This window comes from Mustelus asterias, chromosome 13, assembly GCF_964213995.1.
Source record: "Mustelus asterias chromosome 13, sMusAst1.hap1.1, whole genome shotgun sequence".
NCBI lineage: Eukaryota > Metazoa > Chordata > Chondrichthyes > Carcharhiniformes > Triakidae > Mustelus > Mustelus asterias.
The window spans coordinates 108,217,929-108,278,876 of NC_135813.1; the positions used below are offsets into that span (position 1 = coordinate 108,217,929).

The following is a 60,948-nucleotide window of genomic DNA, read 5'->3' on the forward strand; positions in this document are numbered from 1 at the left end:
TTTGTATAGATAGCATGCAAAACAATATTTTTCAGTGTATCGCAGTACAGGTGACAATAATAAATCAAATCAAAAGAATTAAGTTTGAAATCAAAGATGCAAGATAATCAGATAATTTTACTGTTCCACAACATTCAGTCCAAACTACATTAACTAGCTACACAAATCAAATTAATTATAGGAGGAATACAAGGCACTACTGAATGAGAAGATTGACTCCGAATAGTCAAGATCATCAAAAATGAAAAGTACAACACACTGGTATGCATTAACTAATACTTATTTATTGGCACATCTAAGATAATACAATAACACCACCAGAAAGTAAAGCAATGGTGAGTATATAGATGTAAGTACAATTGTAGTTTCTACATCATCATATTCTCCATCTGCTGTATATAGCCTTGTCTAGCTAGAATGCATATTAATGCATTAAATTCTCTATTTGCTGTTGGGCACTATTTTTTAATAGGAAACATTTTTCTCTCCTAGTAATAGATTATTTGCTACTACTTAAAATGGAATGGCAAAATCCTAGGATATTTTCAGTCACATTCATTGGAAGTCACATTTTAGATATAAAAAAGTGATACAAACTTGGATTACTGCTTCCCTAGCTACTGGAAATGCACCAAATGACAAAGATTTTTTCTGAAAGTAATATATATATAGCCCTTCAAGAACATAAGTTTTGTTCCTTCAAAGTTTTTGTTCTCTGTAGGCTTTCATTGAATGCATGATTTTCCCGCTCTTTCAGTGGAGTGAAGTTAATTTTAGGGTAAACAACAACTTTTACTTATATAGCACCTTTAACATAAAACATTCCAAGGCACTTCATAGGAGCATTATAAAACAAATTGTGGCACCAAACTATATAAAGAGATATGGTCAGAGCACTCCAAGTGCTTCTTAAATTGTTGAAAGGGTTCATACTTCTACCACCCTTTCAGGCACTGAGTTCCGGATTCCTGCCACCCTCTGGGTGAAAAGATTTTCCTCAAATCCCCTCTAAATCTCCTGCCCCTTACCTTAAATCCATGTTCCCTTCTCAAAGAGACAGATTTTAAGAAGTGTCTTAAAGAAGGAAAGTCAGGTGTAGGGAGGGTATTCCAGAGCTTAGCGTATAGGCGACTGAAGGCATGATGGTCCACAGCTACCATATGTTCAAGCAATTAAAATTAGGGATGCACAAGGGGCCAGCGTTAGAAGAGTGTGAATACTCAGAGGGTTGTAAGCACTTTTTCAATCCTTTCTCTGCTTTGCATGAAATTTGCAGGAGGTTTTTGTATGAGATTTGTCACAGAGAAATGTCATAGTTATAGAGTCAGAGGGTGGAATTTTCCCATCCTGCCACAGGAATTGTAGCGGGCAGGACAGGGCCATGTAAAAGTCTGTTGGCTTCGGGTGGGATTTTCTGGTCTTGGAGTGAGCGTGGCTGGAAAATCTCACCCATAGACTTTTATAGCACAGAAAGAGACCCTTCGGTCTTTTGTATCTGTGCGGCCTATCAATTCTAATCCCATTTTCCAGCACATGGTCCATAGCCTTGTATGCTTATGGCATTCCAAGTGCTCATCTAAATGCTTCTTAAATTGTTGAGAGGGTTCCTGCTTCTACCTTTCAGGCAATGAGTTCCAGGATTCCCACCACCCTCTGGATGGAAATGCTTTTCCTCAAAACCCCTCTAAATCTCCTGCCCCTCACATTAAATCCATGGTTCCCTGGTTATTGACCCCTCTACTAAGTGGGAAGATTTTGTCCTATCCACCCTATCTATACCCCTCATAGTTTTGTAAACCAATTTTATTGGCCAACCAAATAAACAAACTCAAATTATCAAGGGCACAAATTAAAAGGGGCAGCTCCCAAAAGGAAGGGAACTGCCCAAAACAAAAGACAAAGTGGAAAGGAAACTTAAAACACCAAATCAAAATGTGATTAAAGGAGTCAATAATGCATTCCAGTCCCTGCGGTGCCCAGGGGCATGGAAGGCGCTTATAGTTTTGTAAATCTTGATCAGGTTTTCATTCTTTGCTCCTGTCCATCTTCAAAGCTGGGTGGGGGTATTTATATTAGAGACAGCCAATTTGCTATGATTTGGAATGCACTGCCTGAAATAATAAGAGTGGCATTGGTAACTTTCCAAAGGGAATTGGGTAAATATTTGGAAAGTGCTGGGCTGTGGGGGAAAGGGGCAGGATTGGTCCTAGCTGGAGCCCCTCTTGTTAGGGCTGATCTGTGAGGGCTAGAATACAAGAACAGGGACGTACTTGTGAGGCAGTATAAGGCTCTGCTCAGACCCCATTAGGAGTATTGTGAGCAGTTTTGGGCCCCATATCTAAGGAAGGATGTGCTGGCCTTGGAAAGGGTCCAGAGGAGGTTCACAAGAAATATCCCTGGAATGAAGAGCTTGTCGTATGAGGAACAGTAAGGGGCTTTAGATTGGTTTCACTGGTCGGCGCAACATCAAGGGTCGAAGGGCCTGTCCAGCACTGTTATGTTTTATGTTAACCATTCCTCATTCATGATGTGGAGATGCCGGCGTTGGACTGGAGTAGGCACAGTAAGTAGTCTCACAACACCAGGTTAAAGTCCAACAGGTTTATTTGGTAGCACAAGCTTTCGGAGCTTTGCCCCTTCATCAACCTGACAGCTGGTGTTGTGAGACTACTTACTGTGCCTACTCCAGTCCAACGCCGGCATCTCCACACCTTGTCTTATGGACATTGCTGGGGCTGTGCTTTTAGCGGATTGGTCTGCGAGCGCGAGGGCGGGATGAGTGACTGACCTTTTGAACCTGGGAATGTCCCTGACGGAGCGGAGAGTCAGGCGGCTGCGGAGAGGGAGGAGACCGCGGGCGGGATGCAGACTGCCCAGCCGTTCAGGTCGGTGCTGGTGACCGGCTCCAACCGGGGCCTGGGCCTGGAGCTGCTTCGCCAGTTGGCGCAGGCTGAGCCGCCGCCTCGATACCTGTTCGCCGGCTGCAGGGACCCCGAGAGCCCGCGGGCCCAGGTGAGTGGCTTCAGCCTCAACTGTAAAGATCAAGTGAATAAAATTCACTCCTCCTCCCCCCTGCATTTGCTGTTTTAATCTTTCTTTCACCATGAGAAAGTGATTAAAAACATGTTTTCTTTCCCTGAAAAAGACCAGAATATTGGAAATGGTGCAATCTTAGATTAATATCCCAACACATTTTAGGCTGTATTTTCCAGTCACTGTAATTGGGCCACATGGCTCTATGCCATGTGGTCCAATCTTTGTCCCTTATTACCGAATCAATCTTTCACCAAAAAGGAGCAATGGCTTGTTTGAGGCGCTTACCTTCCCAATCTTGTCCATCTCTTCCAAGGTTGTACAAGTGTATAGTATTGACTCTGGTTGTCATCCCTTAGCTGTCTCTGGGAATGGTGCAGTGGAATGCCAACCAAGGCAGATCCTCCTTCCATCTACTTCAAAGCCTAGTGGAATATTGACCTTTGTCTTGAGGGAATTGGAATACAAAAGTGAGGGAAGAAATGCTTCAACTGAAGCAGAGCCTTGAATGAATCACATCTGGAGTGGGTGTCAAAGCTCCAAAAAGATTTATAATTGCCTCAGAAGAAGTATTGTGTAGATTCACCATCCAGAATGACATCAGACTTTACAGGATTAAATTATAAGAATGAGTTAACACTCTATAGGTATGTCAGGAGTAAAAGAATGACTAGGGTAAGATTAGGGCCAGTCAAGGACAGTAGTGGGAAGTTGTGCGTGGAGTCTGAAGAGATAGGAGAGGCACTAAATGAATATTTTTTGTCGGCATTCACACTGGAGAGGGACAGTGTTGTCGAGGGGAGTACTGAGATGCAGGCTGATGGACTGGATGGGATTGATGTTCATAAGGAGGAGGTGTTAGCAATTATGGAAAGGGTAAAAATAGATAAGTCCCCTGGGCCGGATGGGATTTATCCTAGGATTCTCTGGGAGGCTAGAGAGGAGATTGCAGAGCCTTTGACTTTGATCTTTGTGTCGTCATTGTCTATAGGAACAGTGCCAGAAGACTGGAGGATAGCAAATGTTGTTCCTTTGTTCAAGAAGGGGAGTAGGGACAACCCTGGTAATTATAGACCGGTGAGCCTTACTCCTGTTGTGGGCAAAGTATTGGAAAGGATTATAAGAGATAGGATTTATAATCACCTAGAAAGGAATAATTTGATTAGGGATAGTCAGCACAGTTTTGTGAAGGGTAGGTCGTGCCTCACAAACCTTATTGAGTTCTTTGAGAAGGTGACCAAAGAGGTGGATGAGGGTAAAGCGGTTGATGTGGTGTATATGGATTCCAGCAAAGCGTTTGATAAGGTTCCCCATGGTAAGCTTTTGCAAAAAATACGGTCACATGGGATTGAGGGTGATTTAGTGGTTTGGATCAGGAATTGGCTAGCTGGAAGAAAACAGAGAGTGGTGATTGATGGGAACTATTCATCCTGGAGTTCAGTTACTAGTGGTGTATTGCAAGGATCTGTTTTGGGGCCACTGCTGTTTGTCATTTTTATTAATGACCTGGATGAGGGCGTGGAAGGATGGATTAGTAAATTTGCGGATGACACTAAAGTCGGTGGAGTTGTAGACAGTGCGGAGGGAAGTGGCAGGTTACAGAGGGACATAGATAAGCTGCAGAGCTGGGCTGAGAAGTGGCAAATGGAGTTTAATGTGGAAAAGTGTGAGGTGATTCACTTTGGAAAGAGTAACAGGAATACAGAGTACTGGGCTAATGGTAAGATACTTGGTAGTGTGGATGAACAGAGGGATTTAGGTTTCCATTTGCATAGATCCCAGAAAGTTGGCACCCAGGTTGATAGGGTTGTTAAGAAGGCGTACAGTGTGTTAGCTTTTATTGGTAGAGGGATTGAGTTTCGGAGCCAGGAGGTCATGCTGCAACTGTACAAAACTCTGGTGCGGCCGCATTTGGAGTATTGCGTACAGTTCTGGTCGCCGTATTATAGGAAAGATGTGGAAGTGTTGGAAAGGGTGCAGAGGAGATTTACCAGGATGTTGCCTGGTATGGTGGGAAAATCGTATGAGGAAAGGCTGAGGGGCTTGAGGTTGTTTTCGTTAGAGAGAAGAAGGTTAAGAGGTGACTTAATAGAGGCATACAAGATGATCAGAGGATTAGATAGGGTGGATAGTGAGAGCCTTTTTCCTCGGATGGTGATGGCTAGCACGAGGGGACATAGCTTTAAATTGAGGGGTGAGAGATATAGGACAGATGTTAGAGGTAGGTTCTTTACTCAGAGTAGTAAGGGCGTGGAATGCCCTGCCTGCAGCAGTAATGGACTCATCAACATTAAGAGCATTCAAATGGTTATTGGATAAACATATGGATGATATTGGAATAGTGTAGATTAGAGGGGCTTTAGATTGGTTCACTGGTCGGCACAACATTGGGGGCCGAAGGGCCTGTACTGCGCTGTAATGTTCTATGTTCAAACTCTGTTGATATTCCCTTGAATTTAGATGGATAAGGTTGATCCAATCAAGATGTTTATAATGGTGAAGGGATTTGAGTGCGGACAACAGAGAATTCCTATGGAGGAATCCAGAACAAGGGTTCATAAACCTGAAATTAGAACTATCCACTTTTGAGTGCAGCTGTACTAAGTTGTGCATAAACCCTTGGTACGCAAACATCAACTGTCACTATGTGCTGAGGTTCGACAGTCCCCAGGCTTGCGAAAGAAGGGTCTAGCCACATTGTCATGTAACACTCCATTCAGTTAAACTGTGCTGTATTATCTGTCCATTATGGAAAAGTTTATGGCCGGTGATGAGAAGGGCCCATCCTGTCAGATCTTTCCTGCACATCCAGTATCTCCCCTTTCGCCTGTTGCCTTTGATGGGGCTGTGGTGGGGAAGAAACTGTTCATCTCCTTCTGTTACAAAGAAGATTTGGAAAGAGAGGCAGTGGCTTTTGTCGAGGTTCACCCTAAGCCGCTCCATGACATAGGACACTACTCTTTGGGCTGTTTTCAGGAACATTAGTATTTACTGTGGCTGGAGGACCATCAACTTAGTGAAATATGCTGTTTGGTCTGCCCGAAACTTACTTGTTTTCCAGTGCAAAGAGTTCTCCATGATTAAGTGTTGCAGACTGACACATTTCAAGATTCATAACTATATGCTGATGGTTGCACTAAAGCCTGAGACAGCCTCAAAGACACAATGGGGGAAACAACCCACCTTAAGTGCTTTCAGTCATAGTGCACTGAAGAGCTGGAGTCGGGGTAGAACCCCTCGGGCTGTATGTTTGATATGTAGTGAATCTTCTAAATATTAATTGTAAATGTAGTATTGGAATAAACTAATTTGATTTACACTTTACGTAAGTGCGGCACTGTGGTTAGCACTGTTGCCTCATAGTGCCAGGGACCTGGATTCAATTCCAGCCTCGAGTGGCTGTGTAGAGTTTGCATGTTCTCCGCATGTCTGTGTGGGTTTCCTCCAAGTGCTTCAGTTTCCTCCCACACTTCAAAGATGTGCAGGTTAGATTGATTAACCCTTAAAAAATTGCCCCTTAGTGTCAGCAGGACCAGCAGGGTAAATAGGTGGAGTTACAGGGATAAGGCCTGGGTGGGATTGTTGTCGGTGCAGGCTCGATGGGCCTAATGGCCTCCTTCTGCAGTGTATCGATTCTATTCTAATGTCAACATTGAATGGTCATGTAATGTACTTTTATAAATTTTAAGAATAAAGTATGTTTTGGAGGAAAGAGGATGGTACTGAAAGATTTTTTGCACACCGGGGTTAATGAAAATCTGGAATGTTCTCAAAAACCTGTGGATGCTGAGTCAATTGAAATTTTTAGGACTGAAATCAACAGATTCTTATTGGGTAAGGGTACCAAGAGATATGGAGCAAAAGTGTATAAATTATCTGATTGAATGGTGGAACAAGCTCAAGGCCTACCAATGTTCCCACGCAGCAAAATCTCCACTTCACTATCCAATAAATGGCTTTGTCATTTTGTCACACACTCCATTTGCTGCTGGCACCTTTTACCCTGCTTTCCTTTATCAGCTACCCTTGCATTGTACAGCATTTACAAAGGCTGAAAATGCATTTGAAATACTTTGAAAAATCTGGAAGAATTATCTTTTTAATTTTGAAAATGTTAACTATCAATGTTCCCTGTCAATAATGTTATCAATGGAACTAAAACTTCAGTCCATAATGTGATGTCATCCAAAAGGTCTTAAAATACACAACTTCTTTTTCCTTCAGATACCATGGTAAAGAATCATAGAATCCCTACAGTGCAGAAGGAGACCATTCGGCCCATAGAGTCTGCACCGACCACAATCCCACCCAGGCCCTATTCCCATAACCCCACATATTTACTCTGCTAATCCCCCTGACTCTAGGGTCAATTTATCATGGCCAATCAACCTAACCCGCACATCTTTGGAATGTGGGAGGAAACCAGAGCACCCGGAGGAAACCCACACAGACACAGGGAGAATGTGCAAACTCCACATAGACAGTGACCCGAAGCTGGAATTGAACCCGGGTCCCTGGCGCTGTGAGGCAGCAGTGCTAGCCACTGTGCCACCCCAAGAGGGCATTGATGACCATTTGCTTCCATTTGGATTGGTCCATAATTATGTTTGGTAAAGTACTGCAATGGTTTGCTGCAGTTTTCTCCCTCCCAAACAGTGCTGTGGGTATACCTATAGTAAGAAGTCTCACACTTCTTACTATAGGTATAAAGAAGTAATATCTTCTTTATACCTATATAAAGGTTATTATAGGTATAACCTTTATATACCTATAAAGGTTAAAGGTTCAACAGGTTTATTTGGTAGCACTAGCCACAAGCTTTCGGAGCGCTGCCCCTTCATCAGGTGAGTTATCTATACCTCAGATATACCTATGCCTCAGGGACTGCAGCAGTTCAGGAACAGTAAGAAGTCTCACAACACCAGGTTAAAGTCCAACAGGTTTATTTGGTAGCAAATACCATAAGCTTTCGGAGCACAGCTCCTTCGTCAGATGGGGTGGATATCTGTTCTCCAACAGTGCACAGACACAGAAATCAAGTTACAGAATACTAATTGGAATGCAAATCTCTACAGCCAGCCAGGTCTTAAAGGTACAGATAATGTGGGTGGAGGGAGCATTCAACACAGGTTCAAGAGATGTGTATTGTCTCCAGACAGAACAGCTAGTGAGATTCTACAAGCCCAGGAGGCAAGCTGTGGGGGTTACTGATAATGTGACATAAATCCAACATCCCGGTTTAGGCCGTCCTCATGTGTGCGGAACTTGGCTATCAGCAGTTCAGGAAGGCAGCTCACCGCCACCACCTTGTGGGCAATAAATGCTGGCCGAGCCAGCGACACCTACATCCCATAAATTAAGAACATAAGAAATAGGAGCAGGAGTAGGCCATCTAGCCCCTCGAGCCTGCCCCGCCATTCAATAAGATCATGGCTGATCTGAAGTGGATCAGTTCCACTTACCCGCCTGCTCCCCATAACCCTTAATTCCCTTACCGATCAGGAATCCATCTATCCGTGACTTAAACATATTCAACGAGGTAGCCTCCACCACTTCAGTGGGCAGAGAATTCCAGAGATTCACCACCCTCTGAGAGAAGAAGTTCCTCCTCAACTCTGTCCTAAACTGACCCCCCCCCCCCTTTATTTTGAGGCTGTGCCCTCTAGTTCTAGTTTCCTTTCTAAGTGGAAAAAAATCTCTCCATCTCTACCCTATCCAGCCCCTTCATTATCTTATAGATCTCTATAAGATTCCCCCCCCCCCCCCCCCCTCAGCCTTCTAAATTCCAACGAGTACAAGCCCAATCTGCTCAGTCTCTCCTCATAATCAACACCTCTCATCTCTGGTATCAACCTGGTGAACCTTCTCTGCACTCCCTCCAAGGCCAATATATCCTTCCGTTAATAAGGGGACCAATACTGCGCACAGTATTCCAGCTGCGGCCTCACCAATGCCCTGTACAGATGCAGCAAGACATCTTTGCTTTTATATTCTATCCCCCTTGCGATATAGGCCAACATCCCATTTGCCTTCTTGATCACCTGTTGCACCTGCAGACTGGGTTTTTGCATCTCATGCACAAGGACCCCCAGGTCCCTTTGCACAGCAGCATGTTGCAATTTTTTTCCATTTAGATAATAATCCAATTTGCTATTATTTCTTCCAAAGTGAATAACCTCGCATTTGTCAACATTATACTCCATCTGCCAGATCCTCGCCCACTCACTCAGCCTGTCCAAATCTCTCTGCAGACCTTCTACGCCCTCCACATGATTCACTTTTCCACTTATCTTTGTGTCGTCTGCAAACTTTGTTACCCGACACTCAGTCCCCTCTTCCAGATCGTCTATATAAATGGTAAATAGTTGAAGCCCCAGTACCGATGCCTGCAGCACGCCACTAGTTGCCATCTGCCAACCAGAAAAGCACCCATTTATTCCGACTCTCTGCTTCCTGTCGGATAGCCAATCCCCAATCAACGCTAACACCCTACCCCCAACTCCGTGTGACCCAATCTTCTTCAGCAACCTTTTGTGAGGCACCTTATCAAACGCCTTTTGGAAATCCAAAAACACCGCATCCACCGGTTCCCCTCCGTCAACCGCACTAGTCACATCTTCATAAAAATCCAACAAGTTCGTCAAGCAAGACTTTCCCCTCATGAATCCATGCTGCGTCTGCTTAATCGAACCATTCTTATCCAGATGGCCTGCTATTTCTTCTTTAATGATGGATTCCAGCATTTTCCCAACTACAGACGTTAAGCTAACCGGCCTGTAGTTACCCGCCTTTTGTCTATTTCCTTTTTTTAAGACAGCGGCGTAACATTAGCCGTTTTCCAATCCGCCGGCACTACCCCAGAATCCAACGAATTTTGATAAATAACCACTAACGCATCCGCTATTACCTCTGACATTTCTTTCAGTACCCTGGGATGCATTCCATCCGGGTCTGGGGACTTGTCCACCTTCAGTCCCATTTGTCTACCAAGCACTGCCTCCCTGGTAACATTAATTGTATTGAGTACCTCTCCTCCTACCAACCCTCTATCGTTAATATTTGGTAAACTATTTGTGTCTTCCACCGTGAAGACCGACACAAAAAACTTATTTAAAGTTTCAGCCATTTCCTCATTTCCCACTATTAAATCCCCCCTCTCGTCCTCCAAGGGTCCAACATTCACTCTAGCCACTCTATTCCTTTTTATATATTTGTAAAAGCTTTTACTATCATTTTTTATATTTAGAGCTAGCCTAGCTTCATAACCTATCTTTCCTTTCTTTGTCGCTTTCTTAGTCGTTCTTTGTTGTTTCTTACGTTTTCCCAATCTTCCGATTCTCCACTATTTTTGGCCACTCTGTATGCATCGGTCTTTAATTTAATACTCTCCTTAATTTCCTTTGTTATCCACGGCTGGTTATCCCTTTTCTTACAGTCCTTCTTTATCACCGGAATATATTGTTGCTGAGTACTGAAAAGGATCTCCTTAAAAATCCTCCACTGTTCCTCAGCTGTCCTACCTACCAGTCTGCTCTCCCAGTCCACCTTAGCCAATTCAGCCCTCATCCTATCATACTTCCCTCTGTTCAAACAGAGGACACTGGTATGGGACCCCACTTTCTCCTCTTCCATTTTAAAAGTATGGCTGACCAGGAAACTCTCCCTCTCTTACAGCCTGCCGTCAGGTGTATTGGAAGGATTTACAGACTGACAATCAACCTATTTGGCCACATTATGAATGCACCTTCCATGGCCATCAAGCCCTGAAGTGGGACTTGAACCTGGAACTTCTGGCCCAGAGATAGGGACGCTATCACTGCGCTACCAGACCTCCACACAACCGCAGCATGTATTATCTGAAGAAAAGTTATATGGACTCAAACCATTGACTCTGTTTCTCTCTTCGTAGATGCTGCCAGACCTCCTGAGTCTTTTCAGCATTTTCTGTTCTTATGTCAGATTTCCAGCATCAGCAGTATTTTGCTTTTATATCAGTATGTGTTCAACTTTGTTCTGCAAGCATCCTTTCACTAATGAAAATCTTTCCTAACTCTGTCTCCTACATGTTTCCTTGAGAGAGAATTTGCACTTAACTGCAAAACACTACAGTAGCTGGCATCAAAAAGTCACTAGTTGATCATGTAAGACAGGTCAGACAAATTTTTGTTTGACAAGGGAGTCAGAGTTTATGGAGGGGCAGGCAGGAAAGCGGAGTTAAGGCCACAATCAGATCCATGATCTTATTGAATGGCAGAGCTGGCTTGAGGGGCCAGCTGGCCTATTCCTGCTCCTATTTCCTGTGTTCTCATGTTATGTAACAGAAGATATTCTGTATGAAACCCATGTCTCTGTTCTCCACAGGATCTTGGGAACCTGGCAAAGCGTTTCTCGAACATAGAAGTACTTAAGTTGGGTAAGTGTTTAGCGATCCTGTAGTAATTTTAGTTAAGAATGCACTGTAAATTTTCTTGCTCTCTGAATTTTTTTTTTTAACCAAAGGTTCCATCTTATATATAGATGGCCTACATCAGAAAACAAATCGATAGATTGAACTTATTGGTGCTATTAGTGTAAATATTTAATGACATTCATCCAATCAGTTTACATATTTATTGAATATATTAGTGATATTGATTAGCTGAATTTATAAAGTTGGGTTTTTGGAAGTAGGCACTTTAAGTTGGTACTTGGCCCCTGTAATATTTGGATGAGTCCAGAGAACCTTTAAAAGAACAGAGGTGAACAATTCCATAACATTGAGAAGGCAGTTTTGCACGGTCTTGAGGCAGCACACTGGTGAGCAGTGCGCCAGGGACCCGGGTTTGTTTCCCGGCTTGGGTCACTGTCTGTGGAGTCTGCACATTCTCCACCGTGTCTGCGTGGGCTTCCTCCAGTTGCTCCGGTTTCCTCCCATGGTCTGAAAGACATGCTGGGTTAGGTGCATTGGCCATGCTAAATTTTCCCTCCGTGTACCCGAACAGGTGCTGGAGTGTGGCGACTAGGGGATTTTCACAGTAACTTCATTGCAGTGTTAATATAAGCCTACTTGTAGCACTAATAAACGTTAACATGCATTGTTCTCCAGTTCCTCTTGTCTTTCCCCTCATGCCCTTTCCAAACTCAGCTTGTCCACATGACCCACCTCTTGCTCCCCCGACTCTACTCCCACTAACCAGCTGATCACACAACTTTCCTTCCTGGTTCCCATGCCAGCTGATATTGTCAGCAGTTCCCTCTTCAGTTACTGACTCTTGATTGTATCGTGATTGTGCTGATGGTGTGCATTAGCTGATGATGGACTGGAGCCCCTTTAAATAGAGAGAGACTGAAACTCTGGTTGTTAAGTCAATAGATGTATGCTAGTAATGTGTAACTCTGCAAACAACTATACAGCTGTGTAAAGATCGGCTGCAATTCTACCCTTCACCAACTGGCTTTCTGGAATGGAACGTGGTCGCAGAGAATGGTTGTCTGAAGGTGAAGATTGGGAGCTGAGGGAAAAAAAATCAGACAGGAAGCTGCAATCCTAGTAGCCATTGTGGAAAATGGCAGAAAGTAAATTATTGAGGTATGATTATTCTCGGAGTCTGAATCATATAATCAGTACAAGAATGAGGACACCGACCAAAGGTGAAACAGATTCCACTCAATTTATCTGAAGAAGAGACAGAGGTTGGGAACCTAAGAAAATAAAGAGAATTGTAAACAATATTTTGGCTAATTGCTTGCCCTGATGTAGACAGTCTTTATGGAATTTGAATTAGACATACAAGGTAAGAATATTGTGAGTTAATGATGAGGTATCCCAAAGATGGTATAAGTAACTGACAGAAGCTGTGTAACTTTGAATAGAGCTTCCAGGCCAGTGAGGGAAGGATTGGCCAGTCCTGTTGGACTTGAGATTCAACCTAGAATTGCATATATGTAGATATTAGATGAGAACAGAATCAGTTTGGCAGTGTGACCTGGAACATTTGTTTAGAGGCTTGTGTGTTATTAATGGCTACTTGGCAGCGAAACTAGGTGATGATTGCATTTGCAGTCACATCTCTGCAAGGCATGAATACCTTCAGCACTATTCAGAACAATTCAACTTCTATCTTCGGTCTATTTCCCAAGCAGTCAATTTGCAGAGCAATGCAGGTGTTGGCCGTAGTGTGCAGCAGTCTCCTTTATACTGTAATGTGGTGAGTTGCTTTTAAAATGGAAAAATGCAATATAAATATGGAACTAAAACTCTTATTTGATGTTTTAAAGATGTTGATGATTTTGGCAGCATCCAAGAGTGTGCTGATCAGATTGAGAAGATATTGGAAAACGATGGTCTAAATCTGCTAATAAATAATGCTGGAGTCAACTATGGTGGCGCCCTCAACGAAGTTACTCCTGAAATAATGATGAATAGTTACAGAACCAATGCTGTCGGACCAATGATGGTAACCAAGGTAACATCGCGTTCTTGTACTTGTTGCAAGTTTGCAGTTATGATTGGTTTTAATGTATTGCATCATTGATTCCCTTATTCTTTGAATGAATGGGGAAAGGAGAGCTAGGGTACAGGGTGGCCACCATACAATCCTTTACACAGGAACAGGCGCAAGTAATATTGTATGAATTATATACTCAATGTAACAAATTTTGTACTGTGGTGGGCACCATGGTGGCTTATTTAAAAATCATGTTTGCATTTTGTCTTGATGGTTTTTCAACTTCATCTGTATTGACGAACTGTTGTGATTCTGGTTATCCACATGTGGTCCTCAATCGATGCACCCTCAGTTTGCGCTAACTGCAATTTTGGCTGAGTTAACCTGGTAATTACAAAGGAGCAGAGAACATCGTCATTGAGAAGGCTGAGCAAAATATTTTAGAAATTCAATATTTAAAACTAAATCCTGAATTTCTAAACTAAAAACATAAAATGCTGGAATTGCGCAGCAGGTCTGGTAGCATCAATGGAGAGAGAAACAAGAGTTAACAATTCAGTTGGATGGCTTTCAACAGAATGTTGGTTGTGTAATGAATTGTGAGTTGCTTTTGAAGTGCGATAAGCTATGCAAAGCTTGTATGATTCCACTTCAAAATCTACGTATCATTTCCCCAAATATTATATTATCCTTTTGATAATATTATAGACACGTGTATTGTTATTATCACTTAACAATTCTCACCACATTGTTAAGCTTTATATGTTTTTAAACCTAACATGAAAGATTACAAAAGAGCAAATGGGATAGCACACATGTTCATCTGTGGTACAGTGTCCCTTTCCCTGGTACGTTAAATATTAATTTTCATTGTAGTTCTTTCATTTTCCAATGACATAGGGAGGAGTTATACAATAAATGGCAGAGTCATCAGGAGTATAGAAACACAGAGGGACCTAGGTGTGCAAGTCCACAAATCCTTGAAGGTGGCAACACAGGTGGTGAAGAAGGCATATGGTATGCTTGCCTTTATAGGACGGGGTATAGAGTATAAAAGCTGGAGTCTGATGATGCAGCTGTATAGAACACTGGTTAGGCCACATTTGGAGTACTGCGTCCAGTTCTGGTCGCCGCACTACCGGAAGGACGTGGAGGCATTGGAGAGAGTGCAGAGAAGGTTTACCAGGATGTTGCCTGGTATGGAGGGTCTTAGCTATGAGGAGAGATTGGGTAGACTGGGGTTGTTCTCCTTGGAAAGACGGAGAATGAGGGGAGATCTAATAGAGGTATACAAGGTTATGAAGGGTATAGATAGGGTGAACAGTGGGAAGCTTTTTCCCAGGTCGGAGGTGACGATCACGAGGAGTCACGGGCTCAAGCTGAGAGGGGCGAAGTATAACTCAGACATCAGAGGGACGTTTTTTACACAGAGGGTGGTGGGGGCCTGGAATGCGCTGCCAAGTAGGGTGGTGGAGGCAGGCACGCTGACATCGTTTAAGACTTAACTGGATAGTCACATGAGCAGCCTGGGAATGGAGGGATACAAACGATTGGTCTAGTTGGACCAAGGAGCGGCACAGGCTTGGAGGGCCGAAGGGCCTGTTTCCTGTGCTGTACTGTTCTTTGACGTCATTTTTAAATAATTTTTTAAGTAAACTAAGTCCTATCTTCATTTCGGATGTTTAATATTTGTTCGTGCTATTTCTTGCTTTATTTTGCAGGCTTTTCTGCCAGCTTTGCTGCGAGCAGCGCGGCTGAATGATAAATTTAAAACAACAGTTATCAACATGTCCTCCATCATGGCCTCAATGGAGCAGTTTGACAGTACAAGTGCGGCAGCATATGCATACCGGATCAGCAAGGTCAGCATGCTCCAATATACAGAGTAAAAATGATGAAACAGATATAAAAGACACTTCTTGTGCAAATAAATTTATGTGCTATTGGCTGTACTTGCTCTTCTTCCAAGCCATCAACCAAAGCATTTTATGATGCAGGGAGCAGTGCTAGGTAGTGAATCATAGAACATAGAACAGTACAGCACAGAACACGCCCTTCGGCCCACGATGTTGTGCCGAGCTTTATCTGAAACCAAGATCAAGCTATCCCACTCCCTATCATCCTGGTGTGCTCCATGTGCCTATCCAATAACCGCTTAAATGTTCCTAAAGTGTCTGACTCCACTATCACTGCAGGCAGTCCATTCCACACCCCAACCACTCTCTGCGTAAAGAACCTACCTCTGATATCCTTCCTGTATCTCCCACCACGAACCCTATAGTTATGTCCCCTTGTAATAGCTCCATCCACCCGAGGAAATAGTCTTTGAACGTTCACTCTATCTATCCCCTTCATCATTTTATAAACCTTTATTAAGTCTCCCCTCAGCCTCCTCCGCTCCAGAGAGAACAGCCCTAGCTCCCTCAACCTTTCCGCATAAGACCTACCCTCCAAACCAGGCAGCATCCTGGTAAATCTCCTCTGCACTCTTTCCAGCGCTTCCACATCCTTCTTATAGTGAGGTGACCAGAACTGCACTCAATATTCCAAATGTGGTCTCACCAAGGTCCTGTACAGTTGCAGCATAACCCCACGGCTCTTAAACTCCAACCCCCTGTTAATAAAAGCTAACACACTATAGGCCTTCTTCACAGCTCTATCCACTTGAGTGGCAACCTTTAGAGATCTGTGGATATGGACCCCAAGATCTCTCTGTTCCTCCACAGTCATCAGAACCCTACCTTTGACCCTGTAATCCACATTTAAATTAGTCCTACCAAAATGAATCACCTCACATTTATCAGGGTTAAACTCCGTTTGCCATTTTTCAGCCCAGCTTTGCATCCTATCTATGTCTCTTTGCAGCTTACAACAGCCCTCCACCTCATCCACTACTCCACCAATCTTGGTGTCATCAGCAAATTTACTGATCCACCCTACAGCCCCCTCCTCTTAAGTCATTAATAAAAATCACAAAGAGCAGAGGACCAAGCACTGATCCCTGTGGCACTCCGCTAGCAACCTGCCTCCAGTCCGAAAATTTTCCATCCACCACCACCCTCTGTCTTCGATCAGATAGCCAGTTACCTATCCAATCGGCCAACTTTCCCTCTATCCCAAACCTCCTTACTTTCATCATAAGCCGTCTATGGGGGACTTTATCAAACGCCTTACTAAAATCCATGTATATGACATCAACTGCCCTACCTTCATCAACACACTTAGTTACCTCCTCAAAAAATTCAATCAAATTTGTGAGGCACGACTTGCCCTTCACGAATCCGTGCTGACTATCCCGGATTAATCCGCATCTTTCTAAATGGTCGTAAATCCCATCCCTAAGGACCTTTTCCATCAATTTACCAACCACCGAAGTAAGACTAACCGGTCTATAATTACCAGGGTCATTTCTATTCCCTTTCTTAAACAGAGGAACAACATTTGCCACTCTCCAGTCCTCTGGCACCATCCCCGTGGACAGTGAGGACCCAAAGATCAAAGCCAAAGGCTCTGCAATCTCATCCCTTGCCTCCCAAAGAATCCTAGGATACATTTCATCAGGCCCAGGGGACTTATCGACCTTCAGTTTATTCAAAACTGCCAGGACATCCTCCCTCCGAACATCTATTTCCTCCAGCCTATTAGCCTGTAACACCTTCTCTTCCTCAAAAACATGGCCCCTCTCCTTCGTGAACACTGAAGAAAAGTATTCATTCATCACCATGCCTATCTCTACTGACTCCATACACAAGTTCCCACTACTGTCCTTGACCGGCCCTAACCTCACCCTGGTCATTCTTTTATTCCTCACATAAGAGTAAAAAGCCTTGGGGTTTTCCTTGATCCGACCCGCCAAGGACTTCTCATGTCCCCTTCTAGCTCTCCTAAGCCCCTTTTTCAGGTCATTCCTTGCTAACTTGTAACCCTCAATCGAGCCATCTGAACCTTGTTTCCACATCCCTACATAAGCTTCCCTCTTCCTTTTCACAAGACATTCCACCTCTTTCGTGAACCATGGTTCCCTCACTCGGCCATTTCCTCCCTACCTATCAAGGACACCCAGTATTTGTTCCTTGAAAAAGTTCCACTTTTCATTAGTGCCTTTCCCTGACAGTTTCTGTTCCCATCTTATGCCCCCTAATTCTTGCCTAATCGCATCATAATTACCTCTCCCCCAATTGTAAACCTTGCCCTGCCGTACGGCCCTATCCCTCTCCATTGCAATAACAAAAGGCACCGAATTGTGGTCACTATCTCCCAAGTGCTCTCCCACAACCAAATCTAACACTTGGCCCGGTTCATTTCCCAGTACCAAATCCAATGTGGCCTCACCTCTTGTCGGCCTATCCATGTATTGTGTCAGGAAACCCTCCTGCACACACTGCACAAAAACTGCCCCATCCGAACTATTTGACCTACAAAGGTTCCAATCAATATTTGGAAAGTTAAAGTCCCCCATGACAACTACCCTGTGACCCCCACACATATCCATAATCTGCTTAGCAATTTCTTCCTCCACATCTCTATTACTATTTGGGGGCCTATAGTAAACTCCTAACAACGTGACCGCTCCTTTCCTATTTCTAACCTCAGCCCATATTACCTCAGTGTGCAGATCCCCCACGAAGTGCCTTTCCGCAGCCGTTAAACTATCCTTGATTAACAGTGCTACTCCTCCACCTCTTTTACCAGCTTCCCTACACTTACTGAAACATCTATACCCCGGAACGTCCAACAACCATTCCTGTCCTTGTTCTACCCACGTCTCCGTAATGGCCACAACATCGTAGTCCCAAGTACCAATCCACGCCCCAAGTTCATCTACCTTGTTCCGGATGCTCCTTGCATTGAAGTAGACACACTTCAACCCACCTTCCTGTCTACCGGTACCCACCCTTGACCCTGATACCTTCCCCACTACCTCACCACCCTCAACACTGACTTCTGGACTATAACTCCTTTTCCCACTCCCTTGACAAATTAGTTTAAACTCCCCTGAAGAGCTGTATAAAATTTCCCCCTCAGGATATTGGTGCCCCTCTGGTCCAGGTGCACCCCGTCCTGTTTGTACAGGTCCCACCTTCCCTAGAATGTGTTCCAATTATCCACGTATCTGAAACCCTCCCTCCTGCACCATCCCTGCAACCACATGTTTAACTGCACTCTCTCCCTGTTCCTCAACTCGCTATCACGTGGCACCGGCAACGTACCAGAGATGACCACATGTTTTGTCTTGGCTCTCAGCTTCCAGCCCAGCTCCCTAAGTTCCTGTTTTAAATCCCCGTCCCTTCTCTTACCTATGTCGTTGGTACCAATGTGTACCACGACTTGTGACTGTTTCCCCTCCCCCTTAAGAATCCGAAGACACGGTCCGAGACGTCACGGACCCTGGCATCCGGGAGTCAACATACCATCCTCGAGTCTCTTTTGCTGCCACAGAACCTCCTATCTATCCCTCCAACTAACGAGTCCCCAATAACTATTGCCCTCCCGCTCTGCCCCTTACCCTCCCGAGCCACAGAGACGGAATCATAGAGTTTTACAGCAAAGCAAGAGTCCCTTCAGCCCATTGTGTCTGAGCCAGCCAAGAAGCACCTATCTATTCAAATCCCATTTTCCAGCAGTTGGTCTGTAGCCTTGCATGCTATGGTGCCTCAGGTGCTCATCTAAATGCTTCTTAAATGCTGTGAGGGTTCCCCCTCAACCACCCTTTCAGATTGAGGTCCAGATTACCCACCACCCTCTGGGTGAATAAGTTTTTCCTCAAGTCCCTTCTAAATCTCCTGCCCCTTATTTTCATAGAATCATAGAAACCCTACAGTGCAGAAGGAGGCCATTCGGCCCATCGAGTCTGCACCGACCACAATCCCACCCAGGCCCTATCCCCACATATTTATCCACTAATCCCTCTAACCTACACATCCCAGGACTCTAAGGGGCAATTTTTAACCTGGCCAATCAACCTAACCCGCACATCTTTGGACTGTGGGAGGAAACCGGAGCACCCGGAGGAAACCCACGCAGACACGAGGAGAATGTGCAAACTCCACACAGACAGTGACCCGGGCCGGGAATCGAACCCAGGACCCTGGAGCTGTGAAGCAGCAGTGCTAACCACTGTGCTACCGTGCCGCCCCCAATCTATGTACCCTAATCTATGTACCCTGAATATTGACCTCTCTCTGCTAAGGGGAAATGTTATCTACCCTATCTATGTCCCTCATAAATTTGTATACTTTTTTCTGTTCTAAAGAAACAGTCGCAGCCTAATGAGCCTCTTGTAGCTGCAACGCTCCAGCCCTCTGCCTACCTTGCCTACCTCAACGTTCCAGCCTCTGCCTACCTCTGCCTACCTCAATGTTCCAGCCCTCTGCCTACCTCTGCCTACCTCAATGTTCCAGCCCTCTGCCTACCTGTGCCTACCTTGCCAGTGTAAAATGGCCTGTATCATTTTGGGTTTTCTAAATCAGAACATGAAGAGCATAAGCAACAATGAGTAATGATGAATGTGTACAGGCAATGGTTAGATCTCAGTTCAAGTACTGTTCATAATTTTGGTTAACCCAAGACAGAACAGATATCAAAACTACAGATAGTACACCATAAATTCACTAGAATAATGCCAGAGATTAGAAACTTTATGGGCTGGAGACACCAGGTCGTATTTAGGTTTTTAAAAAATTATGAAGGGTTTTGCTGGTGAATCGGGAAATAATATTCCCTTGGTTGGGATGTTGTTGGCAAGGGGTCATCAGTTTAAAAGCGTCACTGTTTGAGTGAAAAGGGAAGTTGTTGGAAGAATTTTCCTTTGAGAGAGATGATAGCTCAGTGCTTCCCAAATTTTTAGTCTGACCCCATTCAAATGCCTCAGACTTTGCATGAACCCAGAGTTTAAAAAAATTGGGGCATACGAGAGTTGTTGGGGGCGGCAGTGAAACTTAGCAAAGTGGGAAGTTTTTAAAAAAAATATACACCTACCTTTTCACAATTCTTTTTGCACCAGGAATCAGGGGTCAAAGAAATGTTTGTTAGGCCACACCCACCATTAGAAAAAAGTGACGATTTAAAGGGACTTTGCAGCTGTCAAAACAGTCCATAAGAAGTCCTGACCTCTGCTTAACAACAGGGATTGTAGGCAGAACCCACTGAAAAATGTAAAAGGAGAAGTGAATAAGCATTTGAAGCAGAGGAAGAATAAGGGCTACGGGAACACTGCAGGGCAGTAGCATTAATCCTTGCATGTTCTTGGATTAGCTACAGTGACCCAAATGTAGTGGTCAGTGGCATGGGAAGGGCGGTCGCTGCTGATTGTGAAGAAAGCTGTCCACAGTGACCTAGCGGTCTTGCCCAACAGCAGTTTGCATCTCCCTCCAAATCCAGACAGTGTCAGTGTTACCTGGAACACTTGTTTAGAGGCTTATGTGTTATTAATGGCAATGTCCTCACATATCAGCGATGGTTGCATACCAGCTTGCTGACAATCAAACTGAAGTTTTCATAGACAGCAAACTTCAAAGAAGTTAAAACCTTGAATTTTAATTTAAAATTTCAGGTAATGAAATGAATGTATGATTGTATAAATATAGAACTAAAATAAAGATAAATAAGACCTTCTTTAAATTTACAAAGTTAATTTTTCTATCATTGTGGAGAAATTTGGCATTCCACAAATTAGTCTTTTAGGGCCAGTAAGATTATTTAGCAATAATTATGATTAAAAATGCTGTTTAAAAGCCCAGCTACACCTCATTCAACAAGTTGCAATTTTTTCAAGGGTTTTACAGCGCAACTAAGTGGAAGTTTTTGTCAACTTCTCATTGCAGTCTGTGAAAACCATGACAATGCACCCTATGGAGGAGTACAAACTCAGTGACAGCAACTGCTGCATTATTCTGTGTATGGCCAGGCCCCTGAAGTTGATGTTGATTTTTTTAATTAGTATCAAAAGTAGGTTTACGTTAACAGTGCAATGAAGTTACTGTGAAAATCCCCTAGTCGCCACACTCCGGTGCCTGTTTGGATACACTGAGGGAGAATTTAGTATGGCCAATCCACCTAACCAGCACGTCTTTCAGACTGTGGGAGAAAACCCACGCAGACACAGGGAGAACGTGCAGACTCCACACAGATAGTGACCCAAGCCTGGAATCGAACCTGGGTCCCAGGTGCTGTGAGGCAGCAGTGTTAACCACTGTGCTGCCCCCATTCATTGGAATAACGAAGGTAAACGCTAACAATTTCATTTTTCATACCAAACCAAAATCCAGGCCAGTCACTGAATGGCTGTAAAACACTGCAGTGAACTCCTAGTTTATGTTCTCTGATCTTCAAATGACAATCATTAATCCAGTTTCATGACGATATTGGTTTTTAACCAGGCTGCATTGAATATGGTAACCAAGTGCTTGGCTAATGAGCTGAAACCCCATGGAATCCTTTGTACTTCACTGCATCCTGGCTGGGTTCAAACAGAGATGGGTGGTGAAAAGGTAAGAAAATAAATACTGAGGTCAGGTCTAAAATTATAACCATTAGTACTATATATATGTTACATTCTGGCTAAGTAGTAGATCCCATATTGTACACTTACAAAAAACCTATGTTTTGTTCTTGGATAAATAATTTGCATAAATATTATTCTTCAGTTAGTCTATTTTATCATACTTTCCTCTTTTTTTTTGTGGCTTCCATCAACCTTTATTCTAATCTCCGTTGCCAAGACTAAACTCTATGAATTTGTGTTAGTATATTTTTCAGATGGTGCCACTTTTGCCCTTTGTTCTCCCTTTCCCCTGTTTGGGTTGCATTGCAGTGGTTGAGTAATAGAAAGATAGAAAAACTACAGCACAAAGCAGGTCCTTTGGCCCCACAAGTTGTGCCGAACATGTCCCTACCTTTTAGGCCTACCTATAACCCTCCATCCTATTAAGTCCCATGTACTCATCCAGGAGTCTCTTAAAAGACCCTATTGAGTTTGCTTCCACCACCACTGACGGCAGCCGATTCCACTCACCCACCACCCTCTGTGTGGAAAAACTTGCCCCTAACATTTCCCCTATACCTACCCCCCCAGCACCTTAAACCTGTGTCCTCTTGTAGCAGCCATTTCCACCCTGGGAAAAAGCCTCTGAGAGTCCACCAAATATTTGCCTCTCAACATCTTGTATACCTCTATTAGGTCTCCTCTCATCCTTCATCTCTCCAAGGAGAAAAGACCGAGCTCCCTCAGCCTATCCTCATAAGGCATGCCACTCAATCCAGGCAACATCTTTGTAAATCTCCTCTGCACCCTTTCAATCTTTTCCACATCCTTCCTGTAATGAGGCGACCAGAACTGAGCACAGTACTCCAAGTGGGGTCTGACGAGGGTCTTATATAGCTGCATCATTATCCCCGGACTCCTAAACTCAATCCCTCGATTGATAAAAGCCAGCACACTATACGCCTTCTTAACCACCTCCTCCACCTGCGGGGCCGATTTTAGAGTCCTATGGACCCGGACCCCAAGGTCCTTCTGATCCTCTACAGTACTAAGGGTCTTTCCCTTTATATTGTACTCCTTCATCCCATTTGACCTGCCAAAATGGACCACTACGCATTTATCTGGGTTGAAGTCCATCTGCCACTTCTCCGCCCAGTCTTACATCCTATCTATGTCCCTCTGTAACTTCTGACATCCCTCCAGACTATCCACAACCCCACCAACCTTCGTGCCGTCAGCAAACTTACCAACCCATCCCTCCGCTTCCTCATCCAGGTCATTTATGAAAATGACAAACAGCAAGGGTCCCAGAACAGATCCCTGGGGCACTCCATTGGTGGCCGGCCTCCATTTAGAAAAAGACCCATCTCTACCCACTCTCTGCCTCCTTTGGGCAAGCCAGTTCTGGATCCACAGGGCAGCAGCCCCTTGGATCCCATGCCCTCTCTCTTTTTCTAGAAGCCTTGCATGGGGGACCTTAGAACCATAGAAACATAGAAAAACTACAGCACAAAACAGGCCCTTCGGCCCCACAAGTTGTGCCGAACATATCCCTACCTTTTAGGCCTACCTATAACCCTCCATCCTATTAGGTCCCATGTACTCATCCAGGTGTCTCTTAAAAGACCCTATTGAGTTTGCTTCCACCACCACTGATGGCAGCCGATTCCACTCGCCCACCACCCTCTGTGTGAAAAACTTCCCCCTATAATTTCCCCTGTACCTACCCCCCAGCACTTTAAACCTGTGTCCTCTCGTAGCAGCCATTTCCACCCTGGGAAAAAGCCTCTGAGAGTCCACCCGATCTATGCCTCTCAACATCTTATATCGAACGCCTTGCTAAAATCCATATAAACCACATCTATCGCTTTCCCTTCGTCAATGTGTTTAGTCACATTTTCGAAGAGCTCCACCAGGCTCGTAAGGCACGATCTGCCTTTGACAAAGCCATGCTGAGTATTCTTGAGCATACTAAACCTCTCTAAATAGGAGAGTAACTAATAGGAGGTAACTAAGTGTGTTGATGAAGGTAGGGCAGTTGATGTCATATACATGGATTTTAGTAAGGCGTTTGATAAGGTCCCCCATGGTCAGCTTATGATGAAAGTGAGGAGGTGTGGGATAGAGGGAAAGTTGGCCGATTGGATAGGTAACTGGCTGTCGGGTTGAAGACAGAGGGTGGTGGTGGATGGAAAATTTTCGGATTGGAGGCAGGTTGCTAGCAGAGTGCCACAGGGATCAGTGCTTGGTCCTCTGCTCTTTGTGATTTTTATTAATGACTTAGAGGAGGGGGCTGAAGGGTGGATCAGTAAATTTGCTGATGACACCAAGATTGGTGGAGTAGTGGATGAGGTAGAGGGCTGTTGTAGGCTGCAAAGAGTCATAGATAGGATGCAAAGTTGGGCTGAAAATGGCAAATGGAGTTTAACCCTGATAAATGTGAGGTGATTCATTTTGGTAGGACAAATTTAAATGTGGATTACAGGGTCAAAGGTACGGTTCTGATGACTGTGGAGGAACAGAGAGATCTTGGGGTCCATATCCACAGATCTCTAAAGGTTGCCACTCAAGTGGATAGAGCTGTGAAGAAGGCCTATAGTGTGTTAGCTTTTATTAACAGGGGGTTGGAGTTTAAGAGCCGTGGGGTTATGCTGCAACTGTACAGGACCTTGGTGAGACCACATTTGGAATATTGTGTGCAGTTCTGGTCACCTCACTATAAGAAGGATGTGGAAGCGCTGGAAAGAGTGCAGAGGAGATTTACCAGGATGCTGCCTGGTTTGGAGGGTAGGTCTTGTGAGGAAAGGTTGAGGGAGCTAGGGCTGTTCTCTCTGGAGTGGAGGAGGCTGAGGGGAGACTTGATCGAGGTTTATAAAATGATGAAGGGGATAGATAGAGTGAACATTCAAAGACTATTTCCTCGGGTGGATGGAGCTATTACAAGGGGGCATAACTATAGGGTTCGTGGTGGGAGATATAGGAAGGATATCAGAGGTAGGTTCTTTACGCAGAGAGTGGTTGGGGTGTGGAATGGACTGCCTGCAGTGATAGTGGAGTCAGACACTTTAGGAACATTTAAGTGGTTATTGGATAGGCACATGGAGCACACCAGGATGATAGGGAGTGGGATAGCTTGATTTTGGTTTCAGATAAAGCTCGGCACAACATCGTGGGCCGAAGGGCCTGTTCTCTGCTGTACTGTTCTATGTTCTATAAATGCTCATAAATCTTGTCCCTCAGGATCTTCTCCATCAGCTTACCAACCACTGAGGTTAGACTCACCGGTCGGTAATTTCCTGGACTATCCCTATTCCCCTTCTTGAAAATAGGAACCACATCTGCAATCCTCTGGCACCTCTCCCGTCTCCATCGACGACGCGAAGATCATCACCAGAGGCTCTGCAATCTCTTCCGTCTCCTCCCACAGTAACCTGGGGTACATCCCATCCGGACCCGGCGACTTATCCATCTTGATGCCATTCAAAGATTCCAGCACAACCTCTTTGTTAAAGTCCACATACTCAATCTTTTCAGTCGACCGCACGCCTGCAGTACATCCACCCAGGTCCTTCTCCTCTGTGAAAACCGAGGCAAAATACTCATTGAGCACCTCTGCCATTTCTACTGGTTCCGTACAGACTTTCCCGCTTTCACCTTTTATAGGCCCTATTCCTTCATGTCTCATCCTTTTACTCTTCACATATTTATAGAACGTCTTGGGGTTTTCCTTAATCCTACCTGCCAAGGCCTTCTCGTGACCCCTTCTGGCTCTCCTAATTTCCTTCTTTAGTCCCTTCCTACAAGCCATATACTCATCTAGATCCCTATCTTCGCCAAGCTCTCTGAACCTAATGGTGAAGCTTATTTTATTTCACTGAATTAGCTTGAAGGTGAAGGAAAATCCACGGGACTACTTCATGTGCTTGTCTGTTTGTATATCCCTTCAAGGTGTTTGGGAAAAATCACTTTGTTACGATGCTAACTCTCTTTACCTTAAGGCTGATCCAATAATGCCATGGATGGGAGAAGTCAGCCTGTTCATTTTAATCCAAGTTTTCCCAGGATCTGGCAACTCCACACTGGTTTGGTAGTTGATCCAGAGCTAATCACCCTTAGCAAAATAGACTACAAACTGAGAAATTTACACTTTACTTTTAGACCTGACTAACATTCAGTTTTTATTCACTTTCACAAGGCACCACTCACTAAGGAAGAAAGTGTTCGTGGAATTCTCAAGGTACTGTTGACGCTTTCAGAAAAAGATAATGGATCATTTCTGGACTGGAGAGGTCAGCGTTTACCTTGGTGAAGACTAACTTTCTCAGCATTCATATATCAATTTTACTCTTCACAAAATTTAAAAAGTGGCACAATGTGACTTCATGTGCAAAATTGTTACTGATTTTCAGCAATGCTAACAATGCTTTTGAATGATTGCAGTGTTCTTGAGGTACACCCAATTCTACCTTTTTAATGATTAGATATAAAATGGTGGCTTAATAAAATTATTCCAAAATGGTTATTTTAACTGATTTGTGCATTTTTGCCTTTTTCATTTTTTCAATGTAATTAGATGGATTTTCCATGGCATTGCTCACATCTTGTGGCGCATGTTTGAGTTATCAGGGAACTGGAGAGACTGCAAGCACAGGTAGTGGGAAGGGCATAACCGATGATAAGCATCTGTAACCAGCCCAGCACTCGGGAGAATTGGGAGCCCACTGGGAAAAGACAGTGGGTTGATCAACTGCAACAGAAAGTTTCATATGACATGGGGGTGTCAACTTAAAAATGTGATATGAGAAGTAATGAAACATAGATATTAAATACTGTTGCACATATTTAACTTTAATAGAGGTGACCAAACACACAATTTTTCCCCAGAAAATAAATGTTTTTAACCATTCAGAAATTACATTATAGATGCACATTGGTTATTATTTGGAATTATGGGTGAAACTTCAGACAGGATAGACAGAGTACACAAGTTGGGTGGAGGGGCATCTGGAGAAATCATTGAGGAACCTGTACAATTTTGATTACCATCTGATCAGTGAGCTGCCAATGTGAAAGGCAGTTCATTATTTAGGTGGGGAATTGGGCCAGGAGACCACTGCCCAATCAAGCCTCTGATTGATTCATTATCATATTGTGGCAGTATTCATGATCCAAGTGTACATGGAATGGGCCTTAAAGTTAAAGTTTTATTTATTAGTCACAATTAAGCTTACATTAATACTGCAATTAAGTCACTGTGAAAACCCCTAGTAGCCAGACTCCAGCGCCTGTTCGGGTACACTGGGGAGAATTTAGCTTGGCCAATCCACCTGACTGGCACATTTTTCGGATTGTGGGAGGAAACCAGAGCACCCGGAGGAAACCCACACAGATACAGGGAGAACGTGCAAACTCCACACAGACTGTGACCCAAGCTGGGAATTGAACCCGTGTCCCCTTGGCGCTTTGAGGCAGCAGTGCTAACCACCGTGTCGCCCCCTTTGTCCTCCAGCCCAAAAACCTCACTTTTGATGTGCAGAGCAATGAGTTTCTTTTTATTCATTCAGGGGACATGGGGTCGTTGGCTGGCCAACATTTATTGCCCAACCCTAGTTGCCCTTGAGAAATTAGTGGTGAGCTATCTTCTTGAATCGCTGCAGTCCATGTGCTGTGGGTTGACCCACAATGCCATTAGGGAGGGAATTGCAGGATTTTGACCCAGCAACCCAGTCAGGATGGTGAGTGGCTTGGAGGAGTGTTTCCATGTATCTGCTGCCCTTGTCCTTCTAGATGGAAGTGGTTGTGGGTTTGGAAGGTGCTGTCTAAGGATCATTGGTGAATTGCTGCAGTGCATCTTGTAGATAGTACACACTGCTGCTACTGAGCGTTGGAGGGAGTGGATGTTTGTGGGTGTGCCAATCAAGCAAGCTGCTTGATTGAGTGGGGAGGATGGAGCATTGCAACAAAATAAAAACATCGTGGTTGCTGCCAGGAGCGCAGCCAAAACCTGCATGATGCACTGCTGGTAATCATAGATTAATGGAGTGAAAATCCTTGTAGTCTGAAGTCAATGAGATCTTAGAATTGGAGGAACACCACAATCTTCATGAAACCTGGAACTCCTTCCTCCTCCTTCTGAATGTTGTTGGGAAAAGCAACAAAACTGCTTCAGCCATCAAGGTGCCAGCCACCTGGTAAATGTAGCATGGAGCGCAGACAGACCTGACTGACACACACCAAATTTTAGGGCTGCACCTTGACTGTAACATGCAATGATGAATCCACTCTGGCAGTTGGTTTTAGGTCTTGTAGAATATGACAATGTTGCAGCCTCCCCAAAGAAGCATAGCCTCCTTATGTGCAGTTCCTTGGAGATGCAGGTATGTTGTCCAGCGACTATTGAATCTGATTGAAGGGTAAGGATTATGTCTTGTAGTTTAGGCTCCTTCCAATTGCAGCTCTGTTTTCTCCTTCCTTCTTCCTGCTACTTCTTTTACCAGATTGGGATTGACAATTCCTATGAAGAAATAAATGCAATACACGCATTAATAGTTTAGAATGTGGATCAGAAACTACAATCATCCAAGAGAATAATTCCCACAGTTTAATGTAAAAAAAACTTTACATGAGAGCATTTGATTATCCCTTGCATGGAGATGGAAATAGCCACCTCTGAATTTAAATGGAGTTCCTCTGGTTAATCTGGTACAATTTGTGCACAAGATCTGGCTCGATGTTATGGCTCAGGTAGGAACAAGCAAAGGCTCTGGGCCCTGACAATATTTTGACAATGATACTGAAGATGTGCTCCAAAATTGGACGTGTCCCAAGCCAAGTTGTTCCAGTACAGCTACAACACTGGCATCTACTTGGCAATGTGGAAAGTTTTCCCAGCTATGTCCTGCACACAAAACGCAGGACAAATCCAACACGGGCAATTACCGCCCCATCAGTCTATCCTTAATCATCAGTAAAGTGATGTCGAGCAACACTTGCTTAGCAATACCTTGCTCACTGACGGTCAGTTTTAGTTCCACCAGGGTCACACAGCTCCTGACCTCATTACACCCTTGGACAAAAGAGCTGAACTCTAGAGTTGAGGTGAGTGACATCAAGGCAGCATTTGACCAATTGTGGCATCAGGCAGCCCTAGCAAAACTGTAGTCCATGGGAATTGGGAGGGAAAACTGCACAAAGGAAGATGATTGTGGTTGTTGGAGGTCAATCATCTCAGCCCCAGGACATCACTGCAGGAGTTACCCTGGGTAGTGCCCTGGGCCCAACCACCTTCAGCTGCTTCATCAATGACCTTCCTTCCACCATAAGGTCAGGAGTGGAGGTGTTTACTGATGATAGCACATTCACAACTCCTCAGATACTGAAGTAGTCCATGCCCAAATGCAGTAAGACCTGGCCAGTTTCAAGGCATGGACTGACAATTGGCAAGTAACATTCACACTACACAAGTGCTAGGCAATGACCATCTCCAACAAGAGAGAATCTAACCATCACCCCTTGACATTCAATATTACTATCGCTGAATTCCCCCACTATCACCCTCCCAGGGGTTACCATTGACCATAAACTGAATTGGACTAGCTATTTAAATACTGTGGCTACAAGAGCAGGTAAGAAGCTATGAATCCTGTGATAAGTAACTCACCTTTTGACTCCCAAAGCCTGTCCACAATATACAATAAGAAGTCTCACAACACCAGGTTAAAGTCCAACAGGTTTATTTGGTAGCAAATACCATAAGCTTTCGGAGCGCTGCCCCTTCGTCAGATGGAGTGGATATCTGTTCTCCAACAGTGCACAGAGACACAGAAATCAAGTTACAGAATACTAATTAGAATGCAAATCTCTACAGCCAGCCAGGTCTTAAAGGTACGGATAATGTGGGTGGAGGAAACATTAAACACAGGTTAAAGAGATGTGTATTGTCTCCAGACAGAACAGCTAGTAAGATTCTGCAAGATCAGGGGGAAAGCTGTGGGGGTTACTGATAATGTGACATAAATCCAACATCCCGGTTTAGGCCGTCCTCATGTGTGCGGAACTTGGCTATCAGTTTCTGCTCAGTGACTCTGCGCTGTCGTGTGTTGTGAAGGCCGCCTTGGAGAACGCTTACCTGAAGATCCAAGGCTGAATGCCTGTGACTGCTGAAGTGCTCCCCCACAGGAAGAGAACAGTCTTGCCTGGTGATTGTCGAGCGGTGTTCATTCATCCGTTGTCGTAGTGTCTGCATGGTTTCCCCAATGTACCATGCCTCGAGACATCCTTTCCTGCAGCGTATCAGGTAGACAACGTTGGCCAAGTTGCAAGAGTATGTACCGTGTACCTGGTAGATGGTGTTCTCACGTGAGATGATGGCATCCGTGTCGATGATCCGGCACGTCTTGCAGAGGTTGCTGTGGCAGGGTTGTGTGGTGTCATGGTCACTGTTCTCCTGAAGGCTGGGTAGTTTGCTACGGACAATGGTCTGTTTGAGGTTGCGTGGTTGTTTGAAGGCAAGAAATGGGGGTGTGGGGATGGCCTTGGCGAGATGTTCGTCTTCATCAATGACATGTTGAAGGCTCCGGAGGAGATGCCGTAGCTTCTCCACTCCGGGGAAGTAGTGGACGACGAAGGGTACTCTGTCCACTGTGTCCCGTGTTTGTGTTCTGAGGAGGTTGGTGCGGTTTTTCGCTGTGGCGCGTCGGAACTGTTGATCGATGAGTCGAGCGCCATATCCTGTTCTTATGATATGGCGCTCGACTCAACTGCACGCAATACTCTAGCTGTGGCCTCAGCAAAACTTCACAAAATTCCAACATTATTTCCCTGCTTTTGTAATCTATGACTGGATTGATAAAGGCTAGTGTCCCATGTGTTTTTTCACCACCCTACTAACATGCCCTTCCGCCTTCAGAGATCTGTGGACAAACACGCCAAGGTCCCTTTGTTCCACAGAACTTCCACAGAAGTTGTTCCACAGAACTGATGGCATCTATCCTAGACTGCTCAGGGAGACAAGAGATGTAATTGCTGGGCCTCTGACGGAAATCTTTGTCTCTTCATTGGACACAGGTGAGGTCCCTGAGGATTGGAGGATAGCGAACGTGGTACCATTATTTAAGAAGGGTAGCAGGGATAACCTGGGTAATTTTAGGCCAATGAGCTTGACGTCTGTGGTAGGGAAGTTGTTGGAGAGGATTCTTAGAGACAGGATGTATGCGCATTTAGAACGGAACAATCTCATTAGTGACAGACAGCATGGTTTTGTAAGAGGGAGGTCGTGCCTTACAAACTTTTTGAGGAAGTGACAAAAATGGTTGACGAAGGAAGGGCCGTGGATGTCGTCTATATGGATTTCAGTAAGGCATTTGACAAAGTCCCTCATGGCAGGTTGGTTAAGAAGGTTAAGGCTCATGGGATACAAGGAGAGGTGGCTAGATGGGTAGAGAATTGGCTTGGCCACAGGAGACAGAGGGTAGCAGTCGAAGGGTCTTTTTCCGGTTGGAGGTCTGTGACCAGTGGTGTTCCGCAGGGCTCTGTACTGGGACCTCTGCTATTTGTGATATATATAAATGATTTGGAAGAAGGTGTAACTGGTGTTATCAGCAAGTTTGTGGATGACACGAAGTTGGCTGGACTTGCGGATAGCGATGAACATTGTCGGACAATACAGCAGGATATAGATAGGCTGGAAAATTGGGCGGAGAAATGGCAGATGAATTTAATCCAGATAAATGCGAAGTGATGCATTTTGGAAGAACTAATATAGGGGGGAGTTATACAATAAATGGCAGAGCCATCAAGAGTATAGAAACACAGAGGGACCTAGGTGTGCAAGTCCACAAATCCTTGAAGGTGGCAACACAGGTGGAAAAGGTGGTGAAGAAGGCATATGGTATGCTTGCCTTTATAGGATGGGGTATAGAGTATAAAAGCTGGAGTCTGATGTTGCAGCTGTATAGAACACTGGTTAGGCCACATTTGGAATACTGCGTCCAGTTCTGGTCGCCGCACTACCAGAAGGATGTGGAGGCTTTAGAGAGAGTGCAGAGAAGGTTTACCAGGATGTTGCCTGGTATGGAGGGTCTTAGCTATGAGGAGAGATTGGGTAAACTGGGCTTGTTCTCCCTGGAAAGACGGAGAATGAGGGGAGACCTAATAGAGGTGTACAAAATTATGAAGGGTATAGATAGGGTGAACAGTGGGAAGCTTTTTCCCAGGTCGGAGGTGACGTTCACGAGGGGTCACGGGCTCAAGGTGAGAGGGACGAGGTATAACTCAGATATCAGAGGGACGTTTTTTACACAGAGGGTGGTGGGGGCCTGGAATGCGCTGCCAAGTAGGGTGGTGGAGGCAGGCACGCTGGCATCATTTAAGACTTACCTGGATAGTCACATGAGCATTCTGGGAAGGGAGGGATACAAACGAAAGGTCTAGTTGGACCAATGAGCGGCACAGGCTTGGAGGGCCGAAGGGATTGTTTCCTGTGCTGTACTGTTCTTTGTTCCTAGTGTCCTGCCATTCATTGAATACTTCCTTGTCAAATTGCTCCTTCCAAAGTGTGTCACCTCACTTCAGGGTTAAATTCCATTTGCCTCTTATCTGCCATTTGACCATTTCATCTATCTTCTTGTAGCCCAAGACACTCCGCCTCACTGTTATCCACTCGACCAATCTTTGTGTCATCCACAAACCTACTAATCCTACCCCCCCACATAGTCATCTATATCGTTATATAAATGACGAATTATAGGGGACCCAACACAGATCCCTCTGTGATATGCCACTGGACACTGGCATCCAGTTACTAAAGCAGCCTTCTGTCATCACCCTCTGTCTCTTACAATTGAATCAATTTTGAATCCACTTTATCAAATTACCCTGTATCCCGTGTGCATTTACCTTCTTTGTTGTGGGCAAAGTTTTGGAAAGGATTATAAGAGATAGGATTTATAATCACCTAGAAAGGAATAATTTGATTAGGGATAGTCAGCACGGTTTTGTGAAGGGTGGGTCGTGCCTCACAAACCTTATTGAGTTCTTTGAGAAGGTGACCAAAGAGGTGGATGAGGGTAAAGCGGTTGATGTGGTGTATATGGATTCCAGCAAAGCGTTTGATAAGGTTCCCCATGGTAAGCTTTTGCAGAAAATACGGTCACATGGGATTGAGGGTGATTTAGTGGTTTGGATCAGGAATTGGCTAGCTGTAAGAAAACAGAGGGTGGTGGTTGATGGGAAATATTCATCCTGGAGTTCAGTTACTAGTGGTGTACCGCAAGGATCTGTTTTGGGGCCACTGCTGTTTGTCATTTTTATTAATGACTTGGATGAGGGCGTGGAAGGATGGATTAATAAATTTGCGGATGACACTAAAGTCGGTGGAGTTGTAGACAGTGCGGAGGGAAGTGGCAGGTTACAGAGGGACATAGATAAGCTGCAGAGCTGGGCTGAGAGGTGGCAAATGGAGTTTAATGCGGAAAAGTGTGAGGTGATTCACTTTGGAAGGAGTAAGAGGAATACAGAGTACTGGGCTAATGGTAAGATACTTGGTAGTGTGGATGAACAGAGGGATCTGGGTGTCCATGTGCATAGATCCCTGAAAGTTGGCACCCAGGTTGATAGGGTTGTTAAGAAGGCATACGGTGTGTTAGCTTTTATTGGTAGAGGGATTGAGTTTCGGAGCCAGGAGGTCATGCTGCAACTGTACAAAACTCTGGTGCGGCCGCATTTGGAGTATTGCGTACAGTTCTGGTCGCCGTATTATAGGAAAGATGTGGAAGTGTTGGAAAGGGTGCAGAGGAGATTTACCAGGATGTTGCCTGGTATGGTGGGAAAATCGTATGAGGAAAGGCTGAGGGGCTTGAGGTTGTTTTCGTTAGAGAGAAGAAGGTTAAGAGGTGACTTAATAGAGGCATACAAGATGATCAGAGGATTAGATAGTGTGGATAGTGAGAGCCTTTTTCCTCGGATGGTGTTGGCTAGCACGAGGGGACATAGCTTTAAATTGAGGAGTGATAGATATAGGACAGATGTTAGAGGTAGGTTCTTTACTCAGAGAGTAGTAAGGGCGTGGAATGCCCTGCCTGCAGCAGTGGTGGACTCGTCAACGTTGAGAGCGTTCAAGTGGTTAATGGATAAACATATGGATGATATTGGAATAGTGTAGATTAGAGGGGCTTTAGATTGGTACCACTGGTCGGCGCAACATCGAGGGCCGAAGGGCCTGTACTGCGCTGTAATGTTCTATGTTCTATGTTCTTACAAGTCTCTCATGTGGGGTCTTGTCAAAGGCTTTGCTGAAATCCATATAAACTGCATCAACTGCACTACCCTCATCTACACACCTGGTCACCTTTAATGGAGTCAGGAAAGATTTTTAGAGTTGTGGTTCACGGCACTTCAGAGAGGTGTTGTAAACCATTGTCTATGGAAACCTTTTGAAAGGCATGCTCAAAAGGTATTCCTCATGTCATTATAACAAGCTTTGCCCCTCCACCCATCCTCGTGCCTCCTATGCCCATTGACCCACTATACACCGCATAGAACCAGTGAATCCTATGCTGATGTGTAAAAAAAAGCTTTAAAAATGCTATTCATAATTTTCCACAATGTTCCACGAAGGGCAATACAAGTGACAAACATCCAGGCCCTTTAAAGTATCATTAGTGGAACCTGCAAACATTTGAAACTCTTAACCTAGTGTATATAAACATTGTACAATTGTAGCAGAAACTAGAAAGCCAAAGCTGTCAATCAAGCAATGTTTTCCTTGGGGCTCAGATGTTTCAACAGACTAATGGATTTCTGGCTCTCAGCTAAGCCTCATCAATATACTACAGTAGAAGTTTTTTGGGTTCTTTTTATGTTATCTGCCATTTTATCCTCAAATTCTCTCTTTGCCAGCCTTATTTTCCTCTTCATTTCCCTTTTACATTATTATATTTGGGATGATCCTTGTTTTAAGAATTCACGTGAAATGCATCATTGACCCTCTATTTTTGATCTCCTTCATCATCCAAAGAGCTGGGGCCTTAATTCCTTCACTTCTTGGCCTTGGTAGAATGCACCTAGCCTGTACCTGAAACATCATATCCTTACAACTCATTCATTGTCTAATCACAGATATTTCTGTTGATCTTTGTTCCATTTTACCCTGGCTAAATTCTGCTGAGGTGTTGGTGTGCAATCCATCCCTGTGGAATAGATGTCTCCTTCTACAGAATTTGTTTTAATTTCCCAAGAATCTGAAGCCATGTTCCTGCACCATGTTTCCAAATCATGCATTGATTGTTCCTATCTTCCTATTTCCACTCTCACTGGTATGTGGAACTAGGAGTAATCCAGAGACCTTCAAGGTCCTACTTCTTAATCTTCCTCCCTAGCACCTGAATATCTAACAGAAAGACCTCAATACCCACTCTCCTTATGAGATAATGTGTACCACATCGTCTCGCTCCCTTCTCCCTACAGAGTATTTTGCACTCTCTCTGTGGTATCCTTTACCCTTGCACTAGGGAAGCAACACACAAGGTAGGACTCATGATGACAGTTACAGAAACACCTGGCTGTTCTTGTAACTATGCAAAAACATTTTTTTATTTATATAGCTTCTTTCACATAATATATCCCATGGTGCTTCACAGGAGCATCATCAAGTGGTATTTGACACTAAGTTACATAAAAGGGACATTACAACAGATGACCAAAAGCTTGGTCAGAGAGGTAGATTTTAGGAAATAGTCTTAATGGCATAAAGAGATAGAAAGATGAAGGGAGAGAATTGCAGAGCTCAAGATTGCAGGCAGCAGGAAGCAAGGTGGAGTAATTAAAACCTGGTTGCTCCAGGTTAGAATTCAAGGAGTGTTGTGTGGCTGAAGGAGATTACACAGAGAAGAAGGGGGATAGGGTTGTGGAGGGATTTTAAAACAAAGCTGAGAATATTAAAATTAAGGCGTTGCTTAACCAGGAGCCCATGTAGGTCAGCAAGAACAAAGGTAATGGGTGAAGGAAGCTGCTTGCTATATGTTGGTAACAATCACACTTTAAGAGCTCTTTATGTTTAATATTTGCCATGCTGCCTTTGTTTGGACTGCTTCTGTTAAAAATTCCATGTTGCTCTTGTGCAGTTGTGCAAAGTGGCCTTCTGAACATCAGACATAAAATTAGATCCCCACTCTATATTTACGGATAATGCAATACATAACAGAGAAGATGTGATTTAGAATATGGATAGCTGAGTTTTTCATGACTTCAAGATCACGTGGAAGTTGACTGGAACTTTGGGGAGGATTCAGGTAAATCAGGTGGGAGGGGGAAGTGAAAAGCTAGTGTTCACATTCATACAGTCCTACTGCAGCAGATTGTACATTTGTTAAACTCAATTACAACTTGTGGAATAGGAACACAGCGAATAATGTCTTAATTCCACAACAGGACCACACTTTTATAGCCACAAGCAGTGAGGCTGCCAAGATCACCTCCAGCTGGTGCACTTGTATTTTGAGCTTTGCGGTTGCGTTCTGAGCAGGGGCGGTGTGGCCGCTGCCGGGAGCCGTAGGCAGTCAGTCAGCAGGACAATGTCGGACGAGGGCTCGGAGAGTTCATGGCGCGGAGTGACAATGGCGGATGTGCAGCAGCTGGTGAAAAAAAAAGATACCATCGAAGCGCAGATCAAAGCTTACTATGATATTTTAGAAAGGGTGAGTGTTAAAGGAGCTCTTGGTTATCCAGCAGCCTGAGGGATCGAGCTGCCTTCACGTGGGGGTGGGGGCTGGGGGGGGGGGGGGGGTGGGGGCTGGGGGGGGGGGGGGGGGGTGGGGGCTGGGGGGGGGGGGGGGGGTGGGGGCTGGGGGGGGGGGGGGGGGGGTGGGGGGGGGCTGGGGGGGGGGGGGGGGGGTGGGGGCTGGGGGGGGGGGGGGGGGTGGGGGGGGGGGGGCTGGGGGGGGGGGGGTGGGGGCTGGGGGGGGGGGGGTGGGGGCTGGGGGGGGGGGGGGGGGGTGGGGGCTGGGGGGGGGGGGGGGGGCTGGGGGGGGGGGGGGTGGGGGCTGGGGGGGGGGGGGGGTGGGGGCTGGGGGGGGGGGGGGGGGGGGTGGGGGTGGGGGCTGGGGGGGGGGGGGTGGGGGCTGGGGGGGGGGGGGGGGTGGGGGCTGGGGGGGGGGGGGGGGGTGGGGGCTGGGGGGGGGGGGGGGGGTGGGGGCTGGGGGGGGGGGGGGGTGGGGGCTGGGGGGGGGGGGGTGGGGGCGGGGGGGGGGGGGGGGGGGGCTGGGGGCTGGGGGGGGGGGCTGGGGTGGGGGTGGGGGGGGGGGGGGGGGTGGGGGCTGGGGGGGGGGGTGGGGGCTGGGGGGGGGGGTGGGGGCTGGGGGGGGGGGGGGGTGGGGGCTGGGGGGGGGGGGGGGTGGGGGCTGGGGGGGGGGTGGGTGCTGGGGGGGGGGGTGGGTGCTGGGGGGGGGCTGGGTGCTGGGGGGGGGGCTGCTGGGTGCTGGGGGGGGGGGGCTGGGTGCTGGGGGGGGGCTGGGTGCTGGGGGGGGGGGCTGGGTGCTGGGGGGGGGGGCTGGGGGGGGGTGCTGGGGGGGGCTGGGGGGGGGGGTGCTGGGGGGGGGCTGGGGGGGGGGGTGCTGGGGGCTGGAGGGGGGGGCTGGGGGCTGGAGGGGGGGGGCTGGGTGCTGGGGGGGGGGCTGGGTGCTGGGGGGGGGGGCTGGGTGCTGGGGGGGGGCTGGGTGCTGGGGGGGGGGCTGGGTGCTGGGGGGGGGCTGCTGGGGTGCTGGGGGGGCTGCTGGGTGCTGGGGGGGGGGCTGGGTGCTGGGGGGGGGTGCTGGGGTGGGGGTGCTGGGGTGGGGGTGCTGGGGTGGGGGGGGGTCCTGGGGGGGGGTGCTGGGCGGGGGGGCTGGGTGCGGGGGCTGGGTGCGGGGGCTGGGTGCTGTGGGGGGGGGGGCTTGGGTGCTGTGGGGGGGGGGCTTGGGTGCTGTGGGGGGGGGGGCTTGGGTGCTGTGGGGGGGGGCTGGGTGCTGTGGGGGGGCTGGGTGCTGTGGGGGGGCTGGGTGCTGTGGGGGGGCTGGGTGCTGGGGGGTGAGGGGGCTGGGTGCTGGGGGGTGAGGGGGGCTGGGTGCTGGGGGGTGAGGGGGGCTGGGTGCTGGGGGGTGAGGGGGGCTGGGTGCTGGGGGGTGAGGGGGGCTGGGTGCTGGGGGTGAGGGGGGGCTGGGTGCTGGGGGGTGAGGGGGTGCTGGGGGGTGAGGGGGGCTGGGTGCTGGGGGGTGAGGGGGGGCTGGGTGCTGGGGGGTGAGGGGGGGCTGGGTGCTGGGGGGTGAGGGGGGGCTGGGTGCTGGGGGGTGAGGGGGGGCTGGGGGGTGAGGGGGGGCTGGGGGGTGAGGGGGGGCTGGGTGCTGGGGGGGGGGGCGGGGGGCTGGGGGGGGAGGGGGGCTGGGTGCTGGGGGGGGGGGCGGGGGGCTGGGGGGGGAGGGGGGCTGGGTGCTGGGGGGGGGGGGGGGGCTGGGGGGGGGGGCGGGGGGCTGGGGGGGGAGGGGGGCTGGGGGGAGGGGGGCTGGGGGGGAGGGGGGCTGGGGGGGGAGGGGGGCTGGGGGGGGAGGGGGGCTGGGTGCTGGGGGGGGGAGGGGGGCTGGGTGCTGGAGGGGGGAGGGGGGCTGGGTGCTGGGGGGGGGGCTGGGTGCTGGGGGGGGGGCTGGGTGCTGGGGGGGGGGCTGGGTGCTGGAGTGGGGGCTGGGTGCTGGCGGGGGGGGGGGCTGGGTGCTGGAGTGGGGGCTGGGTGCTGGCGGGGGGGGGGGGCTGGGTGCTGGGGGGGGGGTGCTGGGTGCTGTGGGGGGGGGTGCTGGGTGCTGTGGGGGGGGGGGCTGGGTGCTGTGGGGGGGGGCGGGGGGGGTCTGGGGGGGCAGGGGGCTGGGGGGCTGGCGGGGCTGGCGGGGCTAGCGGGGCTGGCATTGCTGGGGGTTGGGGGGGCTGGGGGTTGGGGGGGTCTGGAGGGGCTGGAGGTGCTGGCAGGGCTGGAGGTGCTGGCAGGGCTGGAGGGGCTGGCGGTGCTGGCAGGGCTGGAGGTGCTGGCAGGGCTGGAGGGGCTGGCGGTGCTGGGGGCTGGTGGTGCTGGCGGGGCTGGGGGCGCTGGTGGGGCTGGGGGCACTGGCGGGGCTGGGGGCTAGCAGCAGTTATCTGCAATGTGCTGTTAGTCTTTCACTCAAATAGAGAGTTCCCAACCCACTAAATTCAGAAAAGCTGGTAACTCAGAAACAAACCCCAACTGCACAACAACTAAGGACATTGCTTCAAGACAGCTGTTAAATTTCTTTCTCATTACATTCAGTTTTCAGGATTTTGGTTTGAATTAGTGCCATTCCCCTGCTTTATGGGAGGGTATGAGCTTTTCCGATTCATGTTCATGGAGGAGTTTGAAAAACAGATACCTCAATGACACAAACCCTTTACATTCCTGGTTTTTTCTTCTGGTTGGGCTACTATCTATCTCTGCTTCATGCCTTTGTGCAAGAGCGCAGGATAGATTTGATAAAGGCAAAATACTGTGGAAGCTGGAATCTGAAACAAAAACAGAAAATGCTGGAAAATCTCAGCAGGTCTGACAGCATCTGTGGAGAGAGAATTGAGCCAACGTTTCGCGTCCGGATGACCCTTCATCAGAGCTCAATACAGAATAGATTATGGAAGATGTGTACTTTCTGTGATTACATATATGTGTGACTCCACATCATGGAATGGGACGGTGGGAATTCTCTGACATCTTCTCATGATACTGCTACCTTTCTGTAGTTGCTTCACTCGTTTGCAGAGTGTCAGAGCAATGCTGTGTTGTTTTCCAGGCAGATGGTTCATCCAACACAATACATGATCCATGGGGATCACAGGGCATTCCTGAAGTAAACAGTACTTGAGTGCATGAATTGCTGTGTGAGGAGGGCATTTTTTCTTGCAAAAGTCTGACCAGAAGCAGAACAAATCATCAACAACATGCAAGTTAGTGAACTACTGAGTAGTTAAATGATCTCAAAATCATGATAATATTTTCATGATAGCGACATGAATGGAGACTGAAAATATATTTGTCCACTTCAAAATTGAGTTAAAGTTCAGTGATCACATATATCTAGTGTGATGACATAATGACACATTGACAAACAGAATGGATCCACTTTTAAATGTACCAAACCCACTAATTTAGGGCGACACGGTGGTACAGTGGTTACCACTGCTGCCTCACAGCGCCAGGAATCCGGGTTTGGTTCCCGATTTGGGTCACTGTCTGTGCGGAGTCTGCATGTTTTCTCCGTGTCTGTGTGGGTTTCCTCCGTGTGCTCCGGTTTACTCCCACAGTCCAAAACGATGTGCTGGGTAGGTACATTGGCCATGCTAAATTCTCCCTCAGTGTACCCGAACAGGCGCCAGAGTGTGGCGACTAGGGGATTTTCACAGTAACTTCATTGCAGTGTTACTGTAAGGCTACTTATGACACTAATAAACTTTAAGCTTTACTTGACTTCTGTTATGTAAGTTCCTGATTCAGACTCAATTTAAATTCATCAGCTTATATGATGTGGTGTAGCAGTACATTTGTTGCTTGAGTTAATGAATTATTTATTTATTCAGTGGTATGATGAATAAATATCAAAGCCATGACAAATTATTTCATGTGTTATCTGGCATTGGCATTTATTAGAATTACATTATAAAATGATAGAATGATACAGCATAAAAGGAGGTATTTCAGCCAATCGTGCCAATGACAGCCCTTGTAGGGCTATCCAATTAATCCCACCCCCCTGCTTTTGCCCCACAAACCTGTATTTTTTCCCTTTGTTCACTTATTTAGTTATTTAAGTATTTATTCAATTGCCTTTTGAATGGCATTGTTGAATCTGCTTCCACCAACCACACTTTCAGGCAATGCATTTATTTAATTTATTAATTCATTAGTGTCACAAGCAGGCTTACATTAACAGTCCAATGAAGTTACTGTGAAAATCTGCTAGTTGCCACACTCCGGTGCCTGTTCGGGTACACTGAGGGAGAATTTAGCATGGCCAATGCACCTAACCAGCATGTCTTTCAGACTGTAGGAGGAAACCAGAGCACCGGGAGGAAACCCACGCAGACACAGGGAGAATGTGTAGACTCCGCACAGACCGTGACCAAAGCCAGGAATCAAACCCGGGTCCCTGGTGCTGTGGGACAGCAGTGCTAACCACTGTGCCACCGTGCCGCCACAGATCTCAGATCATCATAACTTGCTGTGTTACAAAAATCCTCACATCTCCTTTGGCTCTTTTGCCAATCACCTTTAAATCCACTAGTAAATGATAAATGTAGGTGTTAAGGCTGGGCACAGAATAGGAGCAAAACTAGCAAATAATGATTGTTTTCAAGTATTTTATTGCATTTTAACACTAATTGTAGCTGTTGAACTTGTGACTTTCAGCAAAACAAAGCTGGAATGGATGAACCTTTAGTTGATATTGAAGGATATCCACGGACAGATATTAATGTTTACGAAGTTCGAACAGCCCGACATAATATAATTTGTAAGTAATGTTGATGTATTTTTAAAATGTTGTAATGTACTAAAAGGGAACTGATGATGTTCTCAGCTATAGAATCACAGATTTCAGCTATAGATTTAGCAGCACGGGCTTGGAGGGCCGAAGGGCCTGTTCCTGTGCTGTATTGTTCTTTGTATAGAATCCCAACAGTACAGAAGGAAGCCATTCGACCCATCGAGTCTGTACCGACCACAATCCCACCCCAGGTCCTATTCCCGTACCCACACATTTTACCCCGCCAATCCCCCTGACATTAGGGTCAAGTTAGCATGGCCAATCAGCCTAACCCGCACATCTTTGGACTGTGGGAGGAAACTGGAGCACCCGGAGGAAACCCACGCAGATATGGGGGAAAGTGTAAACTCCACACAGCCAATAACCTGAGGCTGGAATTGAACCTGGGTCCCTGGCGTTAGCCACTGTGCCAGGTTAACAGTTTTTAAAAATGAGTATCTGAATCCTGATAATTCTATGAATACAATACTGTGCCCTTCTAATTCAAATTAAACCATGACCGTCATTCAGATTTGTCAATCTCATGTAGATGAATTTTTTCGGGTTCATGACTGGGGCTTGTAATGAATTTCTTAAGATGGCCAAATGCTTTGTCATGGTGAAGAATGAAACTACGTCCTTCCCTCAAAGTATTCTCTTTGAATTCACATATATGATGAATTGATAGTGCCAATGAAAAGCCATGGCCATCTCTGCCTCTTTGAGAGAGAGGAGATTTAGAAGACAGTGATAAGGAATAAAATTAAAGAATTTCTAAGATTTATATTTTACTGTACTTTTGTATTCATCAAGCTGAGAGATAACTGTGTTTAAAAGTGGAGTTGTTTTGAAACTCTGCCCCAGCATCAGTGGGAACTCAGTAGCAAATCACCTCACCTTATGGAAAAGTTTCATATCCCTGTTTTCCTTTGACTCAGATTGACGGTACACCTGAAACTGAGTAAGGAAATTCCAGTCAAGCCTACAACCTGTGGCATGCAGGTCTGGTATGACAAGTTTTGCTGCAACTTATTATTTCACTTATTGTAAATATACTGTGGATGTTTCTTGTTTTTGTGAGGTCTACAAAATGATCATAAAGACTTGATGAAACAAATTGAGGAAGCACTCCACCAGCTGCATGCACATGACAGGGAAAAGCATAGACTGGATGAAGCAGAGGTGCATCAAGAAGCGATGGAACATGAGATTAGTGTACCAACTGCTTTTGCCAAAATAGACACTGTTACTCCAGGTTCACCTGCCAGCACTTCAGTGAGTACAGAAAAATCTGCACAGACCTAAGATTATCTCTAAAATATATAATAAATGAAATATCTGAAACCAAATTATTTTCCATGACAAAATTTTTCTCAGTAGCAAACAAATGTCAAATGATGTTGCTTGTTATATCTGAACTAGCATACTTGTTTTCTTTTCAAGCACCATGTAGCATTCTGGTCAGCAGTATAAAACAAATAATTTCATTTAGTGATTTAGTGCAGTCATTAAATGATATTCCAAATTTCAGTTGAGGACAATCTGTAATTTGTACTAAGATTATGATACATTTTTATAATGTTACACAGGGCTGTTCCTAAAATCCATAGACAGACTGTTCACAATCAAGTTGTCTTTGGGTCCATTATGAGGTTTAATGTCATAAAGGGCTTTTTAACTTGCAGGTACTGAGGAAATGGAGCCATGGTGGAACCGCTGTAGAATAGAATACAAGCAGTTGGACTTTGCATGTATTGAAGTTTTTATTGTGTGGAGGCTGGCCTATAGAGTATTGGATTACTCGAGCCTGGAGGTGATAAATGCATTGATGAGAGCTTCAGCACTAGATTGGTTGAGACAGGAATGGAGGTAGACGTGTTACTGAGATTGAAGCCTTTGTGATGGAGTGACTATGGGGTCAGAGGATCAGCTTGACATTACGTTGTGTGCTACACCTGTGAATAGTTCATTTTGAGCTAGTGGCGAGGGAAGATGATGGTATTGATCATTGAGCAACAGAGTTAGTGATTGGAACCGTAGACAAAGTCAATCTGCCTAGATTTTCTTGGACTAGGAAAGCAGTCTGATAGCACAGAGGTAGTGCAAGTGGACAAGTGGAAACTGACCCTATGTCTTTGAATGATGTTGCCAAGAGGGAACATATGAGAAATAGCAAGAGCCCAAGGATAAAGTCATAAGAGAAACTTGAGTGATAATGACACAGACAAAAAGAAAAGCTGAAACTTGAGTTGCGCTGGCTATGGTTGGAAAGGTAATTGTGGAATCAACCAAAGGCACTAAGCTGAAAGCTAGACAGTGATTGGGTGGTGTTGGAGTAGGATGATGTAATTGTAGAGAGGACAGGATAGAATAATCCACTGCAGTCACAGAGGATGTCAATTGTGGCTTGAATTGCATTGGAGCAGATACATTATGGGAGAGACTCAAATATGGAGATGGACAATTTTTGCAGACTTGGGAGGTGACAGGATACTACAATCTTTGAAGGAAAGAGAGAGATTAGAGATGGAGAAGAAATTAAATGACAGTATGCCATAATGTTCATTTATCCTGTGCATCGTGTGACTGGAACAGAAAATCGGTTTCAGATCACTGGAGAGTTAACAGTTCACCCTTCTTTAAGTTGAAGTTAATGTGTGGCAGTCAATGAGGTTGAGAGGAACAAAGAGTTGAACTCAATTTCCAAGTGCATCACTACACCAATATTTTGTTGAGGGAGCAAATACTGATTGGAAATTCAGTTACAATGCTGTTTGACACATGTAAACTCTTTCTTTTTTCTCCTAGGGTTTGCAGGTCGGTGATGAAATTATAGAATTTGGTTCTGTAAATACACAAAATTTTCAAAACTTGCAAAATATTGCCACAGTAGTTCAGCGGAGTGAAGGGGTGAGTGCCTGTTTCATATCTGTGGAAAATGCATGCTTTTTTGTCACATTTGACCAGGTTTTGAAAATAATTAAAACTGTTTTAAATTATTTTTCCTTGAACTTATTTTGGTTTCCTAAATACATTTCAGATCTAATAAGAAAGTATGGATTGAAGCACTGCTGTTACAATATTAATATCATCAATGCCCTTGCATAGAATTTACAAAACAATGTAAATGTGGCCTGCCACAAATTTATTCCGAGCACAATCCATTTGAACATTACTTTCGCTGGGAACTTTTGGCTGAGCCTGCGTTGTTACCTGGATGCAGAAAAGGGACAGGCATGTAACTAGCTCTCTCTATTCAACAGCAGTGCTTTTAACCAGCTGTTAGTAAGTGCTTTCAGTATGTATTGATTTGATCTCTAATTCTCTCGTCTCCTGCTCTGATGCAAAGTGTTCACTTTCTCCTCTTGTTAAAGAGGAATGTGGTTACAGATCAAGGTGTTATGAGAGCATAAGAGAATAAAGAGACTCCTTATGGTAACTGAGATGGTAAACGAGATGGTCAAATAGGCGGATAAGTGGCAGATAGAATTTAACCCTGAAAAGTGTGAGGTGATGCACTTTGGAAGGAGTAATTTGACAAGGAAGTATACTATGAAATGTCTGACACTGGGAAGTTCCGAAGAACAAAGGAACCTTGGCGTGTTTGTCCATAGATCTCTGAAGGCGGAAAGGCAGGTTAATAGGGTGGTGAAAAAGGCATATGGCACACTTGCCTTTATCAATTGGGGTATAGATTACAAAAGCAGAGAGAGGTCATGATGGAGTTGTATAGAACTTTGGGGAGGCCACAGCTGGAGTACTGTGTGCAGTTCTGGTCGCCACATTATAGGAAGGATGTGATTGCACTGGAGGGGGTGCAGAGGAGATTCACCAGGATGCTGCCTGGGATGGAACATTTAAGTTATGAAGAGAGGTTGGATAGGCTTGGGTTGTTTTTGTTGGAGCAGAGAAGACTGAGGGACGATCTGATTGAGGTGCTCAAGATTATGAGGGGCATGGACAGGTGGATAGGTAGCAGCTGTTCCCCTTGGTTGAAGGATCAGTTACGAGGGGACACAAGTTAAAAATGAGGGGTGGGAGGATTAGGGCGGATTTGGGGAAAACCTTTTTACTCAGAGGGTGGTGATGGTCTAGAATGCACTGCCAGGGAGGGTGGCGGAGGCGGGATGCCTCACATCCTTTAAAAAGTACGTGGATGAGTACTTGGTATGCCATAACATTCAAGGCTATGGCCAAGTGCTGGCAAGTGGGATTAGGTGGGCAGGTCAGGGCATTTCATGAGTCGGTGCAGACTCGATGGGCCGAAGATCCTCTTCTGCACTGTAGTAATCTGTGATTCTGTGAACTGAGAGGTCTAGAATGAGGGCCTATAGATATGGTTCAACATGAGATTTAGGATAGTTAACAGGACATTTTTTTGTCCTGGAGCTGACAATTGAAGGAAACACCATATCACTATTTAAGAACAGGTTAGCTGCTGGGAGTAAAGGGATATAGGAATAGAGAGTAACAAGAAATTATCTGCTTCTGCAGAAAATAAATGGTTGTGCCGAATGGCCTGTTTCCTTTCTGGAATTTCTATGTAATTTTATGCCTGTACTAAAAGCTACCAAGAAGAAGGAGGAAATAAATTTAGCAGAGATTTTAAATAGTTTTATTCATGTTTTTTGTTCTTTAACAGGGTGTGGCTGTCACTGACTAGGCCAGCATTCATTGCCTATCACTATTTTTCCTTGAGGAAGTGATGGTGTGCCACTGCTTTGAACAGCTGCATTCTGTGGTGTAGGTACACCCACAGTGCTGTTAGGGAGTGAGTTCCAGGATTTTGACCCAGCGACAGTGAGGGAACAGTGACATGGTTCCAAGTCACAATGGTATGTGGCATGAAGGGGAACTCGCAGGTGGTGGTGTTCCCATGTGTCTGCTGCCCTTGTCCTAGGTAGTAGGCATTGCGGTTTTGGAAGATGATGTTGAAGGAGTCTTGTTGAGTTGCTGCTGTGCATCTTGTAGGTGGTGCACGCTGCTGCCACAGTGTGTCAGTGGTAGAGAAAGTAAATGTTTGAGGTGGTGCCATTCAAGCAGGTTGCTTTGTCCTGGATGGTGTAGAGTTTTTTGAGTGTTGACGGAGCTGCACTCATCCAGGTATGTGAAGGGTATTCCAGCACACTCCTGACTTATACCTTGTAGATGGTGTCATGATTTGTGGAATCAGGGGAGTTACTCACTGCCGAATTCTTAGCCTCTGACCTGCTTGTAGCCACAGTATTTATACAGCTGGTCAATGCTTACCTCCAGGATGCTGATAGCAGAGGATTCAGCGATGGTAATGCCATTGAATGTCAAGGGACAATGGATTCACTCTTGTTGGAGATGGTCGTTGCCTGGCACTGAGTGGTGCGAACGTAGCTATTTGCTTATCAATAAATCCTGCCATATTCCACTGCATCAGGTTTAAACGAACTGGCGAGAAGTCTATTTCTATTTTCAAAAGTAATATAAAAAAAAGTTAATGTACAAAAGCAAGGGCAAAAGTAATATTAATTAGAACATATTGAATTTTTAATTCACACTGGCACCTGTGTATTTTGCAGACTTATATATTTTGTTTTTCTTTTCTGTTCCAAAACTGTCTTGGCCGCCAGAGATCCCAAACGGGGGAAATAGTTGGGGATAAAAACATATTTTTGAGCACTTAATTTTACTATTCATTTCATAATATCAATTTGGATAGTCATATTTTGTCATCTTAAACCAGACTAAAGGCTCAAATCGATACCAGAACCTGAGTACCTAAACTAGGCGTGAAGAATCGAAGCTGTTTGTTTTCATGGAATCTTGGGACCAAGTCCCACATTTATGCAGTGTTGCCATTCACTTAAATTTACCTTAAACTTCTGATTCCAATGGATCAAAACTCTCAACTCCATAATATTCAAAGGAGGCAGACCATCAAATAATAAACATAATAAATATTTAAAAATTAAAAATCAATGGTAAACGAGAAGGTAGGAGTGCAGGTTAGTAATGAGGCTGATTGTCATCAAAAAATAAAAGGAAGGGACACAGTGTGTCATAGTGCACCAAGGAATTGTGCAAGTGGAGGGAAATTTGATACTAGAACAAACTTAAAGGCTTTGTATGTGAATGCACAAAGCATTTGGAATAAAATTGATGAGTTAACAGCACAAATATAGACAAATGGGTATGATTTAGTGGCGATTGCTGAGATGTGGTTGCAGGGAAACCAGGTTTGAGAATTGAATATCCAAGGGTACTCAGTATTTTGGAAGGATAGACAGAAAGGAAAAGTGCTTTGTTGGTGAAGGAGAAAATCAATGCTGTAGTGAGAAACGAGATTAAGATGGAGAATCAGTCTGGGTAGAAATAAGAAATAGCAAGGGAAAGAAATCCCAGGTGGGAATAATATATTAGGTTCCCAAACAGAAGTTCTGCAGTGGGGCACAGTATAATGAGGAAATTTTTAATGAGTAGTGGGTTGAAGGGTTAGGGAAAATGGGCAGGTAAGTGGAGTTGAGGCTGAGACAAGATCGGCCGTGAATGACAGACATATTGAATGACGGAGCATGCTTGAGGGTTTGAATTGCCTGCTCCTGCTCCTGCTCCTAGCTCCTACTCCTGCTCCTAGCTCCTGCTCCTAGCTCCTACTCCTGCTCCTACTCCTGCTCCTACTCCTGCTCCTACTCCTGCTCCTACTCCTGCTCCTACTCCTGCTCCTAGCTCCTGCTCCTGCTCCTAGCTCCTGCTCCTAGCTCCTGCTCCTGCTCCTACTCCTGCTCCTAGCTCCTGCTCCTAGCTCCTGCTCCTGCTCCTAGCTCCTGCTCCTACTCCTGCTCCTGCTCCTGCCTCTTATGTTCTTATGTAAATACAAATACAAAAGGATTTTTAAAAAAAACTTGTATTTATGCAGCAGAGCCGCAGGAGATTCTAAAATACTTCACAGCTAATTAAGTACTTCTGTTGATGTATAGTAAAATGGATTAGCCAATTTATACACATCAAAATTCTACAATCAGCAAGGAGATAAATGTAAGAAATCTACAAGATTATGAGGGGTATGGACAGCGAGGATAGTCAGAAGCTTTTTCCCAGGGTGGAAGAGTCAATTACTAGGGGGCATAGGTTTAAGGGGCAAGGTTTAAAGGAGATGTACGAGGCAAGTTTTTTACACAGAGGGTGGTGGGTGCCTGGAACTTGTTGCCAGGGGAGGTAGTGGAACAGATACGATAGTGACTTTTAAGGGGCGTCTTGACAAATACATGAATAGGATGGGAATAGAGGGATTGGTCCCCAGAAGGGTAGGGGGTTTTAGTTCAGTTGGGCAGCATGGTTGGTGCAGGCTTGGAGGGCCGAAGGACCTGTTCCTGTGCTGTAATTGTCTTTGTTCTTTATTATTTTGGTGGTGTTGGTGGAGGAAGGAATGTCGGTCAGGACACCAGGAGAATCTCTGAATATTACTATGGCATATGCCTACCTGAACAGACAATTAAAGCCTTGGTTTAATGTGTCATCCATCAGGACAGATCTCTGACAGTGTCTGAGTGCTGTACTGCTCAGTTTGCTGGAATAGGCTTAAATCTGTAACCTCTGATTCAGAGGCAAGAGTGTCATTTCTAAATGCAAATGGGACTGAATTGCCTGGGCTTCATCGACCAATTACCAGTGGTGTATAGAGGTTGGATATTGCTGAGGTATGCTGACTTTCCAGCACTGTGAATGCACTTCTTTGTTTGAAGTGTTGATTTTAGGACGGATAACAAAATGCTGTCCTATTTACTGATCCACAAAAGAGCAGGGTGTTTTGGTGTCTTCGTCAACATTCCTCCCTCAACCAACACCAGATTAACTGAATGAGATCTTGCTTTTAACAGTACGGTTGCAATATATGCTAATATAGCATTCAAAGCATATCAAAGTAATTCACCATATGTAAAGTGAGTTGAAATTTCCCAGACAATGCAATTAAGCACTGTATAAATGCAAATCATTTTTTTCTCTAACTGGTCGGCACTGCTGCTTCACAGCTCCAGGGTCCCGGGTTCGATTCCCGGCTCGGGTCACTGTCTGTGTGGAGTTTGCACATTCTCCCTGTGTCTGCGTGGGTTTCCTCCGGGTGCTCCGGTTTCCTCCCACAGTCCAAAGATGTGCGGGTTAGGTTGATTGGCCAGGTTAAAAATTGCCCCTTAGAAGCGTAGGTTAGAGGGATTAGCGGGTAAATATGTGGGGATAGGGCCTGGGTGGGATTTTGTGTCTCTGTCGGTGCAGACTCGATGGGCCGAATGGCCTCCTTCTGCACTGTAGGGTTTCTATGATTCTATGGTTCCTAAGTTTTTTTGATCTTTGCAGAACAGCAAAACAATATAATTTTGTCAAATAAAAGTGACTTTTTGTGAGAGAAATTAAGATGGTGTTATATTTAATCCTTTAAGGCCAAAATGACTGATTTCATTTTAAACTGTGAAAGTAATTAACTTACTGATTGCTCTGATCTTGCATTTAAAAGATGAAAATTGCAATAATCAGATTTACAAAGTGACAATGTTATCACACTTATGGGGAATTTAAGCTTGTCTTCTACTTTTTACTTATCAAATATATTTCGTTCCAGAAACCTTTAAACGTAACAATTATTCGAAATGGACAAAATGTACACGTGAGCCTCACACCTCAGCGTTGGAGTGGAAGAGGATTGTTGGGGTAGGTTTCATGGCATTACGATAACTTACAGTAAGAGTTTTAACAACACCAGGTTAAAGTCCAGGTTTATTTGGTAGCAAATGCCATTAGCTTTTGGAGCGCTGCTCCTTCGTCAGATGGAGTGGATATCTGCTCTCAAACAGGGCCGACAGAGACACAAAATCAAGTTACAGAATACTGATTAGAATGCAAATCTTTACAGCTACATTTAAGGATACAGATTTAAATGTAGCTGTAAAGATTTGCATTCTAATCAGTATTCTGTAACTTGATTTTGTGTCTCTGTATGCCCTGTTTGAGAGCAGATATCCACTCCATCTGACGAAGGGGTAGTGCTCCGAAAGCTAATGGCATTTGCTACCAAATAAACCTGTTGGACTTTAACCTGGTGTTGTTAAAACTCTTATTGTGTTTACCCCAGTCCAACGCCGGCATCTGCACATCATTACGATAACTTACAGTAGACATGATGGATGAAAAAGGTGATGTTTATATCAAATAATATATCAACAATCAACTATAATTCAATACATAACACAACTGTTTCAAAGTTACTGGAGAACATCTCATTATCTTTGAAAACTTACTATCTGATCTAAATTAGTGTGCTGAAGCTTGTATCCAATGTGGAAGCCTGTGTACAGTGGTGTACCGCAGGTAAAGGTGCTGGGTCCCTTGTTTGTAGTATACATTAATGACCAGGATGTGAATGTGAGTGATATGATTAGTAAGTTTGCAGATGACACAAAAATTGGTAGTGGGAAATAGTGAGGAGAAAAGCCTGTGAAACAGTCATCTGCAAGCTCTGCAGCTTGTCTGGCAGCTCTAACTTTCTGCTCTCAACATGTGTTCTAATCATTGTAGGCAACAAATCTTTAAATTCTTCCAACAGAATTATCTCTCTAAGGGCACCATATGTTTCTTCTATTTTTAACGCTTGCACCCACTTGTCAAAATGACTTTGTTTAACCCTTTTGAATTCAATACAAGTCTGTCCAGACTGTTTTCTTGCAGCTTGCAACTTTTGCCTCTAAGCCTCCATTACCTCATAAGCACCAAATGGCTTTCCTCACTGTCTCATAGTCCCGAGACATTTCCTCCTGACAAAGATGTATAGACCTCACTAGCCCTATCTACAAGTTTAGTCTGGCAAAGCAGGGTCCGGCTGTTTCAACTGTTTAGTTATTTTCTCAAAAGCACACAAAAATGCCTCGGAATTTGGGGAGAGCTCGGTCTAGAACCATCTTCCTCCGCCGTCTGCATCTCTAACTTAATTTCTACTTCTCTTTGTAATTGAAGCCTAGCTAATTCAATTTCCTCACTTCTCAAAATACTAGGTCAGGCTAACCCCTCTATTTAAATGCATTGCTATGCTTTCAATTAGCTCAGCAGTCTTAGCCCTTTATCTAAGACTACCAATTTATCTGCCAGTTCTATCAATTTGGTTTTAGGCACACCTTTCAAACTTGCAATGGTGATATGGTCTACCTCCAGGTAAGATCGAGCTAGATCCAGAGCCATTTTGCAGCCTCCTTACTTTAAATAACACATTCTCACTTGGTTCCATGTGATCCCCACTCTTGTTACGTTCAAAAAGTCAAAAATCTCCTACACCCAAGGAATTAAGCTTTATTAAGATCCTGGTGCAAAGGGACCTGGGGGTCCTTGTGCATGAGACGCAAAAGCCCAGTCTGCAGGTACAACAGGTGATCAAGAAGGCAAATGGGATGTTGGCCTATATTGCGAGGGGGATAGAATATAAAAGCAGGGATGTCTTGATGCACCTGTACAGGGCGTTGGTGAGGCCGCAGCTGGAATACTGTGTGCAGTATTGGTCCCCTTATATGAGGAAGGATATATTGGCATTGGAGGGAGTGCAGAGAAGGTTCACCAGGTTGATACCGGAGATGAGGGGTTTGGATTATGAGGAGAGGCTGAGGAGATTGGGTTTGTACTCGTTGGAGTTTAGAAGGATGAGGGGGGATCTTATGGAGACTTGTAAGATAATGCGGGGGCTGGATAGGGTGGAGGCGGAGAGATTCTTTCCACTTAGTAAGGAAGTTAAAACTAGAGGACACAGCCTCAAAATAAAGGGGGGTCGGTTTAAGACAGAGTTGAGGAGGAACTTCTTCTCCCAGAGGGTGGTGAATCTCTGGAATTCTCTGCCCACTGAGGTGGTGGAGGCTACCTCGCTGAATATGTTTAAAGCGCGGATGGATGGATTCCTGATCGGTAAGGGAATTAAGGGTTATGGGGATCAGGCGGGTAAGTGGTACTGATCCACGTCAGATCAGCCATGATCTTATTGAATGGCGGGGCAGGCTCGAGGGGCTAGATGGCCTACTCCTGCTCCTATTTCTTATGTTCTTATGGTGAAGAACTCCCAGTTTTCTGTCACAAACTACGCATATGGTATCTGCACGGCATCTCAACTTGAAACACTGGTTTGTGGTGGTGTATAGTTTTGCTTTTGGAATGGTGTGAGGAACCAGGTGAAACCCACAGTGAGAAGAACCAGCCCAGTCGTTATGTAACAGTTACTAAAGACTATTAAACTCAAGAAAAGACAAATACACACAAATAGGATTATAACATTCTATAGGACATTAAATACATGCAGATGCCGCAGGCAATTAGGAAGGCAAATGGCATGTTGACTTTTATTGCAAGGGCATTGGAGTAAAAGAATAAATAAACTTTGCTACAATTGTACTGGATTTTGCTGAGACCGTGGGCAGTTTTGGTCTCCACATTTAATAAAGGATATATTTGCGTTGGAGATGGTACAGCATAGGTTCACTAATTTAGTTTCTGGGATAAAGGTGGACAAGTCCCCGGGCCCGGATGGAATGCATCCCAGGGAACTGAAAGAAATGTCAGAGGTAATAGCGGATGCGTTAGTGGTTATTTATCAAAATTCGTTGGATTCTGGGGTAGTGCCGGTGGATTGGAAAACGGCTAATGTTACACCGCTGTTTAAAAAAGGAAATAGACAAAAGGCGGGTAACTACAGGCCGGTTAGCTTAACGTCTGTAGTTGGGAAAATGCTGGAATCCATCATTAAAGAAGAAATAGCAGGTCATCTGGATATGAATGGTTCGATTAAGCAGACGCAGCATGGATTCATGAGGGGAAAGTCGTGCTTGACGAACTTGTTGGATTTTTATGAAGATGTGACTAGTGCGGTTGACGGAGGGGAACCGGTGGATGCGGTGTTTTTGGATTTCCAAAAGGCGTTTGATAAGGTGCCTCACAAAAGGTTGCTGAAGAAGATTGGGGCACACGGAGTTGGGGGTAGGGTGTTAGCGTGGATTGGGGATTGGCTATCCGACAGGAAGCAGAGAGTCGGAATAAATGGGTGCTTTTCTGGTTGGCAGATGGTAACTAGTGGCGTGCCGCAGGGATTGGTACTGGGGCCTCAACTATTTACCATTTATATAGATGATCTGGAGGAGGGGACTGAGTGTAGGGTAACAAAGTTTGCAGACGACACAAAGATAAGTGAATCGTGTGGAGGGCGTAGAAGGTCTGCAGAGAGATTTGAACAGGCTGAGTGAGTGGGCGAGGATCTGGCAGATGGAGTATAACGTTGACAAATGCGAGGTTATTCACTTTGGAGGAAATAATAGCAAATTGGATTATTATCTAAATGGAAAAAAATTACAACATGCTGCTGTGCAAAGGGACCTGGGGGTCCTTGTGCATGAGACGCAAAAACCCAGTCTGCAGGTGCAACAGGTGATCAAGAAGGCAAATGGGATGTTGGCCTATATCGCAAGGGGGATAGAATATAAAAGCAGAGATGTCTTGCTGCATCTGTACAGGGCATTGGTGAGGCCGCAGCTGGAATACTGTGTGCAGTATTGGTCCCCTTATTTGCGGAAGGATATATTGGCTTTGGAGGGAGTGCAGAGAAGGTTCACCAGGTTGATACTGGAGATGAGGGGTTTGGATTATGAGGAGAGACTGAGCAGATTGGGTTTGTACTCGTTGGAATTTAGAAGGCTGAGGGGGGATCTTATAGAGACCTATAAGATAATGAAGGGGCTGGATAGGGTGGAGGTGGAGAGATTCTTTCCACTTAGAAAGGAAGCTAGAACTAGAGGGCACAGCCTCAAAATATAGGGGGGTCAGTTTAGGACAGAGTTGAGGAGGAACTTCTTCTCTCAGAGGGTGGTGAATCTCTGGAATTCTCTGCCCGTTGAAGTGGTGGAGGCTACCTCGTTGAATATGTTTAAATCACGGATAGATGGATTCCTGATCGGTAAGGGAATTAGGGGTTATGGGGATCAAGCCCATAAGTGGTACTGATCCACTTCAGATCAGCCATGATCTTATTGAATGGTGGGGCAGGCTCGAGGGGCTAGATGGCCTACTCCTGCTCCTATTTCTTATGTTCTATGATGAGAGGCTGAGTAAATTGGTCTTGTATTGTCTGGATTTAGAACAATGATTGGCAAACTTACTGAAACCTACAAAATTCTAAAGGGGCTTGATGTGGCTGAGAAATTGTGTCCGTTAGTCGGGAATCGGAAACACTGGCACGGTCTCGGGATCAGGGGTCGATCATTCAGGGCTGAGATGAGGAGAAATTACTTCACTCAAAATGTTGTGAATCTTTGCAGTTCTTTACCCCAGAGTGTTGTGGACACTTCTTTGTTGAATGCATTTAAGACCGGCATAGGCAGAGTTTTGGTCTCTCCGAGAATTGAGGGATGTGGGGAGCAGGTGGGAAAAGTGGAGTTGGAGTCCAAGATCAGCCATTATGGTATTGAATAGCAGAGCAGGCTCGATGGCCCATGTGGTTTACTCCTGCTCTACTTCCTGTTCTGGTGCTGCAATTAAAGGGGAAGTTGTATTGCTAAAGAGTAAGAAAGCAGAGAGTATCTGTATTGGTCATGAGGCTATGATAACGTTTTGACTTGTGAAAGAAATATGCATATATGTTAATCCCTTCTATGAGAACCTTTAAAAATTCATCAATGGAAAAGAGCAATTTTTGTAATTATTTCTATCTTTTAAAACAATTGGTTATCTGTGTCTTTGTTTACTGTACCATCTCATATGTTTGTGAGATTTTTTGTAGAAATTGATGGCATATTTTTAAGATTGATAAAATTAGATTTCTAAGATTGAACAAATTAGATTTGATTAGAAGTTAAAAAGCTGTATTAAGTAATCCATCGATGAATTTGATTTTTTTTCACAAAAAGCAATGTTTAAAAATATTTTAAATCAAAAGCAGTACAAGTCTATTTTTGGATTGAAATATTTAAAGTTTCTTTGATAGCATTCAAACCTCAATTATTTTTTTTCTTTGCCAAGTTTGTGTTACAAGCTGAGATCAGCACCTGTACTGCCCAATACCAAGTATATAATAGGAATGTACCTATAGAATCCCGACAGTGCAGAAGGAGGCCATTCAGCCCATTGAGCCTGCACCGACAACAATCCCACCCAGGCCCTATCCCCGTAACTTCACCTATTTACCCTACTAGTCCCGTTGATACTAAGGGGCAATTTAGGATGGCCAATCCACCAAACCTGCACATCTTTGGACTGAGAAAAAACTGGAGCACCGGAAGGAAACCCACGCAGACACGGGGAGAACGTGCAAACGCCACACAGTCAACCAAGGCCGTAATTGAACCCGGGTCCCTGGCGCTGTGAGGCAGCAGTGCTAGCCACTGGACCACCCTAAGTATTTGTTTGCAATGTGAACTGAATATTTCTTTCACAATTGTGCTTTTTGTGGGCAATTTGTGCTTTTGTGGACTGCACGGTGGCACAGTGGTTAGCACTGGTGCCTCACAGCGCCAGGGACCCAGGTTCGATTCCCGGCTTGGGTCACTGTCTGTGAGGAGTTTGCACGTTCTCCCCGTATCTGTGTGGGTTTCTCCGTGTGCTCTGGTTTCCTCCCGCAGTCCGAAAGACGTGGTGGTTAGGTGCATCGGCCATGCTAAATTCTCCCTCGATGTTCCCGAACAGGTGCGGAGTGTGGCGACTAGGGGATTTTCACAGTAACTTCACTGCAGTGTTAATGTAAACCTACTTGTTACACTAATAAATAAACATTACTTTATTACTTTTTTAGTCTTGTTCACAGATCAAAAGAGACTTTTAGTAAGGCGAGGCCTGACAATAATGCAAAACTACTTTATTTTACAGCGAGTGAACCAAACCAGCAGTTGTGCTCAGACACATTTATTTCAATCAGTAAATTTGTCTTTGCATAATTATGTTAATAATGAACAAAGTGCACTTCCCCACGTTGATAGATTGTCTTAAAGCACTTACAACTCGTTGGCTGCTTGCTGCTTCTGAGTCGAATGAAAGCTTGCCCCTGCCGCTTTGTGTTTGAAGACCCAACTGAAAGTCTGTCATTGTCTCTGTTTCTTTTATCTGCCTCTGCTCATAGCTGAAAAAGAACAAAGACTCTCTAACACAATGAGTTTGAGTGTTTATTGATTTCCCTGAGACAGGCTAACTAATTGATCATTTACTTACATTCCATGGGGAAATAATCTCACAGCCAGCCCTGTAGCATTTTAATTGCTTGTTGCTTCAATGCCCATTCACTTTGTGAATACACGATAATTTAAAAATCAAAACTATAAAAATAACTTCCTGGCCCCAATTAATCACCCCGTGACAAGCAAGGGAAGTGTTGTTTCGGGGTGGGAAGCTACTTGAAGACTTAATTACTAGGAGAACACATCCTTGGGAGAAAACATCCCCAACATCACTGACACCTTTTTTTTGTAATTTTTTAAGAGAAAAAAAGGAATATTTCTTTATTCTTTCATGGGATCAGGGCGTCACTGCCTGGGCCACCATTTGTTGCCCCTCCCTAATTGCCCCCTTGAACTGAGTGGCCTGCTAGACCATTCCAGAGGGCAGGTAAGAGTCAACCACATTGCTGAGGGTCTGGATTCACATGTAGGCCAGACCAAGTAAGGATGGCAGATTTCATAGAATCATAGAAAGAAATCATAGAATCATAGAAACCCTACAGTGCAGAAAGAGGCCATTTGGCCCATCGAGTCTGCACCGACCACAATCCCACCCAGGCCCTAACCCCATATCCCTACATATTTACCCGCTAATTCCTCTAACCTATGCATCTCCGGACACTAAGGGGCAATTTTAGCACAGCCAATCAACCTAACCTGCACATCTTTGGACTGTGGGAGGAAACCGGAACACCCGGAGGAAACCCATGCAGGCACGAGGAGAATGTGCAAACTCCGCACAGACAGTGACCCAAGCCGGGAATCGAACCCAGGTCCCTGGAGCTGTGAAGCAGCAGTGCTAACCACTGTGCTACCGTGCCGAAAGGATGTTAATGAATGACAGTGGATATCGGGGCATCCTATGAAGTCAGGCTCCTACTGCAATTGGGAACTTGATTTCAAATTTGCTACTGCATTTGTTTCCCGGGGTCAGGAACCATGGCAGTGACAGGGAGGCGGGAGATTCTGGCAAGTGCTTTCTTCACTCATTGTGGGCCTAGAAGATCAGGAGTGCTCATGCAGGCCCCTTCAGGAAGCCTCTCCTCTAGCAATCACTGCCTCTCTCTCCCCCATCTCCTGCCCTGATCATGGCGTCTCTCTTTCTCCCCCACTCACCAGCTCACCAACCATTTGCTGACTTCCCTAGCTCAGACCAGTGACCTCCCCACGCCTAACTCCAATTGCCAGGGAGCAACTCCCATGGGTCTCCAGCTGAAGCCTCAGCTGGTGTTGCTTCCTGCCAACAGTTGAGTTAGGCAGAGGGCTTCAAGCTGGCAATTGTCTCTTCAGCCCTTCAGTAGTACATAGTATTTGAAGTCAGAGATTAGTAGGTAAATCTTCAAGTGTTTTGTGTTTCGTTATGGGCTGAAGGACCTCTTGCTCTGCTGTAAAACTTTGATACTCTTTACTTCCAAAATATGTGGTAGTGCAATGTGTATTATAATATCTGTTATAGAAAGCATTTAATATTTGAGCAGAATTTAATTTGCATGATTTATTTCTCCTTTTTCTAGGTGTAATATTGTTCCTTTGCAGAACTAAACATTCAATTCAGCATGAGAAAATCCTCACAACCTGCAAAATGTTCACACTACAGTAATGTGAAAATCGGAACAAGGATGGACATTGGAACATTAGGGCTACCCATTTCAGTCATAGGTTTTGAATTCCTCTAACTTGAATATAGAGTAGTTTGCTTTGATTCTGGTATAAGTTCTTCTCTCCTCTTACTCCTTTTTTTTCAAATTCAATTTGACACCATTTCATAGTTTTCTGTCACCATATCGTTCTGCTTCTGAGGGGGTATTGAGACTGCTCCAGCCTTTACGGTTGATATAGAATATTAGCCGATTTAAGAATGGACGACAGATTGAATTGATTTCTGTTACTGTTTATTTCCACTCTTTTCTCCCCACCTCAACCCTCAGCCCCATTTCAGTCTGGTGAGTAGCAGTTTTCTAATCCCAGTCATATGGATTTCAAACTCAGGATATTATCGACTTCAAAGTTGAAGCATTTTGACAATATAGTAGGATTGTTGGCATAATATTTGCTGTGGGAATAGGTCACGTACATATCTGGACATACAAGTGTTTTCAGTATATTTCTGCAAAGCTTTATTCTACAACATTGAAAATGCTGTGTTTTTAAAAGAAAGAAAAAATGTAAATACACAATTAGTGAACTTTGCCGTGTGTTAAGCATCACAAATGTTTGAGGTGACTAGTTTTTTTATACCGGTTAAATTATTATTTTTGGATATTTACACTTTCAAAATGCTGAATATTGATTTGTGTTTCATGTAAATATAGGAGCAGTTTATGAATAAAATAAATTCCATGTGTGACAACTATGGTGGTGTCTACTATAAAAGCTTTGTTTGAAGTATTTGGAATTCATCTATTTGATTGAATGAAAGGTGATGGTGTTGGCGGCTAAATCCCGTGCTGAGGTTACAAGCTGATTATTTTTTCCCTTCATAGCAAAAATATTGTTTTCAACTTTTTATAATAGATGTGCTGGGGAGGGGAAGGGCTTTTGGACCATCTTCTAATCCAACTAAGCTGTACTTAATTTTGTGCACTATCACTGTGAACCAATGAATATATAATTTGATTTGACAGAATAAATCTTGTGAATTTATGTTTGACAAAGCAAAACATAATGTGAGCATTCGATTATTTATTGAGCATTTATTTGCTTACAAAATGCCAACTCTGTGGATCATAGAATCATAGAATACTGCATCACCAAAGACAACTACTTAGCTGGGTTTTTCGAGAAGCAATCCAGTTAATCAATCCAACCACTCAGCTCTGTTTCTGTATCCCTGCAGTTTTTGCCCATCAGTTATTTACCTAATTTCCTTTTGAATTATTGATTCTTTATCCACGGCCATGTGATTTTGTTCATCCTAAATTCCAATTACTTGTTGTGTTAAAGTTTTCCACCTGTCGCCTTTGAGACTCTTCCCAATTGCCATAAATCTATGTCCTCAAATTATTGATCCTTTTACCATTGGAAACATAATTATTCTATCTAAGCCCTTTGTGGTTTTAAATACTTCTATAAAATATCTTCTTTGCCTTTTCTCCTCTCAAGATAACAGCCCCAATTTCTCTAGACTAATAACATAACTGATTTCACAAATTATTTTTCATCAAATCTCCCCATATCTTCCGAAGGTGCAGCCTGTTACTGAGGCATTGTTTCACCGGCAGCAGGAGTTCCTGGTATCACCAGTCTCAACAAATCCTTCTTAAATGTGTTTCTGTCATTTGCGGTGATGGGATAAAAGAATTATGAGATTTGAGAGTTCATGCCTGCATTTTTGAAATCATATTACAATGTTTTTGAAGTTCTTTTGTAACTAATGCTATTAATAAAATTCAAAAATAAATATGAAGTACATTTAACTAATGATTTTAACCTAATGCAAGTGTCTCTGATTCAAAATTGTTTTCATTCAGAATTGCCATTTGCCTTATAGAATTGTAGAATCTTAGAATCATAGAATCCTAGAATCCCTACAGTGCAGAAAGAGGCCATTTGCTCCATCGAGTCTGCACCAACCACAATCCCACCCAGGCTCTATCCCCATAACCCTATGCATTTAACTTAGCTAGCCTCCCTGACACTAAGGGGCAATTTAGCATTGCCAATCCACCTAACCCACACATCTTTGGACTGTGGGAGGAAACCGGAGCATCTGGAGGAAACCCATGCAGACACGGAGAGAACGTGCAAACTCCACAGATAGATGTGAGCATCACTGGCTGGGCCAGCATTTATTGTCCATTCCTGATTCCCCTAGAACTGGGCCATTTCAGAGGGCCGTTAAGAGTCAACGACATTGCTGTGGATCTGGAGTCACATGTAGGCCAGACCAGTTAAGGATGACAGATTTCCTTCCCTGAAGGGCATTGGTAAACCAAATAGGTTTTTATGACAATAAACAATTGTTCCATGGTAATCATAAAATTAATTTCAGATTTTTATTAAATTCAAATTCCGGTCCCCAGAGCATTACCCTGGGTCTCTGGATTAATAATCCAGTGACAATACCACTGCGTCACCACCTCCCCTGGCTTCCATGCTGTCATGAGGTGGAGATACCGGCGTTGGACTGGGGTAAACACAGTAAGAAGTCCAACAGGTTTATTTGGTAGCAATTGCCACTAGCTTTCGGAGCGCTGCCCCTTCGTCAGGTGGAGTGGGAGATAGAACATAGAAAAGCTACAGCACAAACAGGCCCTTCGGCCCACAAGTTGCGCCGA

At 45.0% G+C, this 60,948-nt stretch overlaps 2 protein-coding genes across 2 annotated transcripts; both read left to right on the plus strand.

The window, feature by feature from the left end:
• The first annotated feature begins 2,658 nt into the window (after positions 1-2,658).
• LOC144503012 (C-signal-like) lies at positions 2,659-26,470 on the plus strand. The gene is made up of 6 exons (XM_078227516.1): positions 2,659-3,012; positions 11,395-11,446; positions 13,291-13,478; positions 15,182-15,322; positions 21,839-21,949; positions 26,138-26,470. The coding sequence occupies exons 1-6, from the start codon at positions 2,863-2,865 to the stop codon at positions 26,249-26,251; spliced, it is 756 nt and encodes a 251-aa protein (XP_078083642.1). The 5' UTR covers positions 2,659-2,862; the 3' UTR covers positions 26,252-26,470.
• A 9,993-nt stretch (positions 26,471-36,463) lies between these two features.
• psmd9 (proteasome 26S subunit, non-ATPase 9) lies at positions 36,464-60,103 on the plus strand. The gene is made up of 6 exons (XM_078227517.1): positions 36,464-36,635; positions 41,369-41,471; positions 42,565-42,758; positions 44,292-44,393; positions 50,071-50,159; positions 58,186-60,103. Exons 1-6 carry the CDS (start codon positions 36,513-36,515, stop codon positions 58,211-58,213), a joined length of 639 nt encoding a protein of 212 aa, XP_078083643.1. The 5' UTR covers positions 36,464-36,512; the 3' UTR covers positions 58,214-60,103.
• Positions 60,104-60,948: the final 845 nt, after the last annotated feature.

Coding starts and splice junctions, on each gene's coding strand:
- LOC144503012 (XM_078227516.1), top strand. CDS start 2,863: ATGCAGACTGCCCAGCCGTTCAGGTCGGTGCTGGTGACCGGCTCCAAC. Junction 13,479..15,181: donor GACCAATGATGGTAACCAAG/GTAACATCGCGT, acceptor TTTATTTTGCAG/GCTTTTCTGCCAGCTTTGCT. Junction 21,950..26,137: donor CAGAGATGGGTGGTGAAAAG/GTAAGAAAATAA, acceptor CACTTTCACAAG/GCACCACTCACTAAGGAAGA.
- psmd9 (XM_078227517.1), top strand. CDS start 36,513: ATGTCGGACGAGGGCTCGGAGAGTTCATGGCGCGGAGTGACAATGGCG. Junction 36,636..41,368: donor ACTATGATATTTTAGAAAGG/GTGAGTGTTAAA, acceptor TGTGACTTTCAG/CAAAACAAAGCTGGAATGGA. Junction 42,759..44,291: donor GTTCACCTGCCAGCACTTCA/GTGAGTACAGAA, acceptor TTTTTCTCCTAG/GGTTTGCAGGTCGGTGATGA.